This window comes from Gracilinanus agilis, chromosome 3 (assembly GCF_016433145.1).
Source record: "Gracilinanus agilis isolate LMUSP501 chromosome 3, AgileGrace, whole genome shotgun sequence".
NCBI classification, from domain to species: Eukaryota; Metazoa; Chordata; class Mammalia; order Didelphimorphia; family Didelphidae; genus Gracilinanus; species Gracilinanus agilis.
In genome coordinates, this window is record NC_058132.1 from 443,397,097 (window position 1) to 443,469,185 (window position 72,089).

The following is a 72,089-nucleotide window of genomic DNA, read 5'->3' on the forward strand; positions in this document are numbered from 1 at the left end:
TAGGGTATTACCTATACTCTAGAAGTAGTCCCAAGTCTAGATGGCTAGTAAAGGGAATTTTAAACACAGAATAATATTTAGTCTGGATGACCTTAGGGTCTTGTGGAAAAGCACTTTAGAGGGAAGAAAATTGTATAGGTTGCTTATAGTGTACAGTGAGATTTTTATTTGTTTTAGTGTGATTACTCTGTCATTAAAACTAGTATGGAGAACACGTAAACAATGATGATATTCTGGTTTTTTGTCAATTATAGAAAACATTGACTTTATCAAAAGGAGCTTTCAATGTTTTATTTAAATGCATAGAGTATGGCACATCAAGTTTGCCAGTTCTGTTGTCAATTGTTTTCCATAGCTTCTGGCTGCCCATAGCTCCTTCTTAATGTTTAACATGGACATGATGTCAATTATGGTAACTTGAAAAACAATCTCATTATTACATGATTTTGCAGGACAACTGACATCTCATGATTTTGTTGTTAACATTATGTTAAATTATTTCTCATACTGACTGAGGAAAGGTTTATAAGCAAGCCATCACTAGTAATATTATTTTAACTTTAGCTAGCTTGTTTAAGGGCATTTAAATTGATTGCCTCTTTAAGAATGCCAAGATTGTTTTATGAAAGTATTGAATAAACTGACCAACCAACTGTCAAAAGGTGTATGTATAACTTGTGGTGATTCAAGATTGTTTCAGGAACAGATTTATGACTAGCTTAAGAGGACAGTGGAAATTAAGTACTACATTTTTAACACAGTAAACTCCAGAAGCCAACTAACCAGAAAATACAAATAATCAGATTTTTCCCTCTTCTCCAAACAATGGTAATCAGCATTCATTTGATTGATGTTAATGAACTAAAAGATATAAAACTCCCTCCTCTGTTCTAGAATCCCAAAATTTTAGAGTTGAGAAGGACATCAGAAGTCCAAACTTTATCCAAAACATGAACCTCTGCCAAACGTATTAAATAATGAAAGTTATAGGGAGAATCATTTAATTCTGAGTCACATCATTCCGTTTTCTGATGGCACTGATAGAAAGTTCTTGTATTGTCATATGTAAAACAAAAAGATCAAGAATATGAAGGGAATTAATGTGAAGGAAAGTAAACCTAGCAATACCAGATCTCAAACTCAAACCAGTAATCATCAAAAGAGTCAGATACTGGCTAAGAAATAGAATGGTAGATCAATAAACTAGATTAATATACAATATACAGGAGAAAATGACCTTAGCAACCTAGTGTTTGATAAACACAAAAACCCCATATTTTGTGATAAGAACTCACTATTTAATAAAACCTCCTGGGAAAATTGGAAAATATCATGGCAGAAATTAACATAGACCTCACACCCTATACCAAAATAAAGCCAAAATGGGTATATTATTTAAAGAATGATACCATAAATAAATTAGGGGAACATAAAATAATTTACCTGCCAGATAAATGAAGAATGGAAGAATTTATGACCAAACAAGAGAGACAGAGAGCATTAGAAGATGTAAAATGAATAATTTTGATTATGTTAAATTAAAAGGTTTTGTACAAAAAAAACCAATGCGACCAAGATTAGAAGGAAAATAACAAAAACTAGGAAACAATTTTTATAACAAATCTCTCTGATAAATGGATCATTTCTCAAATACATGAAGAACTAAGTAAAATTTATAAGAATGTAAGTCATTCCCCAGTTGATAATTGGTCAAAGGATATGAATAGGCAGTTTTCACATAAAGAAATGAAAGCTATCAATAATCATATGAAAAAATGTTTTAAGTGCCTCTTGATTAGAGAAATGCAAATTAAAACAACTCTAAAGTACCACCTCACACCTATCAGAATGGCCAATATGACAGCAATGAAAAATGATAAATGTTGGAAGGGATATGGCAAAAGTTGAATACTAATGCATTACTGTTGGAGCTGTGATCTAATCCAACCATTGTGGAGGGCAATTTGGAATTATGTCCAAAAAACTATAAAGAATGCATACCTTTTGATCCAGTAATACCACTACTGGGACTGTTATCCTGAAGACAAAAAAAATTGGAAAGAACCTATTTATACAAATAAATTTACAGCTGCTCTTTTTCTGGTGGCAAAGAAATAGAAACTAGAGGGATATCCCTTGAGGGGAATAACTGAGCAAATTGATATATGTGATGGTGATAGAATACTGTTGTGCTATAGGGAATGATGAACAGGATGATTTCAGAAAGAGCTGGAAAGATCTATATGAACTGATGCAGAATGAAATAAGCAGATACAGGAGATGATTAACATATAACTGCAATATTGTGGAATGATTAAATGTCATAGACTTTGCTACTAACAGCAATACAATGATCCAGGAAAATTCTGAAAGCTGTCCATCTCCAGAGAAAGAATTGTTGGAGTAGAAATGCTGGTGAAAATATATGATTTATCACTTGTTTATTTTGGGTATGTTTTAGGGTTTCAGTTCTATAAGATTATTTGCTTACAAAATTGAATAATATGGAAAAATGTTTTAGGTGATAATTCACATATAATCCAGATTGAATTGATTATCAGCTCTGGGAGGTGAGGAGGGAAGAAGAGTGGAAGACAATATGGATCATATGACTTGGAAAAACTTATGTGGGAATTTGTTATTTGAATTGTTTTTAAAGTAAGAAAATAAAATACTTGAATTAAAAATAAAAAGAAAGTTCGTATATTGGGCCCATATTAGATTACTTTTGTTATCCAATAATAGTTCCTAATACTTAAATCTGGAATCACACAGATTGCTAGAGATCAACATAATACAATGAAAATACAAATAGTTTTGCATGTAGAGTGGCCTGGATTCCACTTCTACCTCTTAGACTTATGTCCTTGGGCAAATCATTTAACCTCTCTGGACTTGTTTCCTTATTGTTAAAATAGTACTATAGTGAAAGTTCTAAATGTGACATCTTATTGTCAGACTTCCTAAAACTGGGAGATATTTTTTGAAGATATTAATTGTATTGCTCCCCCAGTCAACATATTTTCTTTAGGTTAAGTCTCTAGTTAATTTAGTCATTCTACATATAATATTACTTCAATTTATTCCATCATTCTGATCACTTTCACATATAAGTTGTCAATCGATATACCTCCAAAACCATGTTGGACAGAATGGTTAGTGAAATTAAATCATGTTTTATACACACATATGTATTTATAGAGAGAGTGTGTGTATATATATATATGTATATATATATATATATATATATATACATGTGTGTGTTTGCATATTACATATGTATATACATATATGAAAGTCCCTATATATGTTGAACTCCCCACATGTAATGAGAAGCTCCAAATGATGTGAGGCTACAGGTGGTAAAAGTTCCAAGATTACAAGGGGCTGTCTTCCCACCATGAGGCAGTGGGAGTGGTGGGTTTTGTGTAGCTCCAAGTAAGGCAGAATAGATATCTTTAAATTATTTTCTCCCAACTTTTCCCAAAGAACAAGCCCTGAGGAGGAGAAAGAAATTGGGGGAAGGAGCCACTCTACTCTCTTTAGAGAGAGGAAATGTCAGAGAGAAACTAAAATTATATCTATCTTGCCCCTTAAATATTATTTGTCTAGATTCTAGAGCATTGATTCCCAAAGTAGGCTCTATCACCCCCTGGTGGGTGCTGTAGCAATCCAGGGGAGGCGGTGATGGCCACAGGTGCATTTATCTTTCCTATTAATTGTTATTAAAATTAAAAAAAATAATTTCCTGGGGGCTAAGTAATATTTTTTCTAGAAAATGGGTGGTAGGCCAAAAAAGTTTGGGAACCACTGTTCTAGAGGATATGATCAAATTCAATCTGCCTACTGATCACTGTGATACATTACTGAGAAGACAATGGACCCAGAGCTCTATATGCAAGGTTTGACCCTTTCCTATCAAATGCCAGGTCCACAATAAACACTCACACTGACCAGCAAAGAAATGCCTGGACTCTCTAGTGTAGCTGGCTAAGGAAAGTGATATGATGAAGTTTGCTGGTTCCTCTCATATCTTTCTAGAATTTTTTTCAGCAAACTGAAGTGACAGTCTTAGAAGAGACTTTCTTCTCAGGTAGAAGCCTTTCTTCTCAGAGCTGGAAGCCAGAGATGCCCAAGCAACTTAAAGCTTAAAGAGTTCCAGAGAATATAGAAGAGAATTGAAACTCTCTTGCTCTCAACAACATACCGGCCCGGATCTTCCCCTTGATCACAGCAGCATATATTTCCACCAATAAGGAGGAAGTCCCAAACAATGAGCTCTGGGGCAGGGGATATATGTGGATCGATAGACAGACAGATAGATATACAGACAAACAGACAGACAGATAGATAGATAAAGAAGATGTTTAACTCTTTTTACATATGAGTGTATATATATCCTAAGTTTATGTGCATATACTCCAATGCATACTAGACTATAATGAATGTATATCATAGTCTTGCTCTTTGAAAAATTGTTATCTGGGTATAGTGTCAACCTAAACCCTAACTTTTTATTTGCCATCAATTTCAGTTATTGAATATTATTCTGGCTCAGTTATTTAAGTAAAATTTCATTGATATTCTCATTGTCTCAAAGAGTTATCTTTGTAATCAGGTGAATATCAGCCAGTTATCTTTACATTGGGTCACTAAAAGAAGAAATAGAACTATGTACAGCTTCAGAGTTTCTAAGAAAAAGACTCAAAGGTAGGTAGTGTAATGGAGGATTGGAGGGATGTTAACTATTATTATTTGTGGGTTCACACTGGGGTGAGAGGGACAGGAATGACAGGAAGGGGCCCAACAAGTAGGGAGACTAAAGTTTAACAGCAAAGGGGTATCTGTTACTGAATTGGCTGTTAGGTCCAACTGCCACTGTGAAGCACCAAAACTAGGCCTATGGTAATCAGCAAAGTAAAGGCAGGAGTTTATAAGTTAAGGCAACACATTTAATCAAGGACAAACTAAGATTAAGGATGGGAATAGGGTTTACTACACTTAAAAGATAAGGGCAGACCTCTGAACAGGACTTCCGGTTAAGATGGCAGCAGAGTAAGGAGCAGCTGCTTGATCTCTCCTAATCGAAGCATACAGGACTCCTCAAGGGGACATAAAAACAAATCCAGAAGAAAGAAGGGACCCCAAAACAGGGCGCAGCATTGAAGGTACGTGGAATCGGGGCATTTCCATGCTATAAAGGGGTGAAACAGCTCTCACTAAAATGTGAGAGGAAGAAGCCCCTCCCCCACCCCCCACACCACAAACAGCTCCAAGGCCAGAGCACAAGAGTTAAAGCAGGTTTGGGGCACCCATTCAGTCATTGGCAGCTCCAGAGCTTATTCCTGAGAGCAGCAAGACTTAGGATTTCAAGGGGCTAAAGAACGCAAACGGACTTTGAATACAGACCCTGAGCGCCTGCGCAGGTAAAGGCATTGCCCTAGGCGTGGACAAGGATCTCAAGAGCAGGCTTGGACCTTGAATGGGAACCCTGTGCGGACAGGAGCAGGGCTGTGGAAGCAGTGCCTTGAGACTGCTGAAGGAGCCTTGGGCAGAGAGGCAGACCAGGGACAACCAGGAGGCTCAACCACAAGAACAATGAGACCTGAGACCTTGGGAGCCTAGAGAGCACAGACAGACACTGAGTGTGAGGACAAAGCACAGAATGCGCAGGTCTAACAATGGCAAGCCAAAATTGGGAACCACAGAACAGAAAGATTATCAAGAAGAACTCTATAACACTCGACAACTTTTACACAGAGAAATCCAGACAACAGAGGAGAACAAACAAGTAACCATATCCAAACCTTCCCAAAATAATGAAAACTGGTCACAAGCTACTGAAGAGTTAAAAAATGAGATGTTGAAGAAGATGGAAGAGATCTGACAAGAAAATAACAGCTTAAAAGGCAGATTTTGCCATTGGAAAGTGAGGCTCAGAAATCAAATGAACTGATAAGCAAATTGAACACCAGAAATGACCAGATTGAAAAGGAAAACCAAAAGATCATAGCCAAAAACCAGTCCCTAAAGGATAGAATTGAGCAATTAGAAGCTAATGATCTCTCAAGACAGCAAGAACAAATAAAACAAAGTCAAAAGACTGATAAAATAGAAGGAAACATGAAATACCTCACTGAGAAAGTGAAAGACCAAGAAAACCAGTCTAGAAGAAACAATTTGAGAATCATTGGTCTTCCTTTTGAAAAAGCATAAATTAATAGAAACTTGGACTCCATACTAAAAGAAATTATTCAGCAAAATTGCCCTGATGTTCTACAACAAGAGGGCAATATAGATATTGAAAGGATCCATAGATCACCCTCTACACTAGACCCAGAAAAGACAACCCTCAGGAATATAATAGCCAAATTGAAGAGCTTCCAAGTAAAAGAAAAAAATGTTACAAGAAGCCAGAAAGAGACAATTCAAATATCAAGGAGCACCAATCAGGATCACACAGGATCTGGCAGCCTCCACACTAAAAGACCACAAGGCTTGGAATATGATATTCAGAAAGGCTTCAGAAAGACCACAAGGCTTGGAATATGATATTGAGAGAAAGAAAACTATAGACTAATCTCCATAATGAACATAGATGCAAAAATCTTAAATAGAATACTAGCAAAGAGATTCCAGCAAGTAATTAAGAAGATCATCCACCATGATCAGGTGGGATTTATACCAGGAATGCAAGGATGGTTCAATATTAGGAAAAGCATCCACATAATTGACCATATCAGCAGTCTAACAAACAAAAATCACATGCTTATCTCAATAGATGCTGAAAAAGCCTTTGACAAAATACAGCATCCATTCCTATTGAAAACCCTGTAAAGTATAGGAATAGAAGGACCTTTTCTAAAAATAATAAACAGTATATACCTAAAACCATCAACAAGCATCATATGCAATGGGGATAAATTAGAAGCCTTCCCAATAAGATCAGGAGTGAAACAAGGATGCCCATTATCACCTCTATTATTCAATATAGTACTAGAAACACTAGCAATAGCAATTAGAGAAGAAAAAGAAATTGAAGGTATCAAAATAGGCAATGAGGAGATTAAGCTATCACTCTTTATAGATGATATGGTGGTCTACTTAAAAAATCCTAGAGAATCAACTAAGAAGCTGGTAGAAATAATCAACAACTTCAGCAAAGTTGCAGGATACAAAATAAATGCACATAAATCATCAGCATTTCTATATATTTCCAAAACATTAGAGCAGCAAGAGGTAGAAAGAGAAACACCATTTAAAAATCACCCTAGACAATATAAAATACTTAGGAATCTATCTACCAAAACAAACACAGGAATTATACGAAAACAACTACAAAACACTTTCCAAAAAAATAAAACTGGATCTCAACAATTTGAAAGCCATTAATTGCTCATGGGTAGGACAAGCTAACATAATAAAAATGACCATTCTACCCAAATTAATTTAGCTATTTAGTGCCATACCTATCAAACTACCAAAAAACTTTTTTACTGAATTAGAAAAAACTATAACAAATTTCATTTGGAATAACAAAAGATCAAGAATATCAAGGGAAATAATGAAAAAAAATGTGCAGGAAGGGGGCCTAGCAGTACCAGATATTAAACTATACTATAAAGCAGCAGTCATCAAAACAATATGGTACTGGCTAAGAGATAGAAGGGAGGATCAGTGGAATGGAATTGGGGTTAATGACATCAACAAGACAGTGTATGATAAACCCAAAGAGCCCAACTTTGGGGACATGAATCCACTATTTGACAAAAACTGCTGGGAAATTTGGAAAACAATATGGGGAGATTAGGTTTAGATCAACATCTCACACCCAAGATAAATCAAGATAAATTCAGAATGGGTGAATGGCTTGAATATAAAGAGGGAAAATATAAATAAGTTAAGGGAACACAGAATAGTATACCTGTCAGATCTCTGGGAAAGGAAAGATTTTAAAACCAAGCAAGAGTTAGAGAAAATTACAAAATGTAAATTAAATGGTTTTGATTATATTAAGCTAAAACGCTTTTGTACAAACTAAAACAATGTATTCAAAATCAGAAGGGAAACAACAAATTGGGAAAAATCTTTATAACAAAAAACTCTCACAGGGGGCTAATTACTCAAATATACAAGGAGTTAAATCAATTTTATAAAAAATCAAGCCATTCCCCAATTGATAAATGGGCAAGAGACATGAATGGGCAATTTTCAGGTAAAGAAATCAAATGTATCAATAAGCACATGAGAAAGTGTTCTAAATCTCTCATAATTAGAGAAATGCAAATCAAAACAACTCTGAGGTATTACCTCACACCTAGCAGATTGGCTAAAATGAAAGAAGGGGAGAGTAATGAATGCTGGAGGGGATGTGGCAAAATTGGGACATTAATGTATTGCTGGTGGAGCGGTTTACTGATCCAACCATTCTGGCTGGCAATTTGGAGCTATGCTCAAAGGGCCATAAACGAATGCCTGCCCTTTGATCCAGCCATACCATTGCTGGGTTTGTACCCCAAAGAGATCATAAATAAACAGACTAGTATGAAAATATGTATAGCTGCACTTTTTGTGGTGTCAAAGAACTGGAAAAGGAGGGTATGTACTTCAATTGGGGAATGGCTGAATAAATTGTGGTATATGTTGGTGATGGAATACTACTGTGGTCAAAGGAATAATAAACTGGAGGAATTCCATGTGAACTGGAAAGACCTCCAGGAAGTGATGCAGAGTGAAAGGAGCAGAGCCAGAAGAACATTGTACACAGAGACTGATATACTATGGTAAAATTGAATGTAATGGACTTCTGTACCAGCAGAAAGCAGTGACACAGGACAGTTCTGTGTGATTTATGATAAAGAACACTACCCACATTCAGAGGAATGACTGCAGGAGAGGAAACATATAAGAAAAACAACTGCTTGAATGCATGGTTTGAGGTGGACATGATTGGGGATGTAGACTCAAAACTATCACACCAATGCAACTATCAATAATTTGGAAATAGGTCTTGATCAATGACACATGTTAAAACCAGTGGAAATGTGCATCGGCCATGGGTGTGGTGATTGCGGGAGGTGAAGGGGAAAGTAGGAGCATGAATCATGTAACTATGTTAAAAATGAATCTTAATAAATGTTTAAAAAAAAAAGCTAAGGGCAAACCACAGGGACAGGGGAAGGACTTTACACTAAACTAAGACCTAAGCCAGGCAGGGCCCAGAGAATAACAGGACTGGAGTGGGAATCCTCACAGTAGAATCCAGAGATGTTATCAGCATGTCAGGAACCAACTCCTCCAGAAGTGATGGTCCAAAGCAGCCCAGGTATAAGAGCCTGCAAGCTGTCCACCAGATCGCAGATCACGCCCTACTCAGTGCTGTTGTGCAGGATAGATGTCCTCTGCTTCCAACCTTCACAAACTCTAGGATCTCAGGGAATCAGGGTGGAACTCCACAAGCTCTAAGGTCTCCCAGGGAATCAGTTACTGCCTGTAACTCCCACCATGGAGTCCTTCTCAGAGAGTGCAAGCAACTTCCTGCTTCTCCATTCCATGTGGAATTCTTCAGCCCTTCCTGCTAGGTCTAACAGTAATACTAAATTAATAGCTAAATAATCCTCACAACAGTTGTAATGCATCTTAATAGAGAATGACATTATCTGTTTGTCTCATACCTATTTTCTTTCTAAACTCCAAATTAGACTATGGATAACTTGAACATTTACTCAAATTTAAATTATTTTATTTATTTATGTATTATAAATGACTGAATGCTATGAGGGTAAAGATTTTTACTTGTTTAATCATTCTATATTACCTGAACCTAACACATCACAAGTGTTTCATCACTCAGAGGTATCTAGATTGTTATTATTTCTACCCTCATTTTTGACTAAGAGCTCATATTTTGAATAAAAATGTCAGCTCTACCATTTTCTTTTTGGCATGTGGTTTCATTATTAGAATTATATTCAATCTGTAGTTCCTTTTCAGGAAGTGTTTAAAGCCATTTGTCAAATTTGTGAGATTTAGTTTAATTTAATTTAAAGTAGATAAAATAAAACTTGAACCCCTTAACTATGAACATATAAATGAAAATGTTTAATAATATCATGAAAGCTTACAAATGAGTTTAGTTGAAATTATTGTCATCTCCCTATAATTCCCAATCTTCCTTCAGGATACCTTGTGTACTGCAGATAATATGATAATATATATTCACAAATATATTTATATTCATATACATATATAAACATGTGTATAAATAAATTATATATGAAATAAATTATATATGAAATTATATATGAAATAAATTACATATGAAAACAGGGTGAAGACCAATGTCAATCAGAATATTAAATATTAGTAAAGCTTAATTAATTTATGATTTTTCATTAAAGAGAAACATAAAGATTTTCACATTTTCCTCCCTTTCCTTAATGGTTTGGAATTCTTCTGTAATGCAAAGTGAATGAACACCACTTTGGAGATTACTGTTCTATATAAAAGTGATGTATTGTTGATTGATTAAGTCAAATAAGTGTTATCATAGGTGGAAAGAAATCCCAATAAGAAATATCTCTCTATTGATATATATCAGCACCTTTATAGCACCATACGGTATAAGATAATTGCTTGAGGAACCAATAGGTTAAGCAACTTGTCCAGGTTTATGTGTCACAGACAAGACTCGCACCTAAGTGCTGACTCTAAAACTAATTTTCTACCCACAAACTATATTGCTTCTCAAAATCATAATTTTATTCTTCTCATATCTTTGTGACATTCAGATAGAAATGATAGTGGAATGAATTATTATCCTTTTATTATTTTTTGTATTTTAAATTTTCTACTCACTATTGTACAGGAGAATAAATTATTGCTTTAATATTAGCTCATTCATTGTAAGCTCTGAAAGTTTCTTCAATACAATTCCAGTGGCAGATATTACAATAGAGGTAATATGTACTCTTTTCTATTCTCACAGGTTTTAATTGATTTTGCTAGGTCTCTATATTTTGAAAGCTTTTCAATCAATATAATGTAGAAATAAATATTCAAGACATTGATGTAAATTTAAAATGTATTCCACAAGCATTAATCCATGGAACAGACATGATAAGAAATATATATTCGTTCTGATAAAATGGGATAAAATTCATAAAGCAGTTACCAGAGTGCACTGTGGCACAGAGTAGAACATTGCATGTTTGTTCTCTTCATGTGAGTTGCAGTCACCTTTTTTGATGTAACAGTTATCTAGTTTATGATATAAATTTTGTACAAGATTTCCTGCCTTTTTTTACCCAAATCACATTTTGATTTTTTTAGCATTTTGTGACCACATTAAAAACCAAAAAATCAGACTTCCTGGTTAAGATAGTGGCAGAGTAAAAAGCAGCTGCTTAACCTATCTTAACTGAAACATACAGGACTCCTCAAGAAGACATAAAAACAAATCCAGAGGAACAAAGGGACCCCACAACAGGGCTCAGGATTGGAGGAACGTGGAATTGGGGCATTTCATGCTATGAAGGGGTGAAACAGCTCTCACTAAAAAGAGAGCTAAGCAACCCCCTCCTGCACCCTACACCTACAGGCTACAGTGCTGAAGCCAGCCCACAAGAGTTAGAGCAAGGTTGGGGCAAGGATTAAGTCCCTGGCAGCTACGTGGGGTCACCATGGCATGCCCCTGAGAGCAGCAAGACTTAAGACCCCAAGAGGCTAAAGAACACTCGTGGACTTTGAATGCAGACCCTGAGCAAATAGACAGTATTAAAGATGAAAAGGGAGACCTCAGCTCTAATGAAAGGGAAATTAAGGCAATCATTAAAAACTTTTGTCCAATTATATGGCAACAAATATAACAATTTAGGAGATATGGATGAATATCTACAAAAATATAAATTGCCTAGATTAACAGCAGAAGAAATAGAATACCTACATAATCCCATATCAGAATTGGAATTGAACAAGCCATCAAAGAACTCCCTAAGAAAAAATCACCAGGACCTGATGGATTCACAAGTGAATTCTATCAGACATTCAAAGAGCAACTAATCCCAATACTATACAAATTATTTGATATGATAAGCAAAGAAGGAGTCCTACCAAATTCATTTTATGACACAAATATGGTACTGATTCCAAAGCCAGGTAGATCAAAAACAGAGAAAGAAAACTATAGACCAATCTCCATAATGAACATAGATACAAAAATCTTAAATAGAATAGAGCAAATAGAGCAAAGAGATTCCAGCAAGTAATTAAGAAGATCATCCACCATGATCAGGTGGGATTTATACCAGGAATGCAAGGATGATTCAACATTAGGAAAACCATCCACATAATTGACCATATCAGCAGTCTAACAAACAAAAATCACATGCTTATCTCAATAGATGCTGAAAAAGCCTTTGGCAAAATACAGCATCCATTCCTATTGAAAACATTGAAAAGTATAGGAATAGAAGGACCCTTCTTAAAAATAATAAACAGTATATACCGAAAACCATCAACAAGCATTATATGCAATGGGGGTAAATTAGAAGCCTTCCCAATAAGATCAGGAGTGAAACAAGGATGCCCATTATCACTTCTATTATTGAACATAGTACTAGAAACACTAGCAATAGCAATTAGAGAAGAAAAAGGAATTGAAGGTATGAAAATAGGCAGGGAGGAGACTAAGCTATCACTCTTTGCAGATAATATGATGATCTACTTAAAAAATCCTAGAGAATCAACTAAGAAGCTGGTAGAAATAATCAACAACTTTAGTAAAGTTGCAGGATACAAAATAAATGCACATAAATCATCAGCATTTCTATATATTTCCAAAACATTAGAGCAGCAAGAGGTAGAAAGAGAAACACCATTTAAAATCACCCTAGACAATATAAAATAATTGGGAATCTATCTACCAAAACAAACACAACAATTATACGAAAATAACTACAAAACACTTTCCAAAAAAATAAAACTGGATCTCAAGAATTGGAAAACCGTTAACTGTTCATGGGTAGGACAAGCTAACATAATAAAAATGACCATTCTACCCAAATTAATTTACCTATTTAGTGCCATACCTATCAAATTACCAAAAAACTTTTTTACTGAATTAGAAAAAACTATAACAAATTTCATTTGGAATAACAAAAGATCAAGAATATCAAGGGAAATAATGAAAAAAAAATGTGCAGGAAGGGGGCCTAGCAGTACCAGATATTAAACTATACTATAAAGCAGCAGTCATCAAAACAATATGGTACTGGCTAAGAGTTAGAAGGGAGGATCAGTGGAATAGACTTGGGGTTAATGACGTCAGCAAGACAGTATATGATAAACCCAAAGAGCCCAACTTTTGAGATATGAATGCACTATTTGACAAAAACTGCTCGGAAATTTGGAAAACAATATGGGAGAAATTAAGTCTAGATCAACATCTCACACCCTACGCCAAGATGTATTCAGAATGCGTGAATGACCTGAATATAAACAGGGAAACTATAAATAAGTTAAGTGAACACAAAATACAGTACCTGTCAGATCTCTGGGAAAGAGATTAAGCTAAAAAGCTTTTGTACAAACTAAAACAATGTAGTCAAAATCAGAAGGGAAACAACAAATTGGGAAAAAATCTTCATAACAAAAAACTCTGACAGGGGTCTAACTGATGCAGAGTGAAAGGAGCAGAGCCAGAAGAACATTGTACACAGAGACTGATATACTATGGTAAAATCGAATGTAATGGGCTTCTGTACCAGCAACAATGCAATGATACAAGACAGCTCTGAGGGATTTATGGTAAAGAACGCTATCCACATTCAGAGGAACAACTGCAGGAGAGGAAACATAGAAGATAAACAATTGCTTGAATATATGGGCTGAGGTGGACATGATTGGGGAAGTGGACTCGAAACTACCACACCAATGCAACTAACAACAATATGGAAATAGGCCCTGAACAAGGACACATGTTACAACCAGTGGAAATGTGTGTCGACCATGGGTCGGGGGAGAGCGGGGGGTGAAGGGGAAAGTAGGGGCATAAAGTATGTAAACAGGTTAAAAATGAATATTAATAAATGTTTAATAATAAAAAAAAGAAAAACTCTGACAGGGGTCTAATTACTCAAATATACAAGGAGTTAAACCAATTGTATAAAAAATCAAGCCATTCCCCAATTGATAAATGGGCAAGAGACATGAATAGGTAATTTTCAGGTAAAGAAATCAAAAGCGTCAATAAGCATATGAGAAAGTATTCTAAATCTCTAATAATTAGAGAAATGCAAATCAAAACAACTCTGAGGTATTACCTCACACCTAGCAGATTGGCTAAAATGAAAGAAGGGGAGAGTAATGAATGCTGGAGGGGATGTGGCAAAACTGTGACATTAATGCATTGTTGGTGGAGTTGTGAACTGATCCAACCATTCTGGCTGGCAATTTGGAACTATGCTCAAAGGGCTATAAAAAAGAAAAAAAGCCTGCGCTTTGATCCAGCCATACCATTTTTTGGTTTGTACCCCAAACAGATCATAGATAAACAAACTTGTATGAAAATATTTATAGCTGTGCTTTTTGTGGTGGTAAAAAACTGGAAAAGGAGGGTATGCCCTTCAATTGGGGAATGGCTGAAGAAATTGTGGTATATGCTGGTGATGGAATACTATTGTGTTCAAAGGAATAATTAACTGGAGGAATTCCAAGTTAACTGGAAAGACCTCCAGGAACTGATGCAGAGTGAAAGGAGCAGAGCCAGAAGAACATTACACTGTGGTAAAATAGAATGTAATGGACTTCTGTACTGGCAGCAATGCAATGACCCAGGACAATTCTGAGGGATTTATGGAAAAGAACACTACCCACATTCAGAGGAAGTACTACAGGAGTGGAAATAGAAGAAAAACTGCTGCTTGATTACCTGGGTTGAGGCAGACATAATTCGGGATATAGACTCAAAACTACCACACCAATGCAACTATCAACAATTTGGAAATAGGTCTTGATCAATGACACATGTTAAAACCAATGGAAACATGCCTCAGCCATGGTGGGGGTGGATCTCTGGGGGTGAAGGGGAAAGTAAGAGTATGAATTATGTAACCATGTTAACTTTTCTAAAAAATAAATATTAATAAATGTTTTTTTAAAAAAAGAAAACTAAAAAACTGAATTTATCTTGGTATAGGGTGTGAGATGTTGTTCTAAACCCAAACTCTTCCATATTGTTTTCCAATATTCCCAGAAGATTTTGTCAAATAGTGGGTTTTTGTCCCAAAAAATTATATTATTTGTGTTTATCATAGTCTGTCTTGCTGAGATTGCTTACCCCAAGTCTATTCCACTGATGCTCCCTTCTGTCTTTTCGCCAATACCATATTGTTTTGATGACTACTGCTTTATAGTACAGTTTAAGATCTGGTACTGCTAGGCCACCTTCCTTCATTTTTTTTCATTATTTCCCTTGATATTCTTGATCTTTTGTTCCTCCAAATGAACTTTGTTAAATTTTTTTTTCTAATTCAGTAAAAAAGTTTTTTGGTATAGTTTGATAGGTATAGCACTAATTAGGTAATTTAAATTGGGTAGGATGGTCATTTTTAATGTTTTAGCTCATCCTACCCATGAGCATTCAATTTTTTTCCAATTGTTTAGATCTAGTTTTAATTGTGTGCAAAGGGTTTTGTAGTTATGTTCATATAATTCCTTTGTTTGCCTTGGCAGATAGATTCCTAAGTATTTTATATTGTCCAGGGTGATTTTGAATGGAATTTATCTCTCTAACTCTTGTTGCTGCAATGTGTTGGAAATGTATAGAAATGCTGATGATTTATGTGCATTTATTTTGCATCCTGCAACTTTGCTAAATTTGTTAATTATTTCTACTAACTTTTTAGTTGATTCTCTGGGATTTTTTAAGTAGACCATCATAACATCTGTAAAGAGTGATAGCTTAGTCTCCTTGTTGCCTATTTCAATACCTTCAATTTCTTTTTCTTCTCTAATTGCTACTGCTAGTGTTTCTAGTACAGTGTTAAATAATAGAGATGACAATGGGCATCCTTGTTTCACTCCTGATCTTATTGGGAATGTTTCTAATTTTTTCCCATTGCAGATGATGTTTGTTGATGGTTTTAGATATATACCATTTATTATGTTTAGGAAAGGCCCTTCTATTCCTATACTTTCTAGTGTTTTCAGTAGAAATGGGTGTTTTATTTTGTCAAAGGCTTTTTCAGCATCTATTGATATAATCATGAGATTGTTGTTGGTTTTCTTGTTGATATGGTCAATTATGTGAATGGATTTCCTAATAATGAACCATCCTTGCATTTGTTGTATAAATCTCACCTGATCATAATGAATAACCCTTGTGATCACTTGCTGGAGTCTTTTTGCTAGCATTCTGTTTAAGATTTTTGAATCTATGTTCATTAAGGAAATTGGTCTATAGTTTTCTTTCTCTGTTTTTGTTCTGCCTGGCTTTGGGATCAGTACCACATTTGTGTCATAAAAAGAGTTTGGTAGAACTACTTTTGTTATTATGTCAAATAGTTTGTGTAGTTTTGGGATTAGTTGTTCTTTGAAAGTTTGATAGAATTCACTTGTGAATCCATCTGGTCCTGGGGAATTTTTCTTTGGGAGTTCTTTGATGACTTGTTCAATTCATTTTTCTGATATGGGATTATTTAGTTATTCTATTTCTTCTACTTTTAATCTAGGCAATTTATATTTTTGTAAATATTCATTCATATCACCTATATTGCTATATTTATTGTCATATTTGGGCAAAATAGTTTTTAATGATTGCCTTAATTTTCTCTTCATTAGAGGTAAGGTCTCCCTTTTCATCTTTGATACTGTTAATTTGGGTTTTCTTATTTCCTTTTTTAAATTAGATTGACCAGCACTTCATCAATTTTATTTGGTTTTTTAAAAAGTACCAGGTTTTAGTCTTATTTAATAATTCAATAGTTCTTTTACTTTCAATTTTATTAATTTCTCCTTGAATTTTTATGATCTCTAATTTAGTTGTTAACTGGGGATTTTTAATTTGTTTTCTTTCTCGTTTTTTTATTTGCATGCCCAGTTCATTGATCTTTGCCCTCCCTTAATTGTTAATATATGCACTCAAGGATATAAATTTGCTCTAACTCTTGTGGGCTTTCTCTGATTCTGGCACTGTAGGTGGGGTTGTGGGGTGGGGGAAGGTTGATGAGCTCGCATTTTTTAAAATAATTTTTATTTTTTAGAAACGTTATCATGGTTACATGATTCATGTTCTTACTTTCCCCTTCACCTCCCAAACTTCTTCCCACCCCCCATAGCCGATGCGCATTTCCACTGGTTGTAACATGTGTCATTGATCAAGACTTATTTCTAAATTGTTGATACTTGCATTGGTGTGGTAGTTTCGAGTCTACATCCCTAATCATGTCTGCCTCAACCCATGTGTTCAAGCAGTTGCTTTTCTTCTGTGTTTCCTCTCCTATACTTCTTCCTCTGAATGTGGATAGTGTTCTTTTCCATAAGTCCCTTAGAATTGTTATGGATCATTGCATTGTTGCTAGTACAGAAGTCCATTGCATTCTATTTTACCACAGTGTATTGGTCTCTGTGTACAATGTTCTTCTGGCTCTGCTCCTTTCACTGTGCATCAAATCCTGGAGGTCTTTCCAGTTCACATGGAATTCCTCCAGTTTAGTATTCCTTTTAGCACAATAGTATTCCATCACCAGCATATATCACAATTTGTTCAGCCATTCCCTCATTTTCCTGTTTTTTGCCACCACAAGAAGCACGGCTATAAATATTCTCATACAAGTCTGTTCATCTATGATCTCTTTGGGGTACAAACCCAACAATGGTAATGCCTGGATCAAAGGGCAGGCAATCATTTATAGCCCTTTGGAGCTTGCATTTTTTGATGGGAACTATTTCACCCCCTCATAGCTTGGAAATGCCCAAATCCCATGTACCATTCAATGCTGCACACTATTGCAGGGTCCCTTTCATTCATCTGGATTTGTTTTTTTTGTCCTTTTGAGATATCATGTATGGGTTTGTGTGAGGATAGTTAAGTCTAATCTTAACCCAGAAGAAAATCCAGGAATTTAAGTGAAATATGAAATAGAGCAAAACAATTTAACCTTCCTACCCACTCTTCAAAAAAATCCCTAAAAGAGATGTTGTTTAAGATGTTCAAGATTTCTGAACAAGTGAATGAGTAATATTGCCTATTTTATCCATGTTTGCCTCTTATGAGAAGATTCCTCACAACTTTTAAATTGTATGCAAAACTACAAAAGAAATACAACATTTGTTTCAGTAATATTAATCATATATCTGCAAATAATATTTATTCATTATCATGATTAAATTTTATTCATTTTCCAATTGATTTAAATGATGTAGAATTTTAATATGTTATATTTATTGTGAATATTGGCATTTTTAAAGTCTTTACTGCTAGAGCAGGTCACAAACTGATTTATGTTTCACATACAGAGCTAAAATATGCCAGCTATAATAACTGTCATATCAGTAGTTTCAGGGAGAATGTCAGGGCAAATGTTGCATTGTAAATTGTGATATGCCTGAGATAAAAGAAGGAATTTTCCGGAAAGAAAGGAAATTATGTACTGTTACATAATTATGTACTGTTACATGTGGTTGAATGGCAAGTTGATAAAAGAAAGAATAGGAAATCTTGAAAATATAGTGTCTCAGTGAGATGTTTTATGCACTTAAGGTATTTTAAAAAAATATATGTTAGTATTATTAAAGACTTCATAGCAGATTCATAGAAAAAAATAGAGAGATAGAAATCCAGGGTTCCTGATCATACATATTTATTTATTCAACGCACTTTAAAAGAGTATAAACTATGTATGAAGCATTGTGTTCAATAATGAAGATACAAAAATGATTAACTAAGAAAGTCTGATGCAAGTTATGAATATTCACTAATTATAGAATTTTTTAAAAAATTATTTCAATTTAATATGATACCACCAACATTGCTTTGGGTTTCTATATCCTCTTATGAACAATGAATGTATATACTCTCTTCAATTTATTTGTAAAATGATTTGTTCATACTCTTTTCTTTCTTTTCCATATCACTATCATTACCATTTTTTCCCATAACTATCACTGACCAAAATGACAAAACTGCCCTTAATTATAATGGATACCATAGCCACACTAAACAAATCCACACATCAGATATACTTGAAAATGAATGCCTTATTCTTTATTTTTAATTCATTATTTCTACCAAGACATGAGAAGCATGATTCTTATCAGTCTTCTGCAGTTGTGAGGAGCCATGCCATTGTTCACAAATGTTATTTGTTTTCCTTTGCAATCATTGTTCATTGTAGAAATTCTTCTTTTGACTCTGCTCACTGCATTCTTCAATTCATACAAGACCTCCAAATTTTCTCTAAATCTGTATCTTTTGCTTTTTTGACAACATAATAATATTCTAATTTATTGACCTGTTTACCACTAGATGAATACCAATTTTATTTTCCTTTCTTTGCCACATCAAAACAAGGTTGCTATAAATATTTCTTAAATATAGGTTCTGTCTTTGATCTCCTTGGGTTATAATTTAAGTAGTAGTTTCATTATGTTGAAAAGTTTCATATTCCATGAAAGTAAGGATTTTTTTTGTCCTTAGCTGATCAGGAATCCAGGTCTTTATTGCTAGTGTCTATCAGGAAGCTATGCCAGTGGAGGCACAAGTGGCAATAAGTCTCTGGGACTTTGCTATCTTTTTATAATTAATTTTTTAAGTAATATCTTATTTTCTCCTAATTATACAGAAAAAACAATGTTGAGTATTCCTTTTTTAAAATTTTGAATTCTAAAATCTCTTCTCTCCCTCCCAACCTTCGTTTCTTCCTCCCATCCATCTCACCTTTCTAAGATATTAAGCACTCTGATATAGATTTTATATGAGCAACCATGTAAAATTTTTTCCCATATTAGTCATTTTGTGGAAGAGATGAAGAGATTTCAAACAAAAAAGAAGAAAGTGAAATATGATATGTTTCAGTCGGCATTCAGACTCCATTAGTTCTTTTTGTGGAGACAGTATTTTTCATCATGAGTCTCAAATTCATCATGAGTCACTGTGCTGCTGAGAAAAATTTAATCATGCATAGCTGTTCATCAGAAAATATTGCTAGTACTATATAAAATTCCCTTATGGTACTGCTCTCTTTATTCTACATTGATTCATATAAGTGTTTCCAGGTTTTCTCTAAAATCATCTTGTGCATAATTTCTTATAACACCATTTATTTCATCCATTCTTTTAACACCATCATATTCCATCACCATCATATACCACAACTTTTTCAATCATTCCCCAATTGAGGAACATCCCCTCAATTTCCAATTCTTTGCTATCACTAAAAGAATTGGTATATATTTTTATTTAAATAGATTATTTGACCTTTTAAAAAACCTCTTTGGGATACAGATTTAGTAGTGGTATTGTTGGATCATAGGGGATGCAGAGTTTTAGAGTCCTTTGAGCATAGCTCCAGATTGCTCTCCAGAATAGTTGGATCAGATCATAATTACATCAACGATGCACTAACATTGTGATTTTCCCACATCCCTTCTAACATTTATTATTTTCCTTTTGTTTTGCCACATTGGCATATTTGATAAGTGTGAAGTGGTACCTCAGAGTTGATTTAATTTGCATTTTTCAAAGCAATTATAATTTAGATCAGTTTTCCATATGACTATAGAGAATTACTTTTTCCTTCTGAAAACTTTCTGTTCATGTTCTTTTACCATTTATCAATTTGGATAATGACATTCTTATAAATTTGATTTAGTTTTCTATATATTTGAGAAATGTGACCTTTATCAGGGACATTTGCTAAAATGTTTTCCCAACTTTCTCCTTTCCTTCTAATCTTAGTTGCATTGGTTTTGCTTGTATAACATCTTTTAAATTAAATTTAATTTTAATTCTCCATTTTACATCCTATAGTGTTCTCTATATCTTGTGTGGTCATATATTCTTCCTTTTCCCTCAATCTGAAAAGCAAATTATTTCATGCCCCCCCTAATTAATTTATGATATCAACCTTTATGTCTAAAGAATGTACCCATTTTGATCTTGTCATGGTACATGTTGTAAGATATTGATCTAATCCCAATTTCTGCCATACCATTTTGCATTTCCTCCACAAATTTTTGATATACCAAACTTTAAATTACTATGATTATTCATTAGTAGGTATTTGTAGTAGTATATTGTTTGATTATTACTACTTATAATTCAGTATGAAATCTGCTAGGCCATCTTCTCTCACTTTCTTTATACTGATTCCCTTGATATTCTTGATGCTTTGTTCTTCCACATGGATTTTGTAATTTTTTTTAGCTACACAAAATAATTTTGGGGCTGCTTGATTGGTATGGCACTGAATAAGCAAATTAGCCTACTCATATTTTTCTAATTGTTTAGATCTGACTTTATTTGTGTGAAAAGTGTTTTTATTTGTATTCATATAATTCCTGAGTTTGTCTTATCAGACAGACTCCCACATATTTTATATAATCTATAGTTAATTTAAATGTAATTTATTTTTATCTCCATTGCTGCTGGACTCATTTGATAATATATAGAAATGCTGATAGTTTACATGAATTTATTTTATTTCTTGCAGCTTTGTTAAAGTTGTTAACTATTTCAACTAAAAATTTTTATTAATTATTTAGTATTCTCTAACTGTTCCATAATATCATCTACAAAGAGCAATGGTTGTGTTTCTTTATCACCTATTATAATTTCTTTGATTTCCTCTTTTTTTTCTTACTAGCTAGCATTTCTAATTCAATATTGAGTAGTAGTGATAATGGTAATCCTTGCTTTTATCTCACAGATAATGTTTGCTGGTGATTTTACTTAGATACTACTTATTATCTTAAGGAAAGCTGCATTTATTTCTGTGCTCTCTGGTGTTTTTAATGGGAATGGGTGTTATATTTTTGTTGAAAGCTTTTTCAGCAACTATTGAGGTAATCATCTTATTTCTGTTTGTTTTGTTATTGATATGGTCAAGTATGTGGATAATTTTCCTGATATTGAACCAGTCATGCATTCCTTGTCATTGTGAATAATTCTTTTTATATATTGATGTCATCTCCTTACCAGTGTTTTATTTAAAAATTTTGCATTGATACTCATTAAGGAAATTGTTCTATAGTGTTTTCCCCCCTCTATTTTTGCTCTTCTTGGATTAGGCATAAGAAGCATATTTGTGTCATAAAAGGAATTTGGTAGGACTCCTTTGCCTATTTTTTCAGATAAATTATATGGTATTGGGATTAATAGTTCTTTCAATGTTCAGTACAATTCATTTGTGAATCCATTTGATTCTGGGATTTCTCCTTTTTTAAGTTTGGAAGGTTATTTTTATTTATTTAATTGAGAATATTTTTCCATGTTTAAATTATTCATATTCTTTCTCTCACCTCCTCCATCCACCCCTCCCATAGCCAATGAGCAATTCAACTGGGTTTTACATGAATCACTGATCAAGACCCATATCCATATTACTAATATTTGCAATAGAGTGATCTTTTAGAGTCTACATCCTCAATCATATCCCAATCAAACTATGTGACCAAGGAAATGTTTTTCTTCTGGTTTCTACTCCCACAATTCTTTCTCTGGACGTGGAGAGTATTCTTTCTCATAAATCCCTCAGAACTGTCCTGTATCATTGAATTGCTGCTAGTAAAGAAGTCCGTCAAGTTCGATTGTGCCACAGTGTATCACTTTCTGTGTACAACATTCTCCTGGTTCTACTCCTTTTATTCTGCATCAATTCCTGGAGGTCGTTCCAGTTAACATGGAATTCAATCAGTTAATTATTCCTGAGGATTTCTTCTTGAGGAGTTCATTGATGGTTTGTTCAATTTCTTATTCTAAATTGCAACTGTTGTTCTGTTAATCTGGCCATTTATATTTTGGAATAGATTCATTCATTTCTCTTAGATTATCAAATTTATTGGCATATAAGTGGGTAAATAAACTCCTAGTGATTAGTTTAATTGCCTCTTCACTGGAGATGCATGTATTCTTTATTTTTGATACAGATAATTTGGTTTTCTTCTTTTCTTTTTTAAATCAGATTAGCCATTAGTTTTTTTCTTTTTTCTTTTTTAAAACAGCTTTTGGTTTTATTACTTCAATGGTTTTCTTACTCTTAATTTTATTAATCTCACCTTTGAATTTCAAGATTACAATTTGACATTTAATTTAATTGGGAACTTTTAATTTGTTCTTTTTTCTAGCTTTTTTTTAGTTGCATTGATAGAATTCTTTTTAATATGTTAACACATATGTTATAAAAAGACTATATTCTCTCTGTATAGAAAACTATCATTCATTCTTTTTTCTCAAATTCCACTCAAGATCTTAATTTCTTTTTATTTATATTCTTTTTAGATTTTTATCTTGGACTGAAAGGAACACTTTGAGGTTCTTAGCCATTAGGGTTAAGCAATTCAGTATTACTTTATTTTTTTAACTTTCCTTCCAGGATCTTAGATCCTATCACATATAAAATATACATGTATTTGAATTATTCATATGCATATCTATAGAGTATTTAATTCTAGTGTAGTTTCATAAGTTATCTCATTAATTGTCTCTTTTTTACTGTTTGCTGGAAATCATGATTTATAAAAAATGTTTTTAAAAATATAGGTTTGAAAAAGAAGGACAAAAAGAGATGTTGATTTTGTTTTTATCCTATACAAGTAATAGTTGAAACCATATAAATTGGAAAAGTCTTTGAGGAAGGAAGAATAAAAAAAATTATAAAATGAGATCTGAGATTTGAACTAAACCCATAAATGTATATTTAGAAGAAGAAAGGGACATGGCAAAGGAAAAAGATTGAGTAGTCAGATAAGCAGATGGAGAATGTAGTTGAATAGTGTATGGTTGAATCAAAAGGAGAAATTCATGTTTCATAGTTGCATTTTCATAATTCCTATGTGAATGCAGTATCTTTGCCAATTTAACAAATATTGTCCAAGTTGATCCTTGCACAAGGATTCATTCTAAAGAATTAGAAATAATAATGTTGGAACATGACTTATAAAGTTCTCCCACAGGTAGCAGCAGAGAGGACAGGAAACTGAACAAATAAGGATTTTGTATATGTGTGAAAGGCCGAATATTTTGGTTCACAGCTGTGATGCTACTAAAATATTTATCCTATAAGGAGACATGTCAAGAAAGATTTATCTATTAGTAATTACAATTACCTCTGACACTTAACTGCACTTTAACCAGCTCTGTATCAACATTATTGTTTAAAATTTCTGCTGTTTTCCATAAATTAACTGAGTCAAAATTTCTCTGTTATTTTTCCTCTTTAGTTTTTAGAAGAACATTAAAGATATTGTCATAAACCACAACACGTCTTCAGCATGGAAAACAAATATTTTTGGTCAAAGTGTCTGAAGGTAGCAGACTCTTAACATGTCTCCCCCTCCCCCCGGCCCCATTCAACTAACTTCAATAAATATTTATTAAAAGTACCTAGACATTATACTAGACATTGGGAACAGAAAGATGAAATAAGACATAATTCCTATTATAATGAATTTTATAATCTAATAAGCAATAATGTACTAATAAATGTTTACCAAATAGTTGTGAAAAATGTAGGCACAATATACTTTAAATATAATCTATTTTATTAACATTTTCTCCAACACTTTCTTAAAACAAGATAATTAACAAAACAATAATTCAAGCCCTATTTGGTAGCATCTGCCAATTTCCAAGGTGTTACTGAAAATATTACAATACATTCCCATGAGCAAGTGGGTTCTAGTGTGACACTCAAATGTGTACAACATAAAATATGACCTACATAAAGGAAGGAACTACAGAAAGTGAAGTTATTTTTTTCTAAATACTTATTTGCTCCCCATTAAAGAGAAACTTCCTGAAAAAAAAGTCTTGTCATTGATTTTCAGTCTATGAGTTTGCCACCTGCTTCTTTTAAAGAAAATAAAACAAAATAAAATGCACATATATCCTAGTGTTGTTAGGATAAATTGGAATTTTATTTTTAAAGAAGTTGCAAACTTTAAAGCACTATATATTATTTGGTCCTATTTCTATATTGGAAATAGTGCTAGAATTATAGAAATGATAGAAGAAATAGAAATGAATATTTTATATAGAAAAAATAGAATGATAGAAAGCATTTTATTGACCACATAGTACAGTTAAGAAAAATCTACATAAAACAAATACAAATCTTCCCCTAGAGTTCTCCTCTGACAGTTTATAGTAGATAAATTTGTGGACTTGGAGTCAAGAAAAGTTGAATTGAACCCTCAGTCACCTCAATGCTATGTGACCTTGAACTAGCATCTTATTCTACTACAGCTTCAGTTTCTTCATACCTAAAACAAGAGTGATTAAAGCATCCACCTCACAGGTTTTTGTGGATATTAAATGAGAAAACACATTATAAAATACTTAATATACCATAAAGTTTTACATGCATGTCTTCATTGTATTTATGCTGACCTGGCAAAGGCTGAGCCTTGAGAACTATTTCCATTTCTGTCAGATATTAACAAACAAGAAAGTCTTTGGGCATGAACCTGATAATAGAGCATATTTCTATAGTCTTAGAATTAATCTACGTTTGAAGTAACTTCTTACCAGAAAGCTGGTAATCCAGTTAATGACGTACTGTTGTTTTTGTCGATTTTAGATATATATGATTTGTTTTATTTTGTTTACCACAGACATTAATGATCTCTTAATTGAATTAAAGCTTAATTTGCTGGAGATAGCATCCCCCCCAAAAAAAAGGAAATCACTATTGAAATAAATATAAATGTAGGTATAGAATAAGTTTTCAAAATCATTGTTTTATCATGATCTTTTATTATAAATTAACATATTATTGTATTATGATTATTAACATAAAATTACATTATAAAAATTATGAATTTTAAAAAGAGAAATATTTTAGTTTTTTACATCTTGCCATTCTCTCTAATATAATTTTAGAGGTATAATAAATTCATTTAAAAATTTTACCAATGATTAAAAAAGAATCAAATTAAAAGTGAAGAAACAACATATAGGTTGACCACATAATAATATTTAGTGTATAGCTTTGACTAAGTCAAAGTCCATACATAAGAAATTATTTGTGGTATAAGTACTAGAAAGTATGCATTTTGTTTAGCCAAAGGGCAGTGCATATATATGTATTATATAATGTGTTATTTATATACATGATATATTATTTATAAATAATTATACAGAAGCAATGCGAGTGTCATCAACAGAAAGATACATTCTGGTCAATATGAAAGGGAAAAGTGAAATGGCCTTGTAGTGATAGTGAAGGATAATCAATGGATAGCCAATGTGGGTCATTGGTATCCATAGAGAGTATCCACAAGAGGGCTAGGATTAATCAATCAATAAATATTTATTAAGTGTTTACTTCATGTCAGACACTCTGCTAAGCTCTGGGGATATGAAAGAAGACAAAAGATAGTACATGCCCTCAAGAAATTTACAAACTAATGTGGAATATAATGGGTAAATAAATGCATACACAACAATTTACAAATAGAATAAAGAGGAAACAATTAATAGAACAAGACCCTGGAATTAATAGAGGTTGGAAAAAACTGCTTCTAAAAGATTAGATTTTAGCATAGACTTAAAAGAAGTTAAGGAATTCAGTATGAGTTGAAAAGGGAAAGTATTCCAAGATTGGCAGACTTTCAGAGAAATACCTAGAGTTGAGAGATAGAATGTCTTTTTAATGGAACAGCTAGGACGCTAACTTCCAACACATTGGATTGAGACTCTCAGAACTCAGAGTGGACTTTCTGTGGATGATTTGTCAGATAATGTCGAAAAAGTCAGATAATGTGGAAAAGAATTACATGGGATGAGAAAAGATGACTGCAATCATTTCAAAGACAACAGGTATAACGATCCCTTTTCTATATTATTTGCCTTGAATGTTTTAGAATGCAAAATAAGTCTTTGACAGATTCTAAACATTTTAGACAATTTGGAAACACAAACTTCTGACACCACCCATGATCCAAAGAAAGACTCTTGATGGACTCTGCTCTGTCTTTCTTAGGTCATAGAGTTGTTTCTCTCTTAGTGGTAATAATATCTCATTGGGAAAATAAGGAACTGCCTTGAAAAAGACTATATAGACTCTCATCATGAATAAGATTAGCACTACTACATCTGTGCATTCTGGCAGCAGTGCAAACAAAGGACTGAGGGCTTTCTATCTATTCAGTTTCTCTTTTTTTGTTTGTTTTTTTAATTTTTTAAACATTTATTAATATTCATTTTTAACATGGTTACATGATTCATGCTCCTACTTTCCCCTTCAACCCCCCACCCCTGCTCTCTCCCCACCAATGGCCGATGCACAATTCCACTGGTTTTAACATGTGTCATTGATCAAGACCTATTTGCAAATTGTTGATAGTTGCATTGGTGTGGTAGTTTTGAGTCTACATCCACAATCATGTCCACCTCAACCCATGCGTTCAAGCAGTTGTTTTCTTATGTGTTTCTTCTCCTGTATTACTTCCTCGGAATGTGGGTAGCATTCTTTACCATAAATCCTTCAGAACTGTCCTATGTTATTGCATTGCTGCTGGTACAGAAGTCCATTGCATTCAATTTTACCATAGTATATCAGTCTCTGTGTACAGTATTCTTCTGGCTCTGCTCCTTTCACTCTGCATCAATTCTTGGAGGTCTTTCCAGTTCACATGGAATTCCCCTAGTTTATTCCTTTTAGCACAATAGTATTCCATCACCAGCATATACCACAGTTTGTTCAGCCATTCCCCAATTGAAGGGCATACCCTCCTTTTCCAGTTCTTTGCCACCACAAAAAGCACAGCTATAAATATTTTCGTACAAGTCTGTTTATCTATGATCTCTTTGGGGTACAAACCCAACAATGGTATGGCTGGATCAAAGGGCAGGCAGTCTTTTATAGCCCTTTGAGCATAGCTCCAAATTGCCAGCCAGAATGGTTGGATCAGTTCACAACTCCACCAGCAATGTATTAATGTCCCAATTTTGCCACATCCCCTCCAGCATTCATTACTCTCCCCTTCTTTCATTTTAGCCAATCTGCTAGGTGTGAGGTGATACCTCAGAGTTGTTTTGATTTGCATTTCTCTAATTATTAGAGATTTAGAACACTTTCTCATGTGGTTATTGATACTTTGGATTTCTTTGCCTGAAAATTGCCTATTCATGTCTCTTGCCCATTTTTCAATTAGGGAATGGCTTGATTTTTTATACAATTGCTTTAACTCCTTGTATATTTGAGTGATTAGACCCCTGTCAGAGTTTTTTGTTATAAAGATTTTTTCCCAATTTGTTGTTTCCCTTCTGATTTTGACTACATTGTTTTTGTTTGTACAAAAGCTTTTTAGCTTAATATAATCAAAACCATTTAATTTACATTTTGTAATTTTCTCTAACTCTTGCTTGGTTTTAAAGTCTTTCCTTTCCCAGAGAACTGACAGGTATACTATTTTGTGTTCACTTAACTTATTTATATTTTCCCTCTTTATATTCAAGTCATTCACCCATTCTGAATTTATCTTGATGTAGGGTGTGAGATGTTGATCTAAACCTAATCTTACCCATATTGTTTTCCAAATTTCCCAGCACTTTTGTGAAATAGTGGATTCATGTCCCAAAAGTTGGGCTCTTTGGGTTTATCACACACTGTTTTGCTGATGTCATTAACACCAAGTATATTCTACTGATCCTCCTCTCTATCTCTTAGCCAGTACCATATTGTTTTGATGACTGCTGCTTTATAGTATAGGTTAATATCTGGTACTGCTAGTCCCCCTTCCTTCACATTTTTTTTCATTATTTCCCTTGATATTCTTGATCTTTTGTTATTCGAAATGAAATTTGTTATAGATTTTCCTAATTCAGTAAAGAAGTTTTTTGGTAATTTGATAGGTATGGCGCTAAATAGGTAAATTAATTTGGGTAGAATTGTCATTTTTATTATGTTAGCTCGTCCTACCCATGAACAATTAATGGCTTTCCAATTGTTGAGCTCCAGTTTTATTTGTTTGGAAAGTGTTTTGTAGTTGTTTTCGTATAATTCCTGTGTTTGTTTTGGTAGATAGATTCCTAAGCATTTTATACTGTCTAGGGTGATTTTAAAAGACATTTCTCTTTCTACCTCTTGCTCCTGTGATGTGTTGGAAATGTATAGAAATGCTGATGATTTATGTGCATTTATTTTGTATCCTGCAACTTTGCTAAATTTGTTGATTATTTCTACAAGCTTCTTAGTTGATTCTCTAGGGTTTTTTAAGTATACCATCATATCATCTGCAAAGAGTGATAGCTTAGTCTCCTCCTTGCCTATTTTGATACCTTCAATTTCTTTTTCTTCTCTAATTGCTACTGCTAGTGTTTCTACTACTATGTTGAATAATAGAGGTGATAATGGGCATCCTTGTTTCACTCCTGATCTTATTGGGAAGGCTTCTAATTTATCCCCATTGCATATGATGCTTGTTGATGGTTTTAGGTATATACTGTTTATTATTTTTAGGAAGAGTCCTTCTATTCCTATACTTTTCAATGTTTTCAATAGGAATGGATGCTGTATTTTGTCAAAGTCTTTTTCAGCATCTGTTGAGATAATCATGTGATTTTTGTTTGTTAGACTGTTGATATGGTCAAATATGTGGATGGTTTTCCTAATGTTGAACCATCCTTGCATTTCTGGTATAAATCCCACCTGATCATGGTGGACGATCTTCTTAATTACTTGCTGGAATCTCTTTGTTAGTATTCTATTTTTCATCTATGTTCATTAGGGAGATTGGTCTATAGTTTTCTTTCTGTTTTTGGTCTACCTGGCTTTGGAATCAGTACCATATTTGTGTCATAAAAGGAATTTGGTAGGACTCCTTCTTTGCTTATCATATAAAATAATTTGTATAGTATTAGGATGAGTTGCTCTTTGAATGTCTGATAGAATTCACTTGTGAATCCATCAGGTCCTGGCGATTTTTTCTTAGGGAGTTCTTTGATGGCTTGTTCAATTTCTTTTTCTGATATGAGATTATTTAGGTATTCTATTCCTTCTGTTGTTAATCTAGGCAATTTATATTTTTGTAAATATTCATCCATATCTCCTAAATTGTTATATTTGTTGCCATATAATTGGGTGAAATAGTTTTTAATGATTGCCTTAATTTCCCCTTCATTAGAGGTGAGGTCTCCCTTTTCATCATTGATACTGTCAATTTGGTTTTCTTCTTTCCTTTTTCTTATTAGATTGACCAGTACTTTGTCCACTTTATCTGTTTTTTCAAAATACCAGCTTCTAGTCTTATTTATTACTTCAATAGTTCTTTTATTTTCGATTTTATTAATTTCTTCCTTAATTTTTAGTATTTCTAATTTAGTTTTCATCTGTTGATTTTTAATTTGCTCGCTTTCTAGTTTTTTGAGTTGTATGCCCAATTCATTAATCTCTGCCCTCCTTAATTTGTTAATATATGCACTCAAGGATATAAATTTCCCCCTGAGTACTGCCTTGGCTGTATTCCACAGAATTTGGTAGGATGTCTCATCATTGTCATTCTCTTCTATGAAATTGTTGATTGTTTCTATGATTTCTTCTTTGACTAGCTGATTTTGGAGAATCATATTATTTAATTTTCAATTAGTTTTTGATTTGCCTGTCCAGGTGCCCTTACTAATTATTATTTTTATTGCATTATGATCTGAGATGGTTACATTTATTATATCTGCTCTTTTGCATTTGTTTGCAATGATTCTATGCCCTATTACATGGTCAATTTTTGTGAATGTTCCATGTGCAGCTGAAAAGGTGTATTCCCTTTTTGTCCCTATTTATTTTTCTCCACATATCAATTAAATCTAATTTTTCTAGAGTTTCATTCACCTCTCTTACCTCTTTCTTATTTATTTTTTGGTTTGATTTATCTAGATCTAAAAAAGGAATATTTAGATCTCCCACTAATATGGTTTTACTATCTATTTCCTTCTTGATCTCTACCAATTTCTCCTTTATGAATTTGGATGCTATGCCACTTGTTGCATACATATTGAGCAGTGTTATTTCCTCGTTGTTTACACTGCCTTTAATAAGGATGTAATGACCTTCCCTGTCTTTTTTCATCATATCTATTTTTACTTTGGCTTTGTCAGAAATCATTATAGTCACTCCTGCCTTCTTTTTCTCATTTGATGCCCAAAAGAGTTTGCTCAAGCCCTTAACCTTAAAGTTGTGTATGCCCATCTGCCTCATATGTGTTTTTTATAGACAACATATGGTAGGATTTTGGTTTCTAATCCACTTTGCTATCTGCTTCTGTTTTATGAGCAAGTTTATCCCATTCATATTCAGATTTATAATTATCAGTTGTGCATTCACTGACATTTTTGTATCCTCCCTTAGTCCCATCTCTTCTTCTTAAACTATTTTCTTTTAAACCAGTGGTTTGCTTTGAACTGGTATCCATTATCCCCTCTCTTGAGTAGCTTCCCTTTCTACCCCCTCCCTTGTTATTCCCCTCTTTTTATTTTTAAAGGCCTAATGAATTCCCTCCCCCTTCTTCACCCCTCCCTTTTTTGACCTCCCCACTCCCCTGCTCCCCTTGGTTTATCCCTTCTGACTTTTTCAGTAGGGTTAGATAGAGTTTTTTATCCCAATGCAGAATATAGCTACTCTTCCCTCTCTGGGTTGATTACACTGAGAGTAAGGTTTAAATATTACCTCTTAATGATCTCTTCCTCTCCTTCTTATAATAGTATTTGTCCCCTCCTCTTCCCATGCCCTCTTTGTGTGTAATAGAGTATCCTATTTTTCTTATTCACTCAAGTTTCTCTTGGTTTCCCTGTCTATTCACCCCCCTCTTTCATACCCCCCATGTCATCTTAGACCATTTGGTATTCTGTCCTCTCCCTGTGAATTATTCTTCTGATTGCTATGATAGTGAATACTATAAGAGTAAATAGAGTTCACTACAGAGAATTATACATAGCATTTCTCCACATAGGAATACAGATAATTAGATCTTAGTGAAGCCCTTAAAGAATCAAATCTAAAAAATTATTATTTTTCTTTCTTTCCCCTCTGTTTCTTATTTACCTTTTCATGTTTCTCTCGATTTTTTGTGGTTGGATATCAAACTTTCCATTTAGCCCTGGTCTTTTCTGTGCAAATACTTGGAAATCTTCAATTTTGTTGAATGCCCATACTTTACCCTGGAAGTATATACTCAGTTTTGATGGGTCGTTGATTCGTGGTTGAAGGCCCAGCTCTCTTGCCTTTCTGAACATCATATTCCAAGCTTTGCGGTCTTTTAGCGTGGAGGCTGCCAGATCCTGTGTGATCCTGATTGGTGCTCCTTGATATTTGAATTGTCTCTTTCTGGCTTCTTGTAAGATTTTTCTTTTACTTGGATGCTCTTGAATTTGGATATTATATTCCTGGGGGTTGTCCTTTCTGGGTCTAGTGTAGAGGGTGATCTATGGATCCTTTCAATGTCTATATTGCCCTCTTGTTGTAGAACTTCAGGGCAATTTTGCTGAATAATTTCTTTTAGTATGGAGTCCAAGTTTCTATTAATTTCTGCTTTTTCTGGAAGACCAATGATTCTCAAATTGTCTCTTCTAGCCCTGTTTTCTTGATCTGTCACGTTGTCTTTGAGATATTTCATGTTTCCTTCTATTTTATCAGTCTTTTGACTTTGTTTTATTTGTTCTTGCTATCTTGAGAGATCATTAGCTTCTAATCACTCAATTCTAGCCTTTAGAGACTCATTTTCGGTTATAAACTTTTGGTTTTCCTTTTCAATCTGGTCATTTCTGGTCTTCAGTTGACGTGCCTCACTTTCCAATTGTGAAATTCTGTCTTTTAAACTGTTATTTTCTTGCCAAATCTCTTCCATCTTTTTCATCATCTCAGATTTGAACTCTTCAATAGCTTGTGACCAGTTTTTATTATTTTGGGAAGGTTTGGATATGATTTCTTGTTTGTTCCCCTCTGTTGTCTGGATTTTCTCTGTGTAAAAGTTGTCGAGTTATCCAGAGTTCTTGATAATCTTTCTCTTCTGGGGTTCCCAATTTTGGCTTGCCATTGTTCTTAGCCCAGAGCCTTCTGTGCTTTATCCTCACACTCAGGGTTTGTCTAGGCTCCCAAGGTCTCAGGTCCCGTTGTTCTCGGTGTCAAGCCTCCTGGTTGTCCCTCGTCTGCCCCTCTGCCTGAGGCTCCTTCAACAGTCTCAGGGTGCTGCTCCCACTGGGTGCTCCAGTCTTCATAGGTTCCCCCTCACGGTCCAAACCTGCACTCGAAATCCTTGTCTGCATCTAGGGCAATGCCTTCAGCTGTGCAGGTGCTCAGGAAAGTCAGTGCGAGTTCTTTAGCCTCTTGGGGTTCTAAGTCTTGCTGCTCTCAGGAACAAGCCCTGGAGCTGCTGGTGACTTAATGGGTGCCCCAAACCTGCTTTCACCCTTGTGTGCTGGCCTCTGAGTTGTACATGGTGTGGGGGTGGGGGAGGGGCTTCTTCCTCTCGCATTTTAGTGAGAGCTGTTTCACCCCTTTATAGCATGGAAATGCCCCGATTCCACGTACCTTCAATGCTGCGCCCTGTTGTGGAGTCCCTTCGTTCGTCTGGATTCGTTTTTATGTCCCCTTGAGGAGTGATATATGCTTCGGTTAGGAGAGGTCAAGCAGTGCTGCTCCTTAACTCTGACGCCATCTTAACTGGAAGTCCTATTCAGCTTCTCTTGTTTAACTTGTTTGATCCTTTCCTAGATTCTTCTCTTTAGTAGGTAAATTTTCTTGGAAATGGATAAGACCTTTAAATTTGAGAGCTTTCTGGGTTTTGAATTTGAAAAAAAAATTGCCCAACTGCTATAATATACCTGACTTCTTTACTGCTCAAATCCTTTAGTATAGTCATTATGTTTCGAATTTCAGTAATGTAGTGCCTTAATAATATACACAGTAATATACCTAATGTACATATATATGCATATAATAATCAACACATGTGTATGTATGCATGTATATATAATTATACACTATATATAATACAAAATATTATATACATTCATTTTTACCACCTAGTTACAGAAACAAATAATATGATGCATGTAAAGCCCTTTATAAATCTTGAAGTTATGTTATGTTAGCTCTCATTATTATTACTCAGAAACATTACAATAATATCTAAAGAATATATTGACAAGGAGATTAGACACAATATATAAATATACATATATGTGTGTATACATATATAGGTATCTATATACATGAGTTGCCACTCATTCCACGTGTACCTTTGTCTCAGCAATTACCTAGTCAGAACTGAATATAGGACAATCTTTTTTAAAATGAAATAAGGACACCATTGTCCAGTTCTCTCATTTCTATCAAGCAGGATAAAACACTAATATCCTCCAGTAAGTTTTTGACACCCATATGTTAATTTGTCTATGGTAAGTACAAAAATATAAATGGATATTGACTGTCTCCTGTGACACAGTCTTATTTTCCCAAGGTAGATGTGTGCTTCCTGAGATAAGAGTTTATTTTAACCTCCCCAATATGTACTATATCCTAAAGTTAATTCAATATATGTTTGAATTAAGACATCAACAAATATTTAATGCATGGTATAGTAGGGTATAACTCCTCCAAGGACGGTCCGAAGCCCGGCTGAAAAAGGAGGAGGGTTGGGCAGGGGACTAGCAACCTCACCCCGTAAAAAATCTCATTTGCTACAGAAACGGCAACCTCATTAAACCAACAAAACCAACGATCACCTAGTCTGGAAGATTGCTCTCCAACAGAGTCCATGACGTGTGCTGGCGAAAGCCTTTGGGAAGCCAGTTCGTTGATAAATCTTCTGATGACCAAGGCAAAAACCAGAATAGCAACATGGAATGTAAGAACCTTATACAAAAGCGGGAAACTTGCTCAAGTAGCAAACAAAATGAAAAGAAACGACATCAGGGTCCTCAGTTTATGCGAGACCAGATGGAATGGAAGTGGCCAGAACAGACTGACATCAGGCAAAACCATCATTTACTCTGGCCATGAAGACCCGGACCAAGCCCACACCCAGGGAGTAGCACTACTCATGACACCAGAAGCTAAAAAGGCGCTGATAGGTTGGGAACCAATCTCGTCAAGGCTTATGTCAGCAAGGTTTAACTCAAAGGGAAGGAAGATCACCATCATCCAATGTTATGCACCCACCATTGCGGCAGAGGAAGGGGAAAAAGAAGAGTTTTACAACTCCCTACAGGCACTACTTGAAGGCGCACCAAGAAGAGACCTGAAAATCATCATGGGAGACCTGAATGCAAAGGTAGGAGAAGATAACACAGGAAAGGAATTCATCATGGGAAGGCATGGAGTTGGCACCTGTAACGAAAATGGAAAGCTCTTTACGGATTTTTGTGCCTTCAACGATCTTGCTATTGGGGGTACTATATTCCCACACAAGAAAATTCATAAGTCAACCTGGACTTCGCCTGATGGAAGGACAGAAAATCAGATAGATCACAACACAGTTTCCTCCAAGTGGAGAAGAAGCCTTCTAGATGTTAGGGCAAGACATGGTGCAGATGTGGCTTCGGACCACCAACTCCTGGTGGCAACTTTTAGAACTAAGTTGAAATCATTCAGCGACCCTTCAGGCAGATTACACCACAAGTTCAACGTGCAAGACCTAAAGACCAGAAAGAAGAAGGAAGCATTCAATTGCGAAATCAAGAACAGGTTCGTGCCTTGACAGGACTCATGGGAGTGGCAGTTGAAGACCACTGGACCAAACTCCAGCAAACCTGGAAGACCACCTGCGCAGAAGTCCTGAGAAAGAGAGAGAGAAAGCGCAAGGAATGGTTAACACAGGAGACATGGGCCAAGATACAGCAGAGAAGAGATTTGAAACAGAAGATCAGCCAGTGCCAAGATCAACAGGAAAAAGAAGAATTTCGAGCACAGTACTGGGAAATTAACCACCAGGTCAAGAAGATTGCAAGATATGACAAGAGGCAGTTTATTTATGATATGACCGAAGAAGCAGAAACAGCAGCTGGGCAGGGGAACATGAAAAGGCTATACGAAATAACAAGAATTCTATCGGGAAAGAATTACAACCCTAGCAAGCCAGTGAAGGATAAGACTGGCAAGACAATAACAAGTGATGCAGGGCAGAGAGCCCGCTGGGCAGAGCATTTCGAGGAGATTCTGAATCGACCGCCCCCACCAACTGTTCCGGACATACCGCCAGCCACTGAACTACTTCAGGTGAACACGGGCCCACCTACCAAAGCTGAGATCATCAAAGCCATTAAGACCATGAAAAATGGCAAGGCTGCAGGTCCAGAAGGCATTCCCCCTGAGGCACTCAAGGCAGATTCAGAAATGTCAGTGGAGATGCTACAGCCCCTCCTACAGAAGATCTGGGAACAGGAACAAGTCCCGACAGACTGGAAGCTAGGCTACCTGGTGAAGCTACCCAAGAAAGGTGACCTATCCCAATGCAGCAATTGGCGAGGAATCATGTTTTTATCCGCTCCCAGCAAAATCCTGACTAGAGTAATCCTAGAAAAACTGAAGGAGGCCTTGGACAAGAAACTGAGAACAGAACAAGCAGGGTTTTACCAGCACAGATCGTGCACAGACCACATCGTTACCTTACAAATCATCATCGAACAGTCCATCAAGTGGCAGTCCCCCCTCTACATGACTTTCGAGGGTTTCGAGAAGGCATTTGACAGCGTGGACAGGAACATCATCTGGAGATTGATGCAGCACTACGGGATTCCCCTGAAGCTCATCAACATTATTCAGCGACTATATGAAGACTTTACCTGCCAGGTCATCCATAATGGGAAATTGACGGCTCCCCTCACAGTGAAGACCAGAGTGAAGCAAGGCTGCATGCTTTCGCCCCTTATCTTCTTGATGGTTATAGACTGGATCATGAGAAGAACTATCAAGGACAGCAACACGGGCATCCAATGGACTCTTACCAAGCAGCTAGAGGACCTTGACTTCGCGGATGACATCTGTCTCCTTTCTCACAAGCAGCAGGATGCGCAAGCCAAACTTGCACGACTCTCTGAAGAAGTGGAGAAGACAGGTCTGAAGATCAACAAGAAGAAGACCGAGGCGATCACAGTCAACAGCAGACAGGACCTGCCAATCCAACTACAGGGAGAAAACATCAAGGAGACGGACCACTTCACCTATTTGGGTAGCATAGTCAGTAAGGACGGTGGGGCAGATGAGGACATCAGAAGCCGAATCAACAAAGCCAGACATGCATTTAACACCTTACGGTCTGTCTGGACCTCCAGAGCACTGTCCCTCGTCACTATTCTTCAACACCAATGTAAAGGCCGTCCTCCTATATGGATCAGAAAGCTGGAGAGTGACAAGCACTAACACCAATAAACTCCAGGTCTTTGTTAACAGATGCCTACTTCACATCTTGAACATCAGATGGCCTGAAAAGATTTCCAATACCAGACTCTGGGAAAGAACAATTCAGTATCCCATCAGTCAGGACGTAAAGAAACGAAAATGGAGATGGATAGGACATACACTATGGAAACAGAAGGACAACGTTGCCAGACAAGCACTGAGCTGGAATCCACCAGGGAGGAGGAAAGTTGGAAGGCCAAAACAGACCTGGCAAAGATCTGCCGAAAACGAAACAAAGGCCGTTGGAATGACATGGGCCCAACTGGGGGAAGTTGCCCAGAACAGAGTCCGCTGGCGTGAGATGGTTACGGCCCTATGCTCCTCTGGGAGCCAACAGGAATAACACATAACATACACATAGTAGGGTATAGTAGATACTAGACAAAACACTGGATCTGATCTAAGAGATGGGTTCAAATCTGAACTGTGATACTTAATAGATTTGGGACCACTGGCATATTACTCAGCCACTTTGAGTATTTGAGGATTATCTTTTAGGTCTATGTAATATAGGGTTCCAGTTTGACTTCATTGAGAGTTCATATCATAGATCTTGGTTATTTCATATTCAATTATTTTAAGAACATACATTTGAAGTAGAGTATGATGAATAGTATTTCATTTAATGTAAACATTTCTTTAAAATAGAAGGAAAAAGTTATAAAAATAAACAATCAATTCTCCATGGTATCAATCTACAAATGCTTCATCTTGTCTTGTGCCTCAAAGACTTGAATAACTGAATGATCATTCTGATGCCAAAGGATGGTCTTTCTTGTAGTAGGATTCTGGTAATTTCCCTTATCCTTCTGTCTTCTTGGAATCAATGGCAAAGCCTAGACTATAATCAAGCTTCCTGAATGGAATTCCAGGACCATTCAGTGTCTGAGGTTTCAGTTATTTGCATTTGAATTCCAGGACCATATCAGTGTCTGAGGTCTCAGTTATTTGCATATCATATCATTCCTTTTCAGCAAGTCTCCTTCTATTATAGCAATGTTCATAATGAGATCAAGAGGCAGGATATATGCATTGCATATTTCCATGGAGAAGGAGCCAAAAGAACTGATGGAATGGGGATCAAACTAATGTATTTATTTTATGCTCCATTTCATTGACTTTTGTTTCCTTTTCCTAGAGTAAAATATTAAATTATAAACACTAGTGCACTGAGAAAAAAATGCAACATTGTGGAACACCTCTGTTTTAACTTATTTTCGGGGACTATACTCTAATTGAATTTTTGAGTCTTTTTCCCATTCTATTGTTATTTTACTTGCCTTTAGTTTTCAGAGTGTGAGGTTTTAAAAAAAACAAACCACCATTTTTCTTTTGCCCTACTTCATTTGTAGATGTTTACTATATGTAGTACAATTCTCAACAATGATTTCAATTCTCCAATATGACTAGCCTAATATTTCATATTTTATGTTTTCCTGAAACATTAATTTCCAACAGCTTTCATTATATCCAAAGTGAACACTAGTAGTTTTGGATGCCTTGGGAATTTTTTCCTGGAATATTTTTTCCAGGTAAAAATTCCTCTTGTGTCTGAGGACTTTCTTTGCTTGATTTTTGCCTCTATAGCTATCTTCAGAGAGGGAAAGTTTTCTAAGAATATATTTCGTTATAAGTAAAAATATGTCCATTTCATTGCTTGCCCATTTGTTGAGTAAAAACAGCATGATAACATGTGAACAAACTATCTCACTGATGAGCAAATGCTTCAAGAGTTTCTTTTTAAAAGGTCTTCATTAATCATGCCCTTTTTGGTTTCTTCTCTGGATTTACAGCCTGCACCAAGAAAATTAGCAATATCTTATATCATATGCTATTGTTCCATGTGTTCAGCCTTGCCTCATAACCTGGATTATAAATAAATTCTTTGAAGGGAGAAATAATAGGATATTAGATTTAGAAGCAGAAATATCTAATTGTCCACTTAGTCCAACCAACACATTTTATAGGAGAGGAAACTATGGCCCACAAATTTTAGGTAAACTTGTCTAAGGTCATGCAGGTAGTAAATTGAAAAGGATTCAAACCCAAATCCTTCCAAAATTCAGTTCTCTTTCAATGATAAAAAAAAATGGCTTGATGACAGCATAGCAGCTAGAAGGAACAGATAGGCTTCAGTGAAGTTAATTTACATCTTCTCAACAATTCCACCTTGTCAGACATGCAGTACCCTGGTTTTAGGAAGGAGTCACCTTGGATCATCTCAAAAGAACATAAGAAAAATATGAGGCATGCATAACATCAACTTCAGATGAAAACATCTTGCCAAGAGTGTAGCTGAGTTCACCAGTGGATTACTTAAAACAATGGATTCACCTGGGTAAAAAGCAGACACTGAAGAAGAATTCTTGGAACAGAAATTCTTTCCTGGGGGAAAAATTTGTCTGTTGAGCAGACTTTGGGGGATGGGGTAGAAAAAAAGGTAAAAAAAATCAAAAAGCAGAAAGGGGTATCTTTTTCAAACCTTAGAACTTGTATTTGCAGTTTCAGAGGGAAAACTATAGGCCACTGTGATGGGGACTTAAAGAAAATCATGGAAGTTAACCTTTCTGAATAATAATGCCATCTGCAGGAGTTTCCTAGCCATCAGCACTGTCCCCAAAGACCATTTGTGCTTCACAACATTAATATTCATTAGGTGTAAGACCATATGTTACACAGCAGGATGCATTGCCAGCACACTGTTTGTCATAAAGCCAGATTTAATAAAGCATTGTAAAACAAACATTATGATGATAAATACAAAATGACAGGCTAATTAAGAGAATCTTAATTGCCATTTTTTCCATAATAACATTTATTTAGTTTGTATCTGTCTTGTGCTAGCAACCATCTCAATCAACTTTCACTCTATGTTCCTTTGCCTTTTCCATAGGGAAATCTATGTCTCCTTGTGCGATTTAAAATCCTTAATGCCTCCTTTTCTCTCCCACAAATTGATTATAAGTTAATGAATAGCTGTTGTGCTATAGATGTTCATAAACATTAACCTTTAATCCTGAAGGAATGGAAACAACCCTAATGGGGGCCATGCATTCACATGCCTAGTAAAATGGTCAATTAAGGCAATTAATTCAGCCTCCTCTCTCCTCTTCCACCTCTCAAAATGCAATCAAATAATTTTCACCTGAAATATCCAAACAGGTTAGGCAAGAAGTATGGAGGTATTCTGTTTGAACTTGTTTTATTTTTAATATGAACTAGAGTTTCATGTGGAATGGGTAAGATGAGATTCGATTCCCTTTTAAGAGGTGCATAATATATGTATACTGAACATATATATATATATATATATATATATATATCAGTATTCAGCTTATATCTGCCACTCTACATTAAGTTAAGTAATAGTCATCCACAGGAATTCTGAAGAGAAACCATGTCCATGGTGCTACATTATGGTAAAATTTTTCCTAAAATTCTAGCGAATTTTTACAAATACCATTAAGGAAATAGGATTTGATATAAATCCATAAATTCCATATTATTTTGCTTTTTTTCCAAAGCTTATAGAAAACACAGAGCAAAGAGGAAATAGTGGCAAAATAGATCTTTCCTGATATAGCTCTAATTAGAATTTTCAAAATGAAAGATGGACAATTTTACACTTCATTGAATACTTCAGTTGATCTGTGATTCCATTATATGAATAAATCTTCCAATAAAGCAAATCAAAACTCATCTATGCCTTCATTTTCTTTGTGCCTCTTGCCCATGTCCTCCCTTAAATAATCTGCAAGAGGTCCACCAAATATGATGAGGTATTTATTCTATGTTATGATCTTAAAAGTGTATCAATGTAGTACAAGAACTTATTGTTTATCTGTTGCATTTGCTATGTAGCAAACCTCTTTCCTATTATGACCATAAAATTCCTTGATAATAGAGACCACATTGAATTTCTTGCTCAGTTTTTCATTTGTATACTAGAGCATATTGACTCCCACCATGCACCTATCTCTTAGTCTTTGAGTGACTTATAACTTTAATTCTTTCTACCCAGCTTTTCAAACAATTCTGAATCCATTTAACTTTACTAATACCTAACTCTTCTAATCATAACATCATTACTTCAACTTTTCCCCCCAGGTTTGGCAGGAAAAAAACTTATCAAAGCCTTCATTATAATCTAGGTTTATATTCCTGCAACATTTCCCATTTCCCAGATCTCACTGTTTAGTAATGTATTCTGTGCATCATAATTCTATAGCATCATTATATGAATTGTTTGTTAACTAAAAATATGTATTATAGGTTCCTAGAGTACTTCTTGTCTACATGGCATTTCAGAGATAACCATCATTCAAAAATCATGTATGCCAATTTTTTTTCAGTATTCATCTGGGTCAAGTGATTTAATTGAACTCATTTGCTAGCTAAGTTGTTATGGAATTTTTCTTAGCCTGTCACTGGACAAGGTTACTTTTTTTGATGGTGTTTTTTGCTTTTGCTTTTTTCCCCCATAGCTTAAACTTTTCCAGAGAATGATAACAAAGGAGCAGTTCCAAACCTGTGGGCCAAGGACTTCTTTAGAGGCCACAGAATTGCTACAATTGGCCCATCTAACTGAGTGACTGAGTATGATTTTTAAAAGCAAACATAATTTCTGCAAATTAAATAAACATCAGATTTGATGTTTTTCAAACATTTTCAAGGCTATTGTCAATGATGAAACACAAAATCATTTACAAGAATTTCTGTCTTTGGTATACTATCTTTTGTCATGAGTTTTTTCAATCAACAAGAACTTAAGTATTATGTGATGTATTTTTGAGTTTTTCATATTTGGAAAGGTTGGTAACTAGTATGACAGAGTCGATGTGTATTTGGTCCATTTTTCAGAGTCAACTTTCTTCAAAAAGGTTGAGCTAGAACAACCTTAATTTCAGGCAATGTCTGCTCATTATTAACCTTTCTTCTACTTTATTGTTCCATTTGAACTTTGCTCCAACAAGTCAATAACTGAACATGCCACTACATAATCATTTGCTCCCTGTTAAAATGCTTAATTTTTTATGATATTCAGATGCTCACTGTAACCAGCTCTCACTGATTTGTCAGTAGCACTCACTGAATTAGTAATCAAAAGGCCTGGGTTTAAATGACTGCTTTACTCCTTACTATTTTGTGATCTTGGACAATATTTAATTTCTCTGAGTCTCTTTATACCTAAATCTATGAATGTAAGGCAGATAGGTGGTACAGTGGATAGCTGCTAGTCCTGGAGGCAGGAAGTCTTATTTTCCTAAGTTCATCTGGCCTTAAAGAACTTACCAACTGTGTGACTCTGGGCAAATCACTTCACCTCTATTTACCATAATCCACTGGATAAGGAAATGGGAAACCACTTCAGAAGATTTGCCAAGAAAACTCCATGGATAGTATAGTGCATGGGGGTCACAAAAAGTCTGACATGAACAACAGTTTTAAGATCTAAGTTCTATAAGCCTAAGAATCTATTATCCTATGGACTCCTTCAATTTAGGTAATTAATCTTTCATTTAATAGCAGTGTTGAAGTCTTTTGGTTTTAATTCATAGTGAGAGTGTCAAAATGGATGTGGTTCAATTCTTCCCAAAGTGTATCAACTTTTTTGTCCTTGGATAAAGGTTAAATGTTAAAAATACGGATAGTTATTGTTCCCTAAGAATGGTATCCCTCCCTCCTATTTATGCCTCTCCATCACTAGCACTGTGAACGCAAAAAGGGTTTTTATAGAACTTAAGGCACCTTTAAAAAATTGTTCATACATCTTACATTACCTCATAACTATCCTTATGGAAATCAGTCTTGCTGTGTTTAGCTAGTCTGGTTTGGGGCATATAGACTCCCAATGATAGTTTGATGGGACTCGCCAAACTTGGGTTTCACTGAAATGCCCAACTAAAGGTTACTAACATGCTACAATGAAGCATCAAGGTAATAAATGTTAGAATTATTGTCTTTGGGAGGAATAATATCTTTATTGAGTTTTCAGTTACAAAAGCTGTTGTTGAATCAAGAGCAAAGGATTTGGGATAAGGGAAACTATGTTGAATTCCTAGGTTCTTCAATTTCAAGTATCTATGTAACTTTGGATCATTTAAGTTTGGATCAAGTTTAAGGTTTGGATCATTCAGGTCTTTTAAATTTTCAGGTCCCTACTTCCCTCATATGTCTAATTCATATGATAATGATCAAATAATATAATATCATTAAGGTGGTTGGCACAATGTCTGAATCATAATAGACTCTTTTTTTTTTTTTCAAACCCTTGTACTTCGGTGCATTGTCTCATAGGTGGAAGAGTGGTAAGGGTGGGCAATGGGGGTCAAGTGACTTGCCCAGGGTCACACAGCTGGGAAGTGGCTGAGGCTGGGTTTGAACCTAGGACCTCCTGTCTCTAGGCCTGACTCTCACTCCACTGAGCTACCCAGCCGCCCCTCATAATAGACTTTTAATAAATGCTTATTCTCTTCCCCAGTGTTTTAATTATTTACCTCATAGAGTTATTATCACACTATAAAATGCTCAGTGTAGTGGATAGTGCTGATATTAGGTTTTTGAAAGAGATTATGTAATTTTAAGATACCAAAATATTGTCTGAAAATAATAGGGACAATTAGTTCTCTTAGCCCTATAACTTCTGCATTTTCTAGCAGTTCACCTGCATGCCATCATGTAACCTCATGATCATACCAGATAAGCTCCCTATTTTCCAAAGAATCAGTGACTAGACACTCATCTTGGTAGAGCAGAGGACTTGGTATCAGAATACCAAGATACTAACATGGGACCCTTCATTTTTTGAGTGAGCTATACAAGTTAGTTCATTTCTTTGAGATTCAAAGGCCTTATCTATAGAAAAGGAAACATAGCATCTCTCTATATATCCCACTAGGTTGTTAGGGAAATCAAATGAGAAAAGGTATGTAAAATGCTTTTTAAACCAAAACTATATTGACATTTAAAAGGCATATTTTATGAAGCTTTAATTAATCAACAAATATACATTGAATGTATACTATATATAAGGTTCTATGGGGCCCTGTGAACAATTTAAAGAAATTCAATATACCATCCTTGCCTTCATGAAGTTTCCAATCTAAAAAAGGTTATTATGCATATGTGTGTGTAAAATATAGGTGCTTAGTTTTAGAATAATATTTTAGAAAGGTCATTGACAAGCTATAAAGCACATCAAAAGGAGGGTAGCCAGGTTGATAAGGACTGTTGTAAATGGACCTATAGAAGTTTAGCTTGGAAAAGAATACTTACAGAGAATGTTAATTTGCCTACAAAAAGAACTTTTCAATGATATAAGTACTAGATTTTACTAGGTCCCAGAGAACAGAAAATGGAGCAGTATTGAAATTTTCATAGAGAACATATTTTCTTTCCTTTATTTTTCTTGCTTGGGGGGGCACGACTAAATGGAAACATATTTTATGACTTCACATGTATAATGGGTACCATATTTTTGCCCTCTCAATGACAGAGAAGAAGGAATTGAAAATATATTTATTTTTAAAAGTCAGAATAATCTGTTAGGTTTTAGGATGTTAGAAATATTACAAAGAATAGTCCTGACAATGAACTTAGTCTATTGCCTAACAGGTATGAATAAAGTTCCATCACCAGTGGGTTGATCACTAAATGACCAGTTCTTTGGCTAAAGCAAGCTATGAGACAAAGAAAACAAACAAAGTAGTCCAGAATTTTTTTTTAATGATCAGGTTAACATTTGTGAAATTAATCAGTGTTTTTGAGGAATCCACATTTCCTCTGAGCACAAAGATCTACCTTTTGAACAAAAAACATTCTCCTGGAAAAGCTATGTGGTTTCAAGTCAGTAATACCTAAATCTGAGGAATTAAAGTTGTGGGTGACCCAAAGGCAAATAAAAAGTTCATTATGGACTCAAGTAAGCAGTAATATATTTTACATGTGCTCCAGATGTCATATAAGCAAATTCATGGAAGAAATGTATGATGGGAGAAAGTAGTGTACACGTTATGTGGTGAGAATGAAGAATAAAAACGATGGGAAAGCCCTAGGGTTCCACTGGAACCCACAAAATGTTAAGATTTAAATGAAAGTATCTAGGATGTTGAGCAGATCCTCTTTAGAAGGACACAGACAAGAGATTCAGAGGAAACAAGACATACAAAGACTGTTATTTACTTTGAAAGAATGCATATATCTAAGAAAGTACCACTCTCTAGAAATAGTATTATATGTGTGTATATATTTGGTTTTTTCTCTACTCAGATTTCTTGGAAAATATTCTTTGTTGTGACAGCCTTGACAACATTTAGCAAATTAAATCATATTAGGAACAAATGAAATATCAAACTCCTAATGAGCCAGGCTGTTAGGCATTGAAACTGTCATAAACTTAGGAACAAGAAAAAAATCAACCTTATAATAATTTCCTCTATAATTTAGAACATAAAATAATATTGCCTATGTATTAAGCATTCAATATATTCTTATTTATTGCTTTATTAAGGCATTCCTTTCATCACAATTCAAATTTCAATGAAATCTTTCAGTACAAAAAGGTTGAAAATATTTAGGTTACAATTTACAGCATTTACCCAAAGTAGGGGTAGGGTGGAATTTACTATTTGAGAATAGGAATGAAAATTTGAAAAATCAAGAAGCAGAAAGCAAGTGACATTCAATAATTTTAAATGTATATAACTTTATATAAGCTTAGGAATCATTTTCACTTTCAACAACACATATTGCCCTCATTAGTAAAATTTCTGATTGTCCTTTTGTAGAAAAATAGCCACAATTTTGATTCATAAATTTTACATTTTGATTTCTCAAATGAATTAAGTTCAATGAATTAGATATTTATTTTATAGTGTTTTTTTAATATTTGTATTGGAAGCTAGAGTCTTCAGATAAAGTTAAACTTCATTTTTGTTCTTTTGTATTAGTAATCTAGATCTTAATGGAGTGGGGAAAGGATTGGCCTCAGGCACTCAATTTAACTCAATAAATATTTATGAAGTCTTATGAAATAGGAAAAGAACCATCAGGTGATAACCTGGTCAAGATAAGCAGAACTGCAGAAGAAAAATGGAGTTATATAGAATGTTCTGAGCTCTCACTTAGGAAGAAGTTTAGTGTCCCACACTTCCAGCCCTGTAGTCAGATGGGAGAGGCAGCTTAGGGTGAGTTGAGAAATTGCTGAATATTAAAACCGGAATTAATTAGCATGGTGATGAGAATTTATATGATTGACTTATTCTATGGCAAACAGGGCCTTGGAGGAGGTAAAGCCAAGCAAAGCTGCTGATGGAAAATTGAATAGCTCACATTCATCTGCTCTATAATCCAGGACAAATCACTTAATCTTTGTCTGCCTCAGTTTTATTATCTATAAAATAGGAATAGTAAAAGCATCTCTTTCACAGGGTTGTTGTGGGAATCAAATAAAATCATATTTGTAAGGCACTTAACAAACATTAGAATTCTACTTAAATGCTAGCTATATTTGACCACACAGTTGATTCATCCTTTTCATTAATGTTCCATTTTATTTTACACTCATAGTTATAGACCATATGCCAATTTTCTCTCTTACTGCCTTTTTTTACTAACAGTAAATTGTTTGTACCTTCTTTACTTCTTTCAGCATATAATTATTGGGTACTTATTATGAATAAATAGTTAATATGTAAAAATTTACATGTACATTCATATGTCCAAAATAACACTTCATGCCTTGATAGAGTAAAGCATTTTTTCCCAAATTGGTGGTAAAACACAGGACTAAACACTTAACTTGAAGATTATTGCTTCAATACTTCACAATGTAAAATAGTTCTTGAGTCTTTCAAATTTATTTTCCCTTAAAATGTTTTGGCCATCATATAAATCATCCCCCAGCTCTACTCATTTCACTCTGCATCAGTTCATAAAAGGTTTACTAGTTTTCTCTGAATCCATTTGGGGGGAGGTGTTATATTTCACCAACTCTGAGATTATACCTATCACCCATCAGATTAGAAAATAATACAAAAAAAGGGGGAGGGTTGGAAGTTGTTGGAGGTAATATGAGAAAACAGGTATAGTAATATTCTGCTAGTGGAAATATAAATTGATCCAACTATTCTGGAAAGCCATTGGGAATCTTACCCAAAAAGTGACCATGTTAATTCTTTGACATAGAAATATCATTACTAGAATTATAATCTTAAAAGATCAAAGAAATAGAGAAAGGACCGATAGGTGCACAAATGCTTATAGCATCAAATATTTGTAGCAAAGAACTGGAAACCAAGTGGGTGCCCATCAATTGGGGAATACCTGAAGACACTATTACATTTGGATATAATAAACTCTTCTTCTAGTGAAATTTTGTTAGTTGAAGGGGAATGAAAGGAAAGAAAAGGAAGGAGGGAGAGAAAGAACAGCAAGGAGAAAAGGGGGAGGAAAGGAGGCAAATTTTAGAATAGTTTACTATTCCAATTCTTATTCATAATATTTTCTTTATATAATTTACATGTTTTTGTTGACATAGTCATCAACAAAATGTGATGTAGGTAAACAATATCAAATATATCTATCATATATTATTATTTATATACTACTTGAAAATCATAGAATAACACAATTCGGGACCAAGTGAAAAAGTAATAGAAAAACTCACATGTGTGTTTAAGTGTGAGAAGGAAGAAAGGGGAAAAGGGCTTGTAATCTGTACTGGCAACATAAATATCCATGACAATGAAATGAAAATTTAATCTAAGCATCTAGACATCCTGGAGTTTTAGGTAGCCAATAGATTCTTATATATTTTATCATCTTTAAATCTATTAATTAATTTTCCAAAAGTAAGAAACATCCTGCCTTGATCTGTCTCAAATCTCCCTGATTAATGTGCTTTTTCCCCCCATTAGGGATTGCTAATTATGGAGTGAGAAATTATATATTTATTTCCTCCTTAAAACTCTTCTTCTTTGATAAATTTGATATTCATTTATGAGAAATTTAAAACACATTTGAAGGTTTGTATCATGGTGCATACAGATTGTAAATGACACAAATCAGGAATGATTGAAATATAAAATTATCTTTTTCTATTTAAAAAAAGCACTGTAAATTAAATAGAAACTACTAAATGATTTTGAAAGTATAAAATACAATCTAAAAACACAAAATAAAATTTGAGGGAAGACTTCCATTTTAATTGCTTGCTGTGATTGCTATGATTTTCTAAGCCTTCTCAAGAAGAGGCAGAGTAAATACTGAAACTAAACAAGCATGATCTGATGTGTTTAAACCACTTACTTTTTAAAGGAAAAGGAGCAGGTAATAGTGAAAAAAGGACCATATTTTAGAATATTTTTCTCCAAGAAAATCAAACCCCAAAATGCTTATTTAAGTAAATAAATGCTTCTTTAAATGAAGTGATAAGTAATAAAAACAAGTCAGATATTTTATCCATATCATAGGTGTTTGGTAAATATTAAATGAATAAAGTGTAAAAGAAGACAAATTTTTTTTTCCTCACTAAAATGTATTTATTTCACAACAAAGCATTCAGGAAGGATGTTCCCAGCATTGTAATAATGTCATCCCAGCATGCTTGATTTCTGGCAGCCAGAATCCCAGGACCACTGACACTGAATGATCTGTAGGGCAAGCAAATGGCTCAACAGGAGTATTTTCAGGAAAGCAACACTCTGGTTTCAACACTTCTAATCATCACTATCTTTCTCCTGGTATAAATATACCACCTCCTGAGCAGCAAATAACACTTCAAGGGCATAAACAACACAATTTAATTGAAATCAATAGGCATTAAAGTGTCTCCTCTGGCAACGGCACCAGAGACACAAAGATAAAAATGAAATAATCCCTACCTTCAAGATGCTTATATTCTACAAATTCTTCATTTATGGAGCACCTTTACCTCTAAAGGAAGGCAAATTAGGGCATATATAAAGACTGAAATAAAGGACACACAGCCAGTATTTCTGACTTGAGCTGATTTTTCTTCACTCTTTCCTCACTTTCAAAGTATTTGGCATACACAGGCATCATGGGCAGTCTCTTAAAAATACCCCAGCTACCTTTATTTTGTCCAATTAAGTTAAATGCCTGAGTACTGAGGCTAAGTACAATACCATCTAAAAGTCTTCATATAATCATTCTATACCTCATCTCAGATATATCATGAAGTTCCAGCATTGCTGAATCATTCTATCTACCGGAATTTTTTTTAAAATTTGAACATTTATTAATATTCATTTTTTAACATTTATTAATATTCATTTTTAACATGGTTACATGATTCATGCTCCACCTTTCCCCTTCAACCCCCCCCACCCATGACTGATGCACATTTCCACTAGTTTTGTCATGTGTCCTTGATCAAGACCAATTTCCAAATTGTTGGTAGTTGCATTGGTGTGGTAGTTTCGAGTCCACATCCTTAATCATGTCCACCCAACCCATGCGTTCAAGCAGTTGTTTTTCTTATATGTTTCCTCTCCTGCAGTTCTTCCTCTGAATGTAGGTAGTGTTCTTTACCATAAATCCCTCAGAGATGTCCTGGGTCATTATATTGCTGCTGGTACAGAAGTCCATTACATTCGATTTTACCATAGTATATCAGTCTCTGTGTACAATGTTCTTCTGGCTCTGCTCTTTTCGCTGTGCATCAGTTCCTGGAGGTCTCTCCAGTTCCCCTGGAACTCCTCCATTTTATTATTCCTTTTAGCACAATAGTATTCCATCACCCGCATATACCACAGTTTATTCAGCCATTCCCCAATTAAAGGACATACCCTCCTTTTCCAGTTTTTTTCCACCACAAAAAGCACAGCTATAAATATTTTTGTGCAAGTCTGTTTATCTATGATCTCTTTGGGGTACAAACCCAACAATGGTATGGCTGGATCAAAGGGCAGGCATTCTTTTATAGCCCTTTGAGCATGATTCCAAATTGCCAGCCAGAATGGCTGGATCAGTTCATAACTCCACCAGCAATGCATCAATGTCCCAATTTTGCCACATCCCCTCCAACATTCATTACTCTCCCCTTCTTTCATTTTAGCCAATCTGCTAGGTGTGAGGTGATAGCTCAGAGTTGTTTTGATTTGCATTTCTCTAATTATTAGAGATTTGGAACTCTTTCTCATGTGCTTATTGATACTTTTGATTTCCTTACCTGAAAATTGCCTATTCATGTCTCTTGCCCATTTATCAATTAGGGAATGGCTTGATTTTTTATACAATTGCTTTAACTCCTTGTATATTTGAGTGATTAGACCCCTGTCAGAGTTTTTCATTATAAAGATTTTTTCACAATTTGTTGTTTCCCTTCTGATTTGACTACATTGTTTTTGTTTGTACAAAAGCTTTTTAGTTTAATATAATCAAAACCATTTAATTTATATTTTGTAATTTTCTCTAACTCTTGCTTGGTTTTAAAGTCTTTCCTTTCCCACAGATCTGACAAGTATACTATTCTGTGTTCACTTAACTTATTTATACTTTCCCTCTTTATATTCAAGTCATTCACCCATTCTGAATTTATCTTGGTATAGGGTGTGAGATGTTGATCTAGACCTAATCTCTCCCATATTGTTTTCCAAATTTTCCAGCAGTTTTTGTCAAATAGTGGATTCATGTCCCAAAAGTTGGGCTCTTTGGGTTTATCATACACTGTCTTGCTGATGTCATGCACACCAACTCTATTCCACTGATCCTCCTCTCTATCTCTTAGCCAGTGCCATATTGTTTTGATGACTGCTGCTTTATAGTATAGTTTAATATCTGGTACTGCTAGGCCCCTTTCCTTCACATTTTTTTTCATTATTTCCCTTGATATTCTTGATCTTTTGTTATTCCAAATGAAATTTGTTATAGTTTTTCCTAATTCAGTAAAGAAGTTTTTTGGTAATTTCATAGGTATGGTACTAAATAGGTAAATTAATTTGGGTAGAATTGTCATTTTTATTATGTTAGCTCGTCCTACCCATGAGCAATCAATGGCTTTCCAATTGTTGAGCTCCAGTTTTATTTGTTTGGAAAGGGTTTTGTAGTTGTTTTCATATAATTGCTGTGTTTGTTTTGGTAGATAGATTCCTAAGTATTTTATATTGTCTAGGGTGATTTTATATGGTGTTTCCCTTTCTACTTCCTGCTGCTCTAGTGTGTTGGAAATGTAAAGAAATGCTGATGATTTATGTGCATTTATTTTGTATCCTGCAACTTTGCTAAATTTGTTGATTAATTCTACAAGCTTCTTAGTTGATTCTCTAGGATTTTTTAGTATACCATCATATCATCTGCAAAGAGTGATAGCTTAGTCTCCTCCTTGCCTATTTTGATACCTTCAATTTCTTTTTCTTCTCTAATTGCAACTGCTAGTGTTTCTAGTACTATGTTGAATAATAGAGGTGATAATGGGCATCCTTGTTTTACTCCTGATCTTATTGGGAAGGCTTCTAATTTATCCCCATTGCATATGATGTTTGTTGATGGTTTTAGGTATATACTGCTTATTATTTTTGGGAAAGGTCCTTCTATTCCTATACTTTTCAATGTTTTCAATAGGAATGGATGCTGTATTTTGTCAAAGGCTTTTTCAGCATCTATTGAGATAATCATGTGGTTTTTGTTTGCTAGACTGTTGATATGGTCAATTATGTGGATGGTTTTCCTAATGTTGAACCAACCTTGCATTCCTGGTATAAATCCCACCTGATTATGGTGGATGATCTTCTTAATTACATGCTGGAGTCTCTTTGCTAGTATTCTATTTAAGATTTTTGAATCTATGTTCATTAGGGAGATTGGTCTGTAGTTTTCTTTCTCTGTTTTTGATCTCCCTGGCTTTGGAATCAGTACCATATTTGTGTCATAAAAGGAATTTGTTAGGACTCCTTCTTTGCATATCATATCAAATAATTTGTATAGTATTGGGATTAGTTGCTCTTTGAATGTCTGATAGAATTCACTTGTGAATCCATCAGGCCCTGGCGATTTTTTCTTAGGGAGTTCTTTGATGGCTTGTTCAATTTCTTTTTCTGATATGGGATTATTTAGGTATTCTATTTCTTCTGCTGTTAATCTAGGCAGTTTATATTTTTGTAAATATTCATCCATATCTCCTAAATTGTTATATTTATTGCCATATAATTGGGCAAAATAGTTTTTAATGATTGCCTTAATTTCCCCTTCATTAGAGCTGAGGTCTCCCTTTTCATCTTTGATACTGTCAATTTGGTTTTCTTCTTTCCTTCTTTTTATTAGATTAATTAGTACTTTTACTATTTTATTTATTTTTTCAAAATACCAGCTTCTTGTCTTATTTATAAATTCAATAGTTCTTTAACTTTTGAATTTATTAATTTCTCCCTTGATTTTTAGTATTTCTAATTTAGTTTTCATCTGGGGATTTTTAATTTGCTCACTTTCTAATTTTTTGAGTTGCATACCCAATTCATTAATCTCTGCCCTCCTTAATTTGTTAATATATACACACAAGGATATAAATTTCCCCCTGAGTACTGCCTTGGCCGCATCCCTCAGAGTTTGGTAGGATATCTCATCATTGTCATTTTCTTCAATGAAATTATTGATTGTTTCTATGATTCCTTCTTTGACAAATTGGTTTTGGAGAATCCTATTGTTTAATTCCCGATTTGTTTTGGATTTTCCTGTCCAGGTGCCCTTACTAATTATTATTTTTATTGCATTATGATCTGAAAAGGTTACATTTATTATTTCTGCTCTTTTGCATTTGTTTGCAATGATTCTATGCCCAATAACTTGGTCAATCTTTGTGAATGTGCCATGTGCAGCTGAAAAGAAGAGTATTCCTTTTTGTCCCTATTTATTTTTGTCCACATATCAATTAGATCTAATTTTTCTAGGACTTCATTCACCTCTCTTACCTCTTTCTTATTTATTTTTCAGTTTGGTTTATCTAGATCTGAAAGAGGAATATTTAGATCTCCCACTAGTATGGTTTTACTATCTATTTCCTTCTTGAGCTCTGCCAGTTTCTCCTTTATGAATTTGGGTGCTATGCCACTTGATGCATATATATTGAGCAGTGTTATTTCCTCATTGTTTATATTGCCTTTAATCAGGATGTAATGACCTTCCCTGTCTTTTTTAATCATATCTATTTTTACTTTGGCTTTGTCAGAAATCATAATAGCCACTCCTGCCTTCTTTTTCTCATTTGACGCCCAAAATATTTTGCTCAAACCCTGTACCTTAAACTTGTGTATGTCCAACTGTCTCATATGTGTTTCTTGTAGACAACATATGGTAGGATTTTGGTTTCTAATCCACTCTGCTATTTGCTTTCGTTTTATGGGCGAGTTCATCCCATTCAAATTCAGAGTTATAATCATCAGTTGTGCATTTGCTGACATTTTTGTATCCTCCCCTATTCCTACGCCCTTTTTCTTATACTATTTCCTTTTAAACCAGTGGTTTGCTATTAAGCCACTATCCCTTATCCCCTCCCTTGATTAACTTCCCTTTCTACCTCCTGCCTTATTTTCCCCCCTCTTTTTGTTTTTAAAGGCCTTATAAATTCCCTCCCCCTTCTTCTCCCCTCCCTTATTTTGACCTCCCCACTCCCCTGCTCCCATTGGTTTATCCCTTCTGACTTTCTCAGAAGGGTTAGATAAGAGTTTTATGTCCCAATGGATAGTATAGCTACTCTTCCCTCTCTGGGTTGATTACACTAAGAGTAAGGTTTGATTATTACCTCTTAATGCTCTCTTCCTCTCCTTCTTATAATAGTATTTGTCCCCTCTCCCTCCCATGCCCTCTTTGTGTGTAATAGAATATTCTTTTTTCTTATTCCCTCAAGTTTCTCTTGGTGTCCCCTACTATTCACCCCCTCTTTCCCATCCCCCATGTTATCTCAGATTATTTAGTGTTCCACCCTCACCATGTGAGTTATTCTTCTGATTACTAAAATAGTGAATAATATAATAGTGAATAGAGTTCACTACAGAGAATTATATATAACATTTCTCTACATAGGAATACAGATAATTAGATCTTACTGAGGCCCTTAAAAAGGCAAATTTAAAAAATATAAATTTTCTTTCTTTCCCCTCTGTTTCTTATTTACCTTTTCATGTTTCTCTCAATTTTTGTGGTTAGATTTCAAACTTTCCATTCAGCCCTGGTCTTTTCTGTGCAAATACTTGGAATTCTTCAATTTTGTTGAATGCCCATACTTTCCCCTGGAAATATATAGTCAATTTTGATGGGTAGTTGATCCGTGGTTGTAGGCCCAGCTCTCTTGCCTTTCTGAATATCGTATTCCAAGCCTTACGTTCTTTTAGCGTAGAGGCTGCCAGATCCTGTGTGATCCTGATTTGTGTTCCTTGATATTTGAATTGTCTCTTTCTGGCTTCTTGTAAGATTTTTTCTTTTGCTTGAAAGCTCTTCAATTTGGCTATTATATTCCTGGGCGTTTTCTTATCTGGATCGAATGTCATGGGTGTTCTATGGATCCTTTCAATGTCTATATTGCCCTCTTGTTGTAGGACTTCAGGGCAATTTTGCAGAATAATTTCTTTTAATATGGAGTCCAGGTTTCTATTAATTTCTGGTTTTTCTGGAAGATCAATTATTCTCAAATTGTCTCTTCTAGACCGGTTTTCTTGGTCTGTCACTCTCTCATTGAGATATTTCATGTTTCCTTCTATTTTTTCAGTCTTTTGACTTTGTTTTATTTGTTCTTGTTGTCTTGAGAGATCATTAGCTTCTAATTGCTCAATTCTAGCCTTTAGGGATTGGTTTTCAGCTATAATCTTTCGGTTTTCTGCTATGATCTTTTGGTTCTCAGCTATAATCTTTTGGTTTTAGGCTATAATCTTCTGGTTTTACTTTTTGCTCTGGTCATTTCTGGCGTTCAATTTGTTCATCAGTTCATTTGTTTTCTGAGCCTCACTTTCCAATTGCAAGATTCTACCTTTTAAACTGTTATTTTCTTACCAGGTCTCTTCCATTTTCCTCAAAATCTCAGTTTTGAACTCTTCCATAGCTTGTGACCCATTTTCCTTATTTGAGGTGGGTCTGGATGCTTGTTTGTTCTCCTCCTCTGTTTGCTCGGTTGTCTGGATTTTCTCTGTGTAAAAGTTTTCGAGTGTTAAAGACTTTTTTTTCTAGTTGTTAATCTTTCTCTTCTGAACTTCCTGAATCTGGGTAGCCATCATTAGCCCATCAGCTTCTCAGCTTTTTTTCAATCCACTGAGCCACTCAGCTGCTCCAGTTTGGTTGTTCCAATACCTACTTATTAGTTTTAACTTTGGAAGATCAAACATGTACTTATGAAAAGAGCATGCTATTACCTGAGGCAGAGAATGAGAGTGTAGGAGGTAGGTAAAACCTCAGTCTACCAAAATCTACTTATTTAACCATCTCGGATGAATTCAGTATTTCCTCTCCCTCTCTCTCTATACTATTACAAGAGTGCAATGCCTTAATGCTCCCTCTGTCTTTAGGAAATAATTTGATAAATTTAATCACTCCAAATTATAGCATAATGCTAGTTCTTCTAGGCATAATTTTAGATGCTAGCAACAGACTGAATGGATAATTTTTATTTGGGAGCAGTGGTGTAGAATGGGCAAATTGCCTGAATCAACCAGTTATTTTACTTGCAGATTTTATTTCCTCTACTTTATGTCACAGAATTTTAGAGTTGGAAAACACTTCAATAGCTAGACACTAGATAGTAGTCAAAAAATTCCCACTATAGTATCTGTCTTCTAGCCTCTGCTACAAGGAGGGAGATTCTAGAGACAGCTCATTCAACTTTTAGGCAGTTTTAATTGTTAGAAACTTTCTGTTGACATTAAACATAAATTTGTCTCCTTACAACTCTTATCCATTATTACAGATTCTACCACCTGGGGCCAAACAGAACAACTCCTCCCTATCAATAACTCTTCAAATGCTTGAAGATAGCTATTGTGCCTCCTTACCACCATCCCCAAGCTAGAAATACACAGTTTTTCCAATTGATTTTCATAAACCTTGCAATCCAGGTCCTTTACCTACCTGGTTATCCATTCAAGACTCTGCAATTTAAGTTATTGGTCTTTCTTACATTATGGTGCCCCAAAATGAACACAACAATTTGTTGAGGTCTTAGGAAGATAGTGACAAAGAGTCACTTCTCTATTCTTGAAAACAATCCTCCTTTTAATGCTACCTAAGATGGACTGAGCTTTTTTTTAATTTCTGCTTACCACATCATTCTAATAGTAAGCTTTCTAAAATAGTGAATCCACTAAAATTACCAGATCTTTTTTTAGAACAACTGGTATCTGACTATGCTTCCATGATCTTAAAAATCTGAAATTAATTGTGCATGTGTGTATGTCCATATGTGAGACTTTACATTTTTTCTTATTTGATTTTATCTTATTAGATTCAGGTTAGTACTCTAACCTGGCATAGCCCTTTCAGATTCTTATCTCTCCAAGCTTTGTGTCACCTACAAATGTGATAAGTGTATCATATTTACTTTTACCCAAGTCATTGGTAAAAATACTAATCAGTTCACTGGGATACTACACAGGAGTAGAGTACCTCTGGATACCTCTTGCCACATTAACATTTAACCATTTAGAAGAATTTTTTTTAATGTGACTATTCCAAATAGTTCCTAATCCAAAGATTTTATTATCCATTTCATGTTTAAAACCTGAGTTCCCTTAACTTTTTTTACTATTTTGATAACTGTACTTCAATACCCTTTGTTTCACTTATAATCTTGTTTATTTAGACTGTCCCAAGAATCTTAGAGAAGTTTTAAAATTCTAAAAATGACACCCTTTATGTTACTCCCTTTTTCTTATTTTTTCATAATCTTCTGAACTGGTCTTATTGATGCTACACATGCAATTTTTTATCTTCTGGTACTGTGCCTTTGTGATGAACATTTCCCATTCTTAGTATATTTTCCCTCTTCATCTTTGCTCTAAGATTTCATAATTTCCTCCAAAACTTAAATCAAACACCACCATCTACATGCTGATCCTTCTTTCTTATAGTGACTCTGTCCATTGTCTTTTATTTATTTTCTATAGATATATGCATGTATATGTATATATGTATGATTATATATGTTTTCCTGACAGGATGTAAGCTCCTTAAGAGTGGGCACTGTTATATTTTTGTGTTTGTAAGTTCAATGTCTGGCACATTATAGTTGCTTATTAAATGTTTGGTGATTGTTTGAAATCCTAGGATCATAGATTTAAAGTAAGAATGGGTCTTAACCATTCTCCCATCTACTGCTACTTCATTTTACAGTTCCCAAAACTGAGGTCCAGGGTGATTAAGTAAATTATTCTTCTCAGAATTGGTTGAATTCTATAAATGTTACAGGGGATTCAGAGTTTTGACAGAGGTTGAACTACATTATCTCAAAAGCTTCATCCAGACCAAAAATTTAATAAATGATCTGATGCTATTGATGAAGGAATGGCTAAACAAATTGTAGCAAATATATATATATATATATAATTAAATATGTTACCATATAAGAAATGTGAGATATGGTAACTTCAGAGAAGTATGTGAAGATTTATGTGAATTAGTGAACAACAAAAACAAAAAATTGTAATAATTAAAATAAATGTAATATATGTAATCATTAAAATACTACATGTAAAATTTAGAAATTGGATTTGTTAAATAATAGTAGTAAAAATTGTTTTGGTCACTGTTTATAAAATTAACTCTTAAGACAATCATATTATTTAATTTCCAATTAGTTTTTGGTTTGCCTGTCCATGTGCCCTTACTAATTATCTTTTTATGGCATTATGATCTGAAAAGGTTACATTTATTATTTCTGCTCTTTTGCATTTGTTTGCCCTGTTTATATGCCCTGTTACATGGTCAACCTTTGTGAATGTACCATGTGCAGCTGAAAAGGTGTATTCTTTTTTGTCTCTAGTTATTTTTCTCCACATATCTATTAAATCTATTTTTTCTAGGATTTCATTCACCTCTCTTATTTATTTCTTATTTATTTTTTGGTTTGATTTATCTAGATCTGATAGAGGAATATTTAGATCTCCCACTAGTATGGTTTTACTATCTATTTCCTTCTTGACCTCAGCTAGTTTCTCCATAAGGAATTTATATGCTACACCATTTGGTGCATACATGTTGAGTACTGTTATTTACTCAATGTCTATACTGCCTTTTATTGGGATATAATTACCTTCCCTGTCTCTTTTAATCGTATCTATTTTTACTTTGGCTTTGTCAGAAATCATGATTGCCACACCTGCCTTCTTTTTTTCATTTGATGCCCAAAAGATTTTGCTCCAGCCCTTGACTTTAATCCTTTGTAGGTCCTCATATGTGTTTCTTGTAGACAACATATGGTAGGATTTTGGTTTCTAATCCACTCTGCTATTTGCTTCCTTTTTATGCACGAGTTCATCCCATTCACATTCAGAGTTATAATTATCAGTTGTGTATTCCCCAACATTTTGGTATCCTCTCCTAGTTCTACCCCTTCTTCTTGGGCTATTTCCTTTTAAACCAGTGATTTGTTTTAAACCAGTAACCCTTGTCCCTTCCCTTGATTTACTACCCTTTCTACCACCTCCCTTATTATTCCCCTATTTTTATTTTTAAAGCCTAATGAATTCCTTCTCCCTTCTCCTCCCCTCCCTTTTTGACCTCCCCACTCCTCTGCTCCCCTTGGTTTATCCCTTCTAACTTTCTCAGTAGGATTAGATAGAGTTCTATATCCCAATGGATATAGCTACTCTTCCCTCTCAGGGTTAATTCCAATGAGAGTAAGGTTTAAATATTACCTCTTAATGCTCTCTTCTTATGATAGTATTCATCCCCTCCCCTTCCCATGCCCTCTTTCTGTGTAATAGAATATGCTATTTTTCTTATTCATTCAAGTTTCTCTTGGTGCCATCTACTATTCACCCTGCTCTTTCCCACCCACCCCCTTATCATCTTAGGCCATTTAGTACTCCAGTCTCTCCCTTTGAATAATTCTTCTGATTACTATAATAGTGAATAGAGTTCACTACAGAGAATTACATATAACATTTCTCCATATAAGAATACAAATAATTAGATCTTATTGAAGCCCTTAAAGAGGCAAATTTTAAAAAATAAGAGTTTTCTTACTATCCTTTCTGTTTCTTATTTACCTTTTTGTGTTTCTCTTGATTTTTGTGGTTGGATATCAAACTTTCCATTTAGTCCTGATCTTTTCTCTGCAAATATTTGGAAATCTTCAATTTTTTTGAATGCCCATACTTTCCCCTGGAAGTATATAGTTAGTTTTGATGGGTAGGTGATCCTTGGTTGTAGACCCAGTTCTCTTGCCTTTCTGAATATCATATTCCAAGCCTTGTTGTTTTTTAGTGTGGAGGCTGCCAGATCCTGTGTGGTCCTGATTGGTGCTCCTTGATATCTGAATTGTCTCTTTCTGGCTTCTTGTAAGATTTTTTCTTTTACTTGCAAGCTCTTGAATTTGGCTATTATATTCCTGGGTGTTGACTTTTCAGGGTTTAGTGTAGAGGGTGATCTATGGATCCTTTCAATGTCTATATTGCCCTCTTGTTGTAGAACTTCAGTGCAGTTTTGCTGAATAATTTCTTTTAGTATGGAGTCTAAATTTCTATTAATTTCTGCTTTTTCAGAAAGACCAATGATTCTCAAATTGTCTCTTCTAGACCTGTTTTCTTGGTCTATTAACTTCTCATTGAGATATTCCATGTTTCCTTCTATTTTGTCTGTCTTTTGACTTTGCTTTATTAATTCTTGTTGTCTTGTGAAATCATTGGCTTCTAATTGCCCAATTCTAGCCTTTAGAGACTGGTTTGCGCCTAAAATCTTTTGGTTTTCCTTTTCAATCTGGTCTATCTGATTCTTCAAGCCTTCCAGCTGGTCATTTCTGGTCTTCAATTTGCTCATCAATTCATTTGATTTCTGAACCTTGCTTTCCAATTCAGAAATTCTGCCTTTTAAATTGTTATTTTCTTGCCAGATCTCTTCCGTCTTTCTCATGATCTCAGATTTGATCTTGTGACTCATTTTCAATTTTGGGGAAGGTTTGGATGTCTTTAATTGTTTTTCCTCCTCTGTTTTCTGGTTTTTTTCTGTGCAGAAGTTAACAAGTGTTCGAGTTTTTTTTTCTTTGTCTTCTTGTTTATTTCTTGGACTTTGCTTGGCATCATTGTGCTTTATCTGCCAGAAGTTTGAGTAAGGCAATCTAATTCTCTTTGTATGGAGTTAGGGAGATTTTTTTGCTTGAGGCTACTTTGTGAGTCTCCTGGTTTCTCTGGGGATCCTCCTGGGGTCACTAGTCTAACTGTTTTCAGGGTCAAACCCCCTTCGGCCTAGCCAGTTGCCCAGAGCCCAGAAATTGGCCCATACTTGTTCCACCACCTGAGGTTTTCCCCCTGAATCTGAGTGTGCTGGCCACTGCTGCTGCCTCTCTCAGCCCTGCTCTGGTGTCCAAGGTCTGAGTTTTCCAGTCACCTGGGGTTTCAGGTCTTGCTGCTCTCAGGGGCAAGCTCTTAGTGGTGCCAGTTAGCTGCCAAGGAGCTAGATTTTGTGTCCCTGCTGGCTCTAACTCTGGAGCTCAGCCTCTGCCTCTGGTACTATTGGTGGGGTGGAGGAGTCTTGATCAGCTCATGTTTTTATGGGAGCTATTTCACCCCCTTATGGTGTGGAAGTGCCCAAATCCCATGTACCTTCGATACTGTGCCCTATTGTGGGGTCCCTTCTTTCATCTGGCTTTTGTTTTCTTGGTTCTTTGGAGGTATGCTATCTCTGTTTGTAAAGAGAGAAAGTTGCCCTGCATCTACTCTGCCACCATCTTAACCCGGAAGTCTGAAGGAAGTCTTACCAGCCCACAAGGGTGTCTTTTGTCCAAGCCACCAACGGCAAATGGATCAATTCCAGAAATCATGCCAAAGATTTGATCTCCTCTATGGTCTCATCTTTTATAGCCCTTTCTTTTCTCCACACCCCTTCTTGTCTCTCTCTGAGCTGGTCTATCACATTTCCAAAACCAATCCAAGTTTCTCTGACCCAGTCTCATAACCATTAATTCCAGGTCATGTTAACCTGTGACTTTTGTTTGGAGCATTCCAGCCACGCTAATGGGATGGGCTGGATAAGAAGAAGAAATGCTGGGAGGAAGGGGTTGCATTTATACAATCAAGTAGGAGATTTTCAATATGGAACACTGACAGTACTTAATTGCAACCTTTTTTATGAACTGTTAGCTAATTTGCTTAACTTTCTTCCCTTTTAAAAATTTTAAATCCTATATCTTAGATTTTATACATTTAAAAATATTATTCTGAGAAGGTGTCCATAAACTTCATAAGACTGCCAATGGGATCCATGACACAAAGAAAAGATTGAGGAGTCTTGTTCTAGTTTGCATACATATGTAACATAGTATCCATGATTTAATGAACATGGACATTCCTTTCAGGGTTGCAGATGCAATCCATCCATATCTTCTCATTCAGAGCTATTCTGGTCCATGATATCTGTTAAAATCTTTTGCTAAGAACTACTTATAAGCCAGGATATCTTATTTATTTCTTTTAATAGTATTCCAGCAGTCTTGATTCAGTCCAGATCTCAAATGGTTCATCTCATAGTCTTGCTATAAAACCATTTAATTTTCCTTTTCAAAAATTATTTTATTTTCAATTTAACTAGTATGAACATTTCAATAAATATAATAGGAAAACATTATATATGAAACTATTAATCTATTATATATACCTTGCATTTTTGTTATAAATGAAATGTAAAACAATAGTATCAACACAATCTCACTTGACTGTATTCCCTTGTGAATTTCCTTCTACTATGTTTTGAATAATTTTTAAATTTTTCTTTGACACACTTTTATGTTCTTTATTTTTTCTCACCATCCCCCCTGCCAATTCTTCTCATAAATAAAAATTCTCCTTCATAGCAAATATTCAATAAAACACATTCTGACATTGACATGAGTTTCTTCATGTGAGGAGGTGAGACAGAGAGCAAGACTGATGGCTTTGGAATAAAAAGACCTAGGTTGTAGTATTCTAAGGATTGATGGAATCAGGAAAAAATTATTGTAGACAACCTCATTATTTAGAAGGAATCTTCCTTTTGTTTGGACTCTAAGAATTCTCTATAAAATACTGAACAACTTTGGCAAGCATGTCACCTTGTATTAAGTTTTTTGCTATAATCAGTTGATCATGAAAAAGAAAATTATTTTAAGAATTTAACATATGCATAGGAGACATCATGTTTAAAGAGACTTTTAAAGCTACATTTTGTGCACTAAAATCATTATATTTTATTTTCAACAAAGTTTTTTAACACATTCTTCATTCAATTACACAGCTATGAAGATGTGTTTAATTATGAAAAAAAATTGAAAAAGTGAAGAGCAGAGAGACCAAGTCACATACTCACATGTCACTTCCAGCCATGTGACCTTGCAAAAAAAGGTCACAAAGATTTGGACCTTATGGCTCCAATTATAAAGTCAGTGCTTATACAAAGTGTAAAGTCACTGTGAGGGCACTCTTTTAATTCTCTTTTTTATCATTTTCAGCAGATGTTCATGCATAGACTATAATTATGTTCATACTGGTCTCCTTGCCTATATTATTAGCATTCATTCCCTTGCCAATATTAGTACTGCAAGGCTAGCCAAGTATTCCATAAAATAATTTGTCATTTTGCCCTTAGGTATATGATGAAATGGACTCTATCAAATACCTTGTTTACCACTACAAAAGGAAGCCTGTAAGATATCCTTCCAGTAAGCTCCAATTTCTTTATGTTTCTTGTATCACTAAGAGAGAATATCCATATGGATATGGTTTAGTTCCTCTATAAACTTGCTGGTCATTGGCCAGAGATCTCACATTTAGAGTGCCAAAACAAAATTGTAGGTGGTCTAAATTTTAAACTCTAAAAAATATTATAACTGTTTTTAGCAGATGTCTGTGTCACTGTGGAAGTAAATTACTAAAAACAAAAACAAAAAAAAAAAGCTTATTTTTGTTTATACAGTGGGTCATCCTCTAGTGGCCAACCTACTGATGGTGTGCCTCTTTGCATTTTAGTAGACTGATATTCAGACAGCAAGTACACTGAATTGTCAGAACCATGAAAGAAACTTTTCTGGTTTAGCAGAAACCACCAGAATTTCCTCTTTGTTGGCATAATCTTAAAGAATTGTGCATAATAGTGGTGGCATGATGAGGCACTAAAAAAATCTGGAATAATCATGACTTTATAGGTGATTTAACTTTACCTTACTGAATACATGCTGAAAAGTATAAATTACTGTATAAGGAATATATTTGTCTGAAAGCTAATGAAACAGTCATGGGATTATAAATGACTTTGGACAAGCCACTTAACTTCTTTCCTTTTAAAATGAAGGGGCTCGACTAAATCTACTCTAACATAACTTTAAGTTCTAGTTATATAGTAATCCTGGTCTGTTCTATATCTACCACTACTATTATTTCCTAATCATACATATGTAAAGGCTTCTAATCAACAGATGATACTAAGAAAGAAAGATGAATACCAAATTGCCCAAAGGATTGTTAACATATCTAAATAAATATCATAATATAAGTTTAAACCAATACATGATAAAATACCCAAACCTGTTCTTTCCCAAGTGATTGTGCAAAATATTCTAAAATGGCTTAAGAAATAGTATTGAATGAAATTAAGTAGGAATATATTACAGAATTATAGAATACAAAGGAAAAATTATAGAATCTAAAGTAGCAAGTCTCTCTAAGGAAACAAAAGAGAAAAAAAACAAATTGAGAATACAAATATACTGAAATAAAATTTGGAAGAAGAGAAGGAAAAAGCAATATTATTAAAAGATTGGATGATATCTATACAAGTAAAAGCTACTATTTTCAAAGACAGGATGCTTTGAGACAACTTAGGTTGCATAGCATGCCAGAAGAACATGACAAGTCAACACATCTGAATACCACAAAGCAAGGAATTAAAAAAAAAACCTGGATAATTGAACACAGATGAAATTGTTTAGAAAAATAAAAAAAATAAAATAAAACAGTTAATTTGATATCTAAATTCACTAGTAATTGGTAAAATGGGGTCTTGTGATGATTCTATGGTGTTACATCATTTAAAAGTAAAAAGTAACAGAATATAGTTATATTTCTTCTGAGTTTACATCTAATTAACTACTATTTTTCCTAATCAAACTTCTAATCACAATTCTGTGATTCTTTGAAAAGCTACATTTGAATTAAAAAATAAGAATGGTATCTCACTAATTGGGAAATATATTGTAGAAACCAGGGTTGAGGCCTATAAAAAACAGCACCCCATTTATCTTTTGGCAAAAGCTTGTGAACTGCTAGTTTTCCTCAGCTAAAATTTACAAAGTGTACTGAAGCAGGTTACATATAATTTATAACAAATTAGGCAGTTATTATGTTTTAGCAAACATATCCCAAAATTATTTGGATTTTAGTTAAAATAAATATTACCAATCACCAACTTGGAGAGACATTATGAAAGAATACTGGATTAGTTGCCTGATTCTTAATTCGTGTTCTATAATTATTAGCTGTGTAACCATGAACCTCTCTGAGAGAATTAACCTCTCTGAGTCTCACATTCTTAATTTGTTAAACATGGTTGGTTATATATAATATTTATCTTAATGAATATGTAAAAGTTTTATAAATCTTATAGTAATTTATGTTAGGCATTGCTATCTATTCATCATATGAGAAATTAGTCCTATCAAAGAGACAAATATTTTTATGGAGATCTCTGTTGAATTTTGCCTTGTGGTCTCTAAATCATGGTTTAAAGTCTTTCAAAAAACAAAAAGGTAAGAAAATTCAACTTGAAAACACGTGAGAAAAATGCAAAAAAAAATACCAGTACTAGGAAAAAGTTTGAACAATTAAGTTGTCTCTAGATTACTTTTTTACATGTTAATACAATTTTAATCATTTTCTGATATTTTATGGCCAATGGTCTCCTTTTCTTCTCTCTCTTCCTCCTTGAGACAGCAAATAATAAGATATAGGCTATAAATGTGTTATCATACAACACATATTTCCACCCTCATGTGAAAGAAGACACATATCATTTATATAAGAAAAAGAAACTCATGAAGGAAATAAAGTGAAAATGGTATGCTTCAAACTGTGTCAGCTTTTTCTATGATGTGTAGCTTTTTATTATCATGGGCTTAGACTATTTTTTTTAATGAAATGTAATTGAACAGTAAAGATTAGACCTCAAATAAAAAGATATCATTAAGGAGACTTTCCCATGAGAAGAGTGGGGAATGGGACAGTAGATTTAAGAGTTTGTAGTGAAAGACAGTGCTGTTAAAATGGGTTTTATCTTGGGAGAATAGGCATGATATGGGATTATTTTCTTCAAGTAAGTTTCTGTGTCTTTCTTTACTTTGTTTTCCATGTCTATGATCCTTTCTCTTCCAAATCTCCAAATCCTTAATTTCCTTGATGTCCTTTTTAATACTGAGCTCAAGCACAAGCTTTTCTGGGCAACTTTTTCTTGTCCCTTTAGTTACCTGTACCATTCCATCTAGTGACCTTCCATGTACTCTGGTTCCCTCTATTCTTGTTTCCTTTTTCTTTTCTATGGACTCAATATACCTCCTGATCTGTTTATCTCATGCAACAATTCCTTTGCTAGAGAGTGGAACAACAACACAAAATCATTAGAACATTTAGCATTTGCATGATTTGTTACATGTTTTCTCATTTGATCTTCACAGTTAACTGTGAAGTAAATGCTATTACTTATTTTACAGTTGAGGAAATTGAGACTGAGAGAGGTTAAGTGATTTTCCCAAATCATTAACTCCAAGTCTAATATCATGCCCCCTGTTCTAGGTGAAATATATATGTAATTGGGAGTAGTATATGAGTTAGAAAGGCATATTGTGGCATTATGTAAAATGACTTCTTTTTTACATGTATGAGTGTTGAATATTTGTGATGATAATTTAAGGATCAAGAGTTCTTGTGAAGTACCAATGCTCCTTTTTATTTCTTTCTTTATTACTAAAATTTGGGTAGGGGGATTCAGTTGAAAAATGAAAAAGAAAACCCATTATGCCGATGATGGTCAATCATTATTCTTATCCTAATGTTGTCTTAAAATTTTTCCTCAAATAATGACTTCAAAGAAGCAGTCTTAGGTTCAAGCTGTGTCTCTAGATTTGTGATCACAGAAAACAGTGTATTTTTGTGCCCTTTAAGACTTTAAATTACATGCAAATTGCTGGTCTTCATAGGGGGTGAAATTTCCACACTAGCACTTGTTTGAAATTGAGGTACAGGTTCTCCTAAAAAAATTCCCAACCAAAACATAGTCAAATACTGAGAAGACACCACAAAATTAAGGGTTATGGAATTCTTACAACTCCCACATCAAAGCTGCATTGAGTTTAAAAAATGGGGAGCAGATAAAGAGAAAGTAATTGAGAACAACTTAATGCTGATCCTAAATTTAATAATGTATTTTTCAGTATTCACACATGTGTGCTCACAAGTAGTCTAGTTACATATTGTATTTTTGATTTTTTCACATCTGTCAGCTAAATAAGAGACCCAAATACAAAGTGTAGGACACAAGAACATCATGTGAATTTGTGTCATTCCCTGGAGAACTTTGGGACCATAAAAAGCAATGAATGAATTACATGAACACATAAATATAGTTATGCATTTTCATATATGACAGATATAATCTTATTGCAATCTAGTCTTGCAGTCACATCACCTTAGGCTATGAGATCATCAGATCTTGCAGTCTTAGCAAGGTCACATCAAGACAATATTTGGCAGAGCAACCTCCAAGGAAATCCAGGTGTTGCAAGAAATCATGTTGTTAATTCCGTAGATGGCATACTGCACTTGGAAGTAGCACCAAGCAATTTTTTCTTCAGATCATTAACATAGGCTGATGTGTGAGTGTAAAAAATGAAATGTGGATGGACATGGAATATCTGAGAAGGTTTTTTCAATGCAAAACCTATTTCAATTAACAATTTTCTAGAAGAATAAGCATTTAAAATATTTTATGCATTTATATTTGAGGTCTGAGGGCAACTCAGCAAATTCCATTTCAATGAAATTCAACAGATTTATTGAGTACTTACAGAGATAGATTTACTCTGTAGCAATAAGGGCAGAGAAAAGAGAAGAGGACTCAGGACTTTGTTTTGACACATATATTTTAGCTGGTATTAGAGTTCTTTGTGTCTTTTCTATATTAGTAAATTCAAAATTTCTTAAGTGCACATTTTTTCTTACTGTACCTGGCACATTGGCTTTCACATATTATGGAACTCATCAAATTTTTCTTGAATCAAAGTGAATTGTGAAGTAAAAGGATAGTAGAAAACTATGATGTGCTCTGTTATTGCTTCTTTGCAGGGTTGGATTTGTGAGTCTTCAATACTTGGGATAGACATCTTACCTAACTCACCAGTGTCTATGGAAACAAGGAGAACAAAAGGAATAGCAATAAAGGGCATATTTTCCATTTTTAGGATTAGATCTGGACATACTATATCTACCTCTAATCCCAATTGATCTTCAGCTAAAGCAGAGGTTAGTAAAGTATGGTCAGTCATCCACATTCTGATGTGGTTTTTTACACCCCCTTCTCCCAAGAAAGAATGATTTGTTAATTTGTTTTACATTTTAAAAAAGTTTTATTGTATTTTAAAATGTAAAAGCAGAAAAAAGTTGTTAGCTCATGTGCCTTAAAAAACTAGGTGGGCAGGATCTGTCACTCTGTCCATAGTTTGCAGAACTCTATTAAATAAAGCTTTAAGGTTCCAAAATACTTTTCATAACAATATCTCATTTGATCCTCACAGCAACCCTATGAGGTAGGTTCTATTATATTATTATATTATATTGTAATGTTATATCATAAGCTATTATATAGTAATTCGATTTTACAAATAAAAAAAACTGACTCATGAAATTTAAGTGACATTTATATGGTGACACAACTAGTAAGTGTCTGAGGTAGAATCAAAGCTCTAGTTTTCCTAAGTCCAACACTCTTTTTTCACATGCAGACTTTTATAAGCATTAGGCAGTAGATATTTGGACTCAACTACCTCCTAGTAGCTGATTCCTATGATCTATGAGTTGAGTGTAAGCAATGTTTTGTGATATATCACAAACCAGTTTATTTCAAACCAGTTTATTCTTCCCATTTTCTATAGCTGCCATAGAGAATATTCAATACCTGTTCAAGCATGGATCACAGAAATATGAAATGCAATTTTCCCCTTTAAATTTTAGATAGGAATAAGGATAGAAATATTATTTAAAAGAATATAAAGAGTTTAGCTCAGACAACTACAGCTAAAAATGGCTCAATATGTTCACACTCCATGTCTAGTTAAGAAATTTAATCTGATATGTATAGACAGACTTTGATCATTTTTTTCTGAGTTGGAGAATGTGTCTAAGAGAAATCTTTTTACATAGCAAATAATAAAACTTGGCAAACTGTAGAGAAGGGAGCAGGAAGCAATGTTTTGTGAGTGAATGCCACCATTTTGAGCATATGGAGGCTCATATTCAGCTAAGGAATTAAATGAGAAGAGGTTTCCTTTATGCAAAATGGATAGCACAGAACCCTATTGCATGTTTGGATTCAGTAGGAAAGTGAACCAAATAAACTTCTAGCTTGTGTAATAAAACATAGTTGTAGCTATTTCAGTGGCTGCTTTTTTCTCTTATTGGATTCTGTGTTTTCCACCAATGTTCTGGCCTACTAGAAAGATAGAATAAGAGTGATTGTAGACATCTGTCATCTTCCTTGTTAATTGTGACTTAACAAGATACCCACTCCAAAGTCACAGATACGTCTCACTTGAAAGGATGAATTTGTTATGACCATATAATATAGATTCACACTTGGCTGCATTTCTGAAAGGAGGCTCTGTCCCAGGCATTAGAATTGAGATAGAATTGAGATTCTATGGAGCAAGGGTTCTAAGACTTTTTAGTCTCAGGACCCTCTACACAGTGAAAAAGAACCCTAAATAAATTTTGCTTATATGAGTCACACCTATCAATATTTGCTGCATTAAAAATTAAACCTGAAAAGTTATGTAATGTTATTAACTTATTTAAGATAATAAACTATTCTGTTAATATAAATAATATATTTGTATGAAAATAATTTTATTTTCTCAAACAAAAAGTTGTGAAAGAGTAGTATCATTCTACATATTTTAACAAAAGAGTAGCATTCTATGTATTTTATGTTTTTCATTTTTTTATTTTTTCACATTATTTTAGCATATTTTTCAATGGTTACATGATTGATGTTCTCTTCCTCTTCTCTTCCCTCCTCCCTCATGGAAGTGATAAGCAATTCCACTGGTTTATATATTTTGTTCTACATATTTTAACAAACCTCTTTAATGTCTGGCTTATTTAAAGATGACTAGATTCTCTTATCTGCTACTGTATTCAATCAATTTTGATATGTTGTTTTGGTTGAAGTATATGATGAAAACTCTCACCTTATACAAATAAGTAGTTAGAAAGGGAAGAGAAATACTACCAAGAGCAAAAAATCTCTTAAGAGTTCTTGTAAAAATAGTTTTGACTTCTAAGATTCTCTAGAAGGGCCTTGGAGACCCTCAAGAGTTCAAGGACAACACTTTAAGAACTTTTGTTATAGAGCATATTGATTTTTCGAGAATATTATGTTAGTCTTTAATAAACTTCTACTTTTATATAACTTCTTGTTTTCTTTCTTTGCTTACATTTAAAACACACACACACACACACACACACACTTACAAACATATTCTCAGTAGAATTCTGTCAATATTTGCAGAGATTAACCCATGCAAAATCACCTGGGGCCTGAGGTTTAGTCCCACTCACAGTAGACCTGAATAATGTTATTATGCTGTATTAAAGATACAAAACTTTTTTCAATAATTTATAGCATGACAATAGAGACTATAGAATGCTGGATTTAAAATCATAAATACCTTTTCACACTTGTAGCATTGCTGCTGTGGAAAAATTATCTCATTTCTGAAATAATTTGATAGAATGGGAATAATAATTCTTATGCTGTTCAAATTACAAAGTAGTCTGGACAGTTGAAATGGTCAAATTTACCTCCCTAGATCCAGCCTCTTCTCTTTCTAATCTGCCTTCCACAGAGTTGACAACCCGAGATCCTAGAACATGGGAGTTAAACTTATCATTGTCTTGTTTAACAGGTAGCTTCCTATTATTTAAGAAGACTATGAATTTTTTTAAATTTTGATAACTGCATTTCAATATAATTTATTTTCTTTCACAAACCTATGTATTTTATTTTTTTCATTCAAGAACATTATTTTGAGAAGGGCTCCACAGGCTTTAGCATGTTCTTTGCACACACAAAAAAACTTAAGAATCCCTGCTCTGTGATAAAATACAGACTCCCCTATTTGGCATTCAAAGTCCTTCACAGGCTGCTTGCAACATATATTTTTATGCCAATGGCACATTATTCTCACATGCCCTGTGCCCCAAACTAGCTTCTATTAAATATATGCAAAGTTATGTGGAGGAGCACAAATAATTAGAGGAATCCCTGTACGTGATTTTCAATTCCTTCATGCATTTGCCCTAAGAGTTGAGACTAGCCAATCTTCTATGACTAAAATATTCTCTAGCCTCAACTCTGTCTCTTTTATGTATTCATGGCTCAACTCAAGAGCTACTTCCTACAAGCAACTTTTCCTAAATCTTCTAGGTAGAAGTTTCCACTTCCAAATTACTTTGTGTTTATTTTGTCTGTTTTCAATATTTACTTTCTGTACCTGTTTCTCTTCCAGCCTATTCCCTCAGTCCAGAGTATATAAATTTTTGGAGAACAAGGACAATATTTTTTATTTTAATTTTTGTTTAGTCTTTTTATCTCAAGTGCCTAGCACAGTGCATATTGATTAAATTTATTAGTTAATTAAATTAATAGTTGATTGAGAAATGCTTATTGAATTGAATTGCATTAAATAACATGTATAGTGTTTTACAAAGTTAATAACGCTATGTAAATTTCAGTTTTTATTAATTGTATAGGCTCCAGACCTTTATGACATTATATCTAGTTCACTGGAACGTTGTTGTTTTATGGAGTTAAGACAGAGGCTATCTTTCCTGTCAGTTCCCTTACAGACTTTGCTATTTCACATTGACAGACAGAGGTAAATCTTCAGCACAACCTAAGTTAGATTAAACACATGGCACTAATTAACAATTATAGGATTTTTTTTTCCATTTTGGCTGAAGAATGCTGCAGAGAACTATTTAAAACATGTAACAAGAAATTATAAGTGTCTATGGCATATGCCGTGGGGGC